We start from the raw sequence: 72089 nt of genomic DNA, 5'->3' as shown, positions 1-72089 counted from the left end.
GTAGATTCGCGGGGAGGTCAGCCCAGTCAGCGAAACACAGCGTTTGTAGGGAGGACTCCACTACAATACTACTACCTGTGCACACAGGATCCCAAGGATAACTCAACCTGGATCTTGCAAGGCTGGCAGTGTACCTTGGTCGACGTGTCTCGCCTATCTCATAGCGATATATATATATATATATATATATATATATATATATATATATATATATATATACATATATATATATATATATATATATATATATATATATATATATATATATATATATATATATATATATACATATATATATATATATATATATATATATATATATATATATATATATATATATATATATATATATATATATATATATATATATATATATATATATATATATATATATATATATATATATATATATATAGATATATATATATATATATATATATATATATATATATATATATATATATATATATTTTTTTTTTTTTTCACAAAACATGGAGCTATGCTTTCTTTGAGTCGCCCGTCTGAGGAGTCTGTTTTCTCATCGCTTCAGGACGCCCGAGGCCTCCGTTTTCTCTCAATCTTTGAGTGCACCCGATACTTCGTTATTCCTTAGTAACGACACAGAATTTGAAATTGTAACTGGGGTTGCAATTGTTGCGGGAACTTAGATATGTCTGATTACAGCAAATGTTAGTCAATTTGTAGGTGAAGCAAGGGGGGTAACAATATATAAAATTATATATGCTCTGCATATATTCTGCTTGGTTCCTCCAGTCCTTTTCCCTTTGGGCCTCCCCACCTTGTCGACCTTATCCATTGCAAATTCCAACATCCACTCGATCCCAGGAGGCTTCCCTAGCTTCCTTTTGTATTCATACACCTTATCCACATAGTTGTCCCTTATCTTTCCCTTGAATCTCTCGGCTAACGCACGTATTGATTCATACGTGTCAATCTGATGCTGTTCTCCTAGAACCTTCAAATTCCTCACGCAATTCCCCAGTTTGTCTGAGAACTGTTGGAGGCCTTTTGCGTCATTTGGTCTCACAGTTGGACCTCGCAGAGCTTTCTTTATTAGCTGACAGACATAAGTGTGCTTGTTGCTGTGACGTTTCTCATACGTAAAGCTTCCTTGTACCCTGCTTTGGGATCTTGTATTTGAAGGCATCCATGCAAAGTGTCCTTAGTGGGGCCGGCGTAGGTGACAAGAAGTGTCTCTAATTTCAAAGCATCAGGTATCTGCACCATCCCAACGTGTCGCTGGAAGGCTCGCTTGAACTCCCAGTTTTCACCACAAATTCCTTCGCTGAGCTTCAATGTTGGGCTTTGGGAGAACTTATTTTCTAACAGTTCTCTCACCCAACCCTTGGACCTCGGCGGGTCGTCCTTTTGGTCCTTCATCAACACGTTGGTGGTTTTGGTGAGCGAGCTTGATGTTTGGAAGTTCCTTCGCGCTCCCCCTGGTGAGATTGTAGCGTACTGTAAGTGGCCAGTTGTCAATTCTCTTTAGTTGTCTATTTTCTCTTTGTATGGGCACACAAACGTACGCACATGTAGATATCTCACACTCGGGAATGAGGTAGAATAGAAACTCACAATGCGCTTTCTGTATAAATATTGTTGTACAGTGCAGTGCTTAGGAGTGACTAGGTGAGGAGTAGCTTGCTCAGAGGTCCTGTAGGGCGAGGAGGTTTCTGAGGAAGCTGGGTGGTGAGGAGCTGTTGAGAGATGTTGCTGGTCTGGTAGCCGAGTGTAGAATGAGTTCTCTGGTCAGCCAGATTTATGTGATTTAGGAAACTCAGGATATGAGGTGCTCGTAGCGCGAGGGCCAATCACGGCAGTAGAAGCGTAAGGTGTGAAACGCTCTGATCCTGGGGCCAGATACTCAAAACACCTCATAAGTTACGTTTTTCAGCATGATACAGTACCATATATTGTGGAAGCCTTACACTACCATAAATTTAGCAAACTCAAAATTTAATTATGGTTCCGTAAGTTCTCGTAACTCTAGTGTTTACCCTGTAAATTAAGTTCTCTTGTCGGACGGTAGATGTCAGTGCAGATGCTAGTTGGCCAATCAGCGCTCAGTTAACAAAATCATCAACCAATCACAAGAGAAGGAGAAATCAGCTGAGAGCGACGCACGTAATATTATTTTGTAAACATGGAAGGACCACCAGCCAAGAAGAGACGACCTAATTTTAGTGAGATGGGGGATATATTTCTGGGTTCGAGAGATGATGTAATGGGCAATTGCAGGAACTACCGAGAAAATTTTTCCATTACCATAAACATTCTGGGGATGAGGGATATTTTCTTGATTTGTGATAACTGTCTCGTTAACGGGGAAAACACTCATTCATTCACGGTAGTGCTCTTCACCAATTGTTCTGGCTAACAGAGATCTCACAGTATTTGGTGTTTTATCCCACTAGAATTTAGGTAAATAATCCCTTGCATAATGTTGGCCTGTGACAAGACACATAAGCTATACTAAGATAGCCTTATTCTGGTCAAATTCAAATAAATTGGTTATTGATAGTATAGCCTTGCCTAACCTAAATGACAAATCACTTCTCTTAAATTACTCATTTAGCCTAGACCCTGGTGTTTTCCTTTCAATGTTGGGAACATTTGGTCTGAATTGTCTTCAAGTTCATACAAAAAACAACAATTTAAAACCTGAAAATATATCGGATTAGCCGTAAATTTTCTTAAATTAATACTCTACCTATGATAATGTTCAAGGAAAGTCTGGAACTAGGCCTAAGGTAGCTGCTAGACTAAGTGTCTCACTGACGGCCTGACGCTCACCTAAAAACCATGTACACATTCTCTAACCTAACATACCATAACATAACATAACCAAACCTATCTATCTAACCTATACCCTATTAGTATAATTTCTTATTTAAATAATCCCCATGTTCTAACTAAATTAAGTAGGCCCCACGTTTAAACATTTATTTGCCTAAGACTGAAAAAGCAGTTATATAGGCACCTATTAATCAAGTTAATTGCAATCCATATTTTACACCTAATATCATATAATTTTGGCTAGCCTATGGAAATTTATAGCCTTTCATGTTATCATAAGCTATATACATAAGAAAATAGGCTAAGGCTATTGGTTGAATATTAGAAAAACAAGGCGAAGTCTTGGCAGGAATGTTCACTTGACCTCATATTTGGCTTTCATTACTGAGGGATATTTACGGCTATACAACATTAATAAGTTCTATCTGCAAGTTTACTCAGTCATAAAACATGTTTTTACCCTAAGTGTGAACAATACAAACCTTCTGTTTTGGTAAAAAATACTTTATAATTTGTAAGAAGACAAAAGATGCGTCTCTTCCAAACTGAGACAAATACAAACACTCAAGCCGCTTATTATGGCAACAAAAAAGTTACGAAAAAGACAAAGTGAAATATTATATTTCAGTATGTTGATGTACAAAACATTTTCTTCATTATTCTATGATAAAACAAGTCTAACAAGCATTATCACAACATATATTATTATTATTTTCTATACAATAGGGAATTAGTCACTACTACATCCGGGTTGAGAGTGTTACACAACCTCGGGAGCTGGTGTAAGTTACTTGCGTTAACTTACGGAGTTCGATGTCAAATATTGGTTTTGAGTATACCATCTGTTTTGAGTATGCCAATCTGAGACTGTGAGTCCAGTTACGGGTACGCAACGACATACAGTCCCATAAATTGTTTTGAGTATCCGGCCCCTGAGCTGGAAGTTGAAGGTCGAGACTAGGTCGGCGATCATACCCCTACGTCCACTGCATAGACCTAGTCTCTCGGCGTAGCTGGCTGCACGCTGATTGGCTGGTAGGTACGTGGCTGGAGCTCAGTTGGGAGTTGTAGGGGAGAGGATCCACTACAAGATGTTCCCAGCTCCGCGGTTAAGGTGGGTGCTGGGAGTCCTCTTTGAGTATACAGCATTTCTTCGTCAGTTTCAGAGGAAGGGTGTGTCTCTGGTAGTGATAACACCTTTCTGCGATCTTCTGTGCTGCCCTTACTTTGTAGTGGATCCATACCGGTGACGTTCTGCATCATCGCTGTCATGTGACTGAACATCTGCTGCATCTGTTAGTATTGCTCAAATAATTGCCCTTCAATCCCTTCGTCTGGTGGTTCCTTTCTCTTCTCTGGAGACAGGTTTATCTCACGCTGCCAAGACGTCGGTTTCTATGTCGACAGTTTCTCCTTGTTCCACGCTGGACACGTTCCTCACTTCTGACTTATTCCCTTCCATATCCATGACTGCCAGAACAGCGAGCGTGATCTGTCTTATTCAACAAATGTATGCAGTAATGCTTCGTATCAGCTACTACTTATGGTAACGTCCCACGATCACCGAACCCACACAAGTGGAGGTGATGTCATACTGACACGTACCATACGCATGAGTGACATTACACAAATAGTGCCATACGCACGAGTGACGTCTCATAAATAGTGCCATACACACAAGTGATGTCACACAAGCGCGTGCCATACGCACGAGTGATGTCACACAAACACGTGCCATACGTGCGAGCTGTCCCTTAAACACTTGAAGTGCCATACGCACGAGTGATATTACACTAACACAACCAAAGAGACCCCACAATCAATGTAGGGATTCATCTGAACACTACTGCGGTGCTCTTACTTACACAACGTTACTTACCTGTCACAACTTTTATTTTCTTATTTACTTACACACACCAGCCTCTTAAACTTGGCAATCTAGTCTGGCTGTATGCTTTGATCACTATCTCTCCCGCGTGTTCGCACGAATGTTATTGACACTGAGGCCGTTCCTATCTGACACGGGTCCTCGCAGCCTGTCCGTAATGAACGGTAACACTCCCGCACGCTTGTCTGAACAATTTTGGCACCGAGATCAGTCTTTTCTGACACCAGTTCTCGTGTTTGCCAGTGCAGCTATCCACAATGAACACTAGCACTCTCGTGCGATTGTCCGAACAATATTGACACGAAGTCCAGTCTTTTCTGACATAGGTCCTCTTCCTACTGCTCCATACGATGACGTGATCCTCGGCAGCTCCCACAGTGGTCCTATCCCACATTTTGACTGTAATCGCTCATAGGAGCGATTGTGGCTGTGCAGGACAATAAGACCCTCGCCGTTGACAAGATGAGTATAATTCGGTCAAAACCTGTTGAATACATTTCACATATAACAACTGCTGATACATCAAGACACACAGTTTGAATAATACGATCAATAGACAGTACATAAATACACTTATTAAAATTATTTAGAGTTCTCAGAGGATTCAACAGTTCACAAACACACTCACGTTTTCGGGTCTAGGGTTAGACCAACAAGAACAAATATAATGTCCTGCAGGAAGATGTTGGCTGACGAGAATCAAGATGTTGCCTCTACAGTAGAAGGCGATAGTCTGCCCCTCAGGTGGTCACACAGTTGCTACCAGCTCCATCTCGCTTAGTAAGCTATTCCGAGTTGTAAACAGTCTCTTCACTTAACATGTGGCCGGCACACAATTGTGTGGCGATAACAGGCCCAATACAGTGCCCTGTGGAACCCCACTTGTTACAGGTACACATGACAATTTCGTGCCATTAATCACCACACACTGTTTGCGATCGTTTAGAAAGTTAACAACTTCCAAAGATTTTTATTGAAGTAAGCTTTTGATTATTATAGCATAAATCCTTTATCGTAATAATACATAGTTAAGCAAACAATAAGCAAAAATTTTCCAATGTTCATGATAAAATATATACAGTATACTGTACCTTATATTTTTAACCTCTGCAATTTCACTTTTTATCATAATGAAAAATGATATTCAAATTTCAGTAATGCTTTCAATATTATTTATTTACTACATTTAGTAATGAGCTCCTAGACATTCAATTCAACTAACAACAAATATCTGTGACAGTACATTTGTAAAATTGCATTGTTAATCAAGGAATAATTGCATTGATATTGAGGCACCTAGTTTGAATACCTGAAATCTGGCTTATATACCTAAGTGAGTGTCTGGAATTAACAAAAATATATATCTAGCCATTCCACAGTTTCTCACACCAAGAGCATATGAAGACCAGGACTGGTACAGAGAACTACTTGCCAAACCTGAATGAAACACGGCAGTATCATGAGTAATAAATACAAAATGGTTTATCAAATACCAATGGTACTTCATATAGCTCCCAAAGTTTATATCTAATAACTCACCAGATAAATAAAAGAGAAATTGGCCACACAAGCAAAAGGGACAGAACATGGCTCGGATTCTTGTACCACAACCAACTGTCTTTATATACTGTGCATGCCTGGAGTTATTTTGCATGGTCTTGTGGTTAATGGTTGTCCTGATCTTATACAGTACATCCCTCACTGCAGTATTAGAAACATCATTAAAACTAATCCTAAATATAACAAACAATAACCAGACACAAAAACATAATAGATCAAGTTGGTTTTGGAGGTCAAATTAAAACTGGAAGAGTTCCAAGTCATTACATCCCTGACCTGTATTGAACTTTGGGAAATCCTAAAATACTGTGCTGTCACAGTTCAATATGCACCTAAAAAGATCCAGAAAAAATTAAATAATCTTATTATTAATTAAATACAGGCCCTGTGGCATAAATATCAACCCTGTAATGTACCTAGACAAAAAATTTAAAAAATCTTTTTGATGATACACTTTCTTACAAATTAATTACTATGTTGAGGTCAATGATAGACTATGCTGTCACAACAGAGGACATCTATCATTAACATTATCTAGAAAAGGATGCTTGTGGCCATTTTCTCAAAACTTTCTCATAAAAATTATTATGCAGGCTCACAGATGTTGACAAGATTCACTGCTCATAACTCCGAGAAAATTCTGCAAGGAGATAGAGAGTCCTTCTGAGGAAGCAGGAGTACATAGCTTAAATATACATCTTCTGACCTTTGATATACAATGACCACCTTTGCTTGTCACTAGGATTTTGCAGAGTTCAAACAACAATCATTGCATTATATAATTTTTTCTCCTGCACCAAAAAAACGTAAATCTCCCTGCCAGGTCACCAAGCAAAATACAGTACTACTTGCAAAACCTAGTCGTTTCAAGATAATCATATCCATCTAGTTATACTTATAAAGTGGGATGGCACCTTTCCCCTCTTTCTTTAAGTTTTGTACCCTTTAATCCATTCTACACAAAAATTGGAGGTAAAAACAATCTGATGGCATATCATCTTACCAAGGTGTATCAGATTCCAAATACCCTGTATGTGAATTTACACAAATGTTGATTCTTTACTTTTAACTCATACACTGTTCATAATTCACACAAGTAAATATTAAATTGGAATAGAAAACAAGATACTGAAAACATATACAGTATACGGTGATAAACACGTACTGTACTCCTGTATACTGTTTTCTTAAAGAATGAGGGAAAAAGACACCAGACAAAGCTTACATATGGCATCCTGGTAAGCTTCAGCATCTACTGCATTGCTAGCAACACTTGACCACACTTTAGGTCTAAAGTTGTCATTTGAAGTTATTGACCAAAGTTCTATTCCTAAAGCAGTGGCTTCTAGAAATCTGAAATTTTGCAAAACAGTGAATTATCAGTCCTTTCTCTTCTAACATGTCAAAACTTAGGGTAAACCTTGGTGAGAAATACTTACTATACAGGCAGTTTGATTTTATATATACCTGTACAGTGGTCCCTCGGTTAACGAATTAGCTCCCATAAGGATTTTCAATTCGATTAATGAACAAAACTTCGATTAACGAAAGCCTTACGACAAACAAGTTTTGTTGTGCGCATCAGCTGATCGGCTAGTCTGCCAATACAGTAATTGGTTCTATGTTTACATTCGATTCCAGTGAAGTAAATATCAAGAAAGTTGGTCTCTTGAATATTTCTGCATTTTTTATATTAAAATTATTGGTCATTCTGAAATTTAGTTAACATATTGAGAATATAAACAGTACAGGGAGCAGTCTTTGTGCGCCCATCAGCTGATTGAATCACCCAACAAACGCTTCTCAGTTTAACTTTGTTTACAGTGGAGTGAACATCGATTTTGTTGGTCTCGAATATTTTTGCATTTTTACATTAAAATTATTGGTCATTCTGAAATTTAGTGAACATATTGATAATATAGTGCAGAAATTGCTATGAAACATGAAGAAGGCATTAGAACCAATGCACTCTGTAAAGAATATGGCATGTCATCATCGACTGCCTCTACAATCAGCTGTTTGATATGTAAACAAAGCTGCCGGTAATATGACATACACACCTCATAGTAAGTTAAAATAAGGTATTCCATTTATTATTGTACAGTACAGTACAGTACTGTATTTAGTTTATATTAATGCTTTGTTAATTCTATTACTGGTATACTGTACTTTGTATGTACTTTTTCTGTGAGTTGGAATCAATTACCCAATATCCCATTGAAATAATAGATTCGGTTAACGAACGACTCTGTGGAACAAATTGTGTTCTTTGACCGAGGGACCACTGTATATGTATATGTATATGTATATATATATATATATGTATATATATATGTATATGTATATATATATATATATATATATATATATATATATATATATATATATATATATATATATATATATATATATATATATATATATATATATATATATATATATATATATATATATATATATATATATATATATATATATATATATATATATATATATATATATATATATATATATATATTTTTTTTTTTTTTTTTAAATAATTGCTAACAGTATGAATGGTAGTACAGTGATTAATGTTTCATACATGAGCACTATTAAATAAAATTCACATCTTGGAACATTAAAGAATATTGACCTATCATTGACAGAGTTTTTTAATAAGCCATTCACAACTGGCAATCTTTACAAACAATGTTACTGATTACCTTACTAGTGCTCTCAGTAAATGATCAAAATAGTTACCTTGAAGTGAATACTGACTTCTAAAAAGAGCTCTGAAGATTTTAACACCAAGACACTTTAGGGGACAGAAAATACATAGCAAATTAAATAAAATCTACAATGTATTGAACAGAAAAATTAAAACAGCCAACCACCAAGAGCACTACTTCATGGACACTTGTGCTTGTAAAAAGAAAAACATTTCCCCTCTCATACTAGTGTACTGTATTTATCTACTCAATAGAACTCTAAACAAACAAATTAAACTTAAAATGTTGAAAATTTATAACCATTTCAAAACTACCCATTCACACAGCGAATATCATTATTTTCTATGCCTTCTCTCAAATCTATATACAATAAAGCAATGGTAACTGGTGATGTATGGTTGTATTAGTTACAACCTAATGTACAGGAGCTTCATGATTTTAGCCATACAGTATTTGAGAATTAACTTCATAACATGTAAAAATTATATATAATGTGGCCTGCTTTAATAACTTGTAATGTATAAGGCATTTTAAAAAGGCTTGAAACTGAATATGATCTCTAAACTACCATAAGTTTGCAGTGATATGAAACCAAAAATGAACTACATTGACTAAAAAATCAATTTCAAGACTAAAATTTACCGGAGTTACTCTGTACCAAGCTACAGATTTCATTCTGCTTCTATGATATTAAATGACTACAAGAGCTTATCATCAGGACTATCATGTACAGCAAACTCTCTAATTAATGGACTTACATGGAGAGACTTCTGAAATAGAAGGCAAGATGTGAAAAAAACACACCCTACTTTATGCTAATTTTACCTTAAATATTAATATTGAACCATAAATAAATGATGTAGTGAAGCACTCACAAAATACCTCGCTCTCCTCACTACTGTCTTGACCAATCAACAAGCTCAGTGGGTGGAGGCTGACCAGTCAAAATACAATGTAGTTTTGGTCAAGTGTGTGGAAAAAATCCCATTACTCTTTTCATATGATCTCATCCTATAAGGAAGGAGGGCCTTTAATTAATGTGCTATAATTATTTATAAAACATGTATGTACTAACAAGCACAACACTTTCTACTTGAATTCATTCCAATTCTTGTTTAGAGAGAAAGAAGACATTCTCTGTCAATATACCAAGGGGAGAAAAAGAGAGTTTTGCCTGGAGTTCCTTGATGATCAACTAACTGTCTACATTCTAGAAAAATATACATTAAAAACAAGAATAACACTGAGATAAACACTGCATTACTGAAGAAAAAAAATCTATCTATATAACTATACTAAAGTTGCATTGATAAACACATGGCACAAGACCCTGTGTGCATTATTACATAATCCCTGTTAGCTTGCCTATGTAAAGAGACATGGATAAAGATATGGGTGCTTATTACAAACAAGACAATACCATGCTTTTTCCAATAGTTCAACAATGGATGGCAATGTATAAAGTGCTCCTACTTACCTCTGAGTACCTTGGCAAGTCTTTTTTTATCAAGATATTTTATACATATCACACTATGATGATTTTCTACCCTTAGGTCCATTATATTCACCATACTCTTGCTCTGTATAGTCGCAGACAAAAGTTTGTTCCCTATGGTATAACCGAGTCAGAGTAATGAGTCTCCAAACTTACTTACCCTGACTGTCATCTAGTGCAGATGTGTTATTTTATTTCATTTGGGGTTGATAGTGCTTAAATTTGGGAGGGAACGATCTTTTGACCCTGACTGTACTATCACTCTCTCGAAATGAATCACACTCTTGCAATATACCATACTACCATCACACTCTGCAGTGTGCTCGCATTTGTCAGTTCCCTTGTCCAAAACTGAGGATGAAGTGCATTTTGAAGGCAGGAGTTTTGGTTTTCACTTTAATCCAAATAATGGTTACTCATCTTATCTTTAAGGAATGTACTTTCTTAAAAAGATCCTCAGAAACGGAGCACTTAATCTGTATGAAGATTGGTGGACATAACTAATCATTACTGAATTTACTGTACATGAAACTGGACTTTCTTGTAAAAACATCACATTGCAAACTGTAACATGGACTTCACAGTGAGAAGAAAAAAAAATTATATATATATATATATATATATATATATATATATATATATATATATATATATATATATATATATATATATATATATATATATATATATATATATATATATATATATATATATATATAATACACAAATCTTATATACATTTGCACTCTAACCTTGGGTTCTTTATCATTTAGTTTATGACTGCATGCACCTCTCCTACATATCAAATACACAAGACATCACAAATTAGTTACAACTCAAAATGAAAAAGGCAATTACTGTATTCATTTCTAGATGAGCTTTTAGACACAATCTAAACATAAGTGCACATCTAATTCATCAAGATACTCTTAAAATTTTAAGAAAACTGTAAGAATATAGGTATACCTTGATTTACAATATCTCTATTTACAATAGAATATAACGTACTTTTATTTCTATTTACAATTTATTATTTTGCTCTACCAATATTCATAGAATAATATACTTGAATCTAAAACAAATTTTAGGGTTGGAAAACATGCTTTAACCAATGTTACCTAAAGAATTTTCGAATGTCTATACTGTATATTCCAAGCAGTTTGACTGACTACAGCACATTGCAACAAAACTGTTTACAAGCCAACCACATCTTTTGAATCCAGTTCCAAGCTTAACTAGAATTCTCAATCATTTTTTTTTTGCATTTTGCAAGTCATTTACCCTGTTTATAAATATATCTGGAAAGCGAACAGAATCAATACCCCTTAGATGTTAAGTTGAAGGTGACAGGTGCAATCAGACTGGCAAAAGACAACAGCCAATGGTAAAGCTATAGTACTATCTCGGTCAACTGTGGCAACATTAAACAAATTACAGTATTGCCTTGTTTTTCATTTAACAGTCGTCTATATACAGTATACCGATTTTTCAATTTTTACATAAACGAACAATTTGTGTTGCAAATTGTCATTTTATTACTGGATGAAGTTTCTTTCTTTTCCATGAATGTATCCCTAAGTTTTGTATGGTACTCAATGGACAAATGCAGTGCAATTTGATTTACAATTATTCAGCTTATGGAAGGGTTTTCAGGCTTGTAAGCCTGTTGTAAGTCAAGGTATACCTGTACAGTACTTAAAATTAATCTAATTCAATAAACCACCACATTAATATAATTAGCCCAACATGAAATATGTGAGATTCTACTGTTAATTATAAATAGTGTTTGGATCCTGGAACAAAAATTTTTGTTGTTTCCTTCTTATAATCATTTCTACTACATGACCAGCTGAATAACTTGTCGTTGTCGTCATCATCATCAAATGCCTTACAAGTCACTTATCTATGAGCAATCTTTAATTTTATATGAATTTCAAAAGAAATTATTTTGTATTGTTAACTGATATATTAATCTTCCAGAAAATATGATATTCATTTGTACAGTATTAGAATACTTTCAGGTGTGTTACAAATTTACTTAGGTTATAGCAGCGTATATAGCCTTCAGTTATCAAAATATAGAATAATAAATTAAAATAGAACTACATTCGACATTCAATATGCAGCTCCCTCTAATCAGATAATTATCTTGGAAGAATGTTTTTTTTTGTTTTTATTTATGTTAATGAAAGAGCAAAGAAAATTTCAATTATATATAAATCCTTTAAAACTGCAAATGACAAAATCTATAAACCTCATAGAAGTCCAATGATGATATATCTTGCCAGTTAGGAATAAAAACAATCATACAACTACACACTTACAGCTTTGGCAATCTGGACTAAGCAGCTGCAAATATGCTATAAATAATCTACATTTTTTTAACTCATAAAACCATGTTGGTTTAACACTTTTTGAAATTAAAAACACTAGAAAATCTTTATGAAGATTTCTCATCATTTAAAAAACAATAATAATAATAATAACTCACCATCACTGGCATTTCATAAAACTTCCCAAACTAAAAATGGTCTAAAATTACATTTTCCATACACAGTTTAAATCTAAATACTCTGTACAGTATAAGAAGATGCACTTCACGTCAAGACAAAATCTTGATAATAGTCAAATGAAACTAAAAATTTGCCATAATTACCAAAAGCATACAATCCTGTTTGAAGTATAAGGTGCAGCTACCACACCCACATCAGGATATACACATACTTCAAGGCTTTTGATTAGCAACCTGTTACTAAGAAGTGAGCCTGATCACATTTCAAGTAATTTTAGCCTTAACGAAGTCCTTCATTACTTTTTTGCCACAGATTCAAAGAGATTCTTTATGTCAGCGAGAGCCTTCTCAATCTGACGAGCAAACCTTGGAGAGTCCTGAAAATAAAAGAAATGTAATATATTGGTACTGACAATGCAATTACAGAAAACAAATGAAGGGAGAGTCCATGTTGTCCTCACAAGGATGGGAAAAAAAAAATATATCTTGTGTGGACAAGGCATGGCTGAGATTAACCTTCAAAGTTTTCAATCTGTTCACAACTGTAAATGAATAAGTGATAACACAATTGAAAGAATGACCAAAGGTGTGGACGAGATACAGGTACTTCAACATGGGTCTACGAAACAACACACAATGGGAGTCATCACAACTTTCATGAAACAATGGTTAACTGGTCATGATCATAAATATGAAAAAGTTGTATGTGAAAGACCAATGATTAAATATCAAACTATCCAACCAGGAGCGAACTCGTAACAATGGTTTTAAACTAGACAAATTTAGATTTAGGCGCGAAACAGGTAAACATTGGTTTGGAAATAGTGTAGTGGATGAATGGAACAATTTACCAAACATCATTATTGACTCGAATAAGATGGATAGCTTCAAACATAGGTCGGATGGATATATAAGCAATAGGGGTTGGGTGTAAATGGGACTGCCCAGTATGGGTTAATAGGCCCACTGCAGTTTCCTCCATTCATATGTTCTTATGTGGGATGGCTGAGAAAACAAAGCTACCGAGGTAAGGAGGTCATTGGTTGTTATGAAGAATGAAGATGATAATAGTAGTTATTTGATGAAGGACATATACTGTGAAGTGTAATGAACATAATAGTGGTTATTCTGATGAAGGCCAACTCTTTTTGTATTGTGACTGGATGCAATATGTTTTTATAAGGAATAAATTAGTTAAGTCATGATTGATGTTTCACCCTTCTTCCCACTCTCAATTTGGTCAATGAAAAACCCAACTCAATGCCTGGCTTGCTCTGCCAGCTACCTAAACAAGCTACATACTATCCAGGGGGTCTGGTGGCAGCGACCTTAAAATTAAGAGTAGATTTAAGTTATCCCCTTAGGATTAGTGACCCCAGAATGGGCAGTATAAATTGGTGGCTATAGCGGTGGGATTGTTTATTAATCACTGATTAAATCCGGTGGAAGTGAAGCTGTGATCAAGATGCTGAGCATACAATTCATTTTTATTGTGGATTATCTGACTTAAGAGTGATACTTACATGTGAATAACATTGATTGTGTACAGAAATGTCAGAATTTATTTAATATTATAATCATTTTGGTTCCCTACTTCTCACCAATTCCCAATCAAGGTCAGTAGATAGTTATTCTCTGTCTCAGTAGATAGTTATTTTCTGTCTGTCTGATTCATATTCATTGCTTCAATTTACCATCTACACATGCAGATGAGTATAACACTGGCCTTTAGAGAATGTAAGTAGTATCTTTTGCAATTCTGTCTCCCAAATACACTAGTTATATGTTTGGAGCCACCAAGCAGATACAGGTATACATTTCACTTTATGTATTTTTTTCTATCTTTTTGTCTATTATCTGTACTTAATTATTAATCACTTTTGTGTGGGGGCTAAAGGGTTATAAAAACCTTAAAGAAGAGAGAAATAATTGGGAAGAGTGGTGCAAGATGTAAAAAATGCAAGAAGAGATGGCTCTCAAACAAGAAGTATCAACAGGTATTAAATACTGACTGTGACAGGAGAGCTCTTCTTGCTGGAGACATGGAAGAATAGGGTGTCTTCTCCAGCAATGATGTAAGACACACCATACCCATCATCAGCCACTGGACCAAATCCACCCCCAGCACTGATACATTTGGGGTGCTTACTCAAATCCATTTTGCTAGTCTGACCGTGTGGGGTCTGGGAAGTACTGAGGCGCCATGGTTCAGATAACACCTCCTGAAATGACCAGAAGCATCAATCTATTAAACTATTACGATTAGAGAAAGTCAATGAGTGAAACTACAGAAATATGTACAGACAAGAATGTATGTGTAAGTAAGCAAATGCACATACAGTACATATCCAATTAGCTAGCTTGAAAAATCCAAGGATGATGATAACTCCTGGTAACAGGTCAGCCACTACTAATACAGTATAGAAAACTGTTTTCTGGATATTACATCAAATAATATTTTGATTTGGGGATTTCTAAAATTGAATTCGTCTGCTACAAAATAAAATCTAAAATAATAAAAAGGCATTTAAAATTTGACTTACGTTGAGGAAAGGATTATCAACTTCTAAGTACTTTGAAATGACGTATAAGCAGAAGAGATGACGATCAATGCCTTTACCGCACATGGCATCCCGGTAACCAAGCTGGTGCTGAACACATGCCTTCTTCAACAATGACACACAGTCCTCATTCTAAAAGAAATATCATAAGGCATAAATTGTAAGAGAATATATTCTTTCCAAATATTATAAACAATAAACTGAGTCTCCTTTCTCATGGACTGCAATCAGTTGCACGACTAGTGGCATTTGTAGTACAGTTGACTCTTACTATTCACGGTGGTTATGTTCCACGGACCACTGCGAATAGTATTAGCGGCTATAGTAGTGTATGTTTGAAATACTTGAGTCAGCCATAAACACAACCGTATATGGTATTTCAGTATGTGAAAACCATTAATAAAACAATGAAATAAACTTACAGCAATATACACTACTGTATATATTGTACTCTAATACATAGGTGTATTGAACCAGTTTGAGAAACAGTACTCAAGTCACCCATAAGCACAACCATACAGTAAATATTGGAGTACGTTTTTTTTAAATACACATGCAATGGTGAAGAACACTGATAGAACAATGAAATCATACAATATACAACACATTAAGTATAAAATAAGAACAAATTAAGCGGAAAAGAAATTGTGTACGACAGAGTACAGGTAGTTCTGCTATAACGCGATAATTGTGTTCTTGTAAAATATCGTGTTATAGAAAATCGCGTAATAGAAATAACAGGGCTTATGGAGAAAATAGGGTTAGGTGCAGATTACTCGAAATCGAAAAAATTTAGTAGTTAGCCTAACACAAAGGATAGCACAGTCTAAATAAATGTTACATTCATATCTAATAATGAAATCATACAGTAAATGTAACACTTTACTTGATGGGGGAGAAGGGTGATTTTGAGGTTGATAAAATCGAGCTTCTCTTCAAGTGTTATATCCTTTCTTTTACGTCATCACCGGGAATTCTATCACCAGAACGCTTCTTGTTGATATTCTTCTTTACTATATTCACAGTTAATACAGTGGGGTATGCTATAACGAACGGATCCTACTACGAATATTCCTATAACGAACGGTTTTACCTATAAAATTGAGAATGCTATAACGAACGAAACTCCTATAACGAACATTATTTAAATTTTTTTTTTCTAATTTATTGTTTTTTTATTACAAATATTAATGATATTCTTTATTTCAGGGGTTTAGATGCATATTTATGCACTTTTTTACAATTTTTACAATTTTATATTATATTTTTCAGTGTTAAGTGGTTGTATTTGGGGGCCTGGAACGGATTAATCCTATAACAAACAAATGCTATAACGAACAAGGTTCTAGAACCAATTAGATTCGTTATAGCATACCCCACTGTACCACAAAATTGGAGAAATAGTAAGCAAAAATCGCGTTATAGCAAACAAGCGTTCGCGTTATACATATATCGTTCCTAATTCATAAATCGCGTTAGAGCAAATTCGCGTTATCAAAACACGCGTTATAGCAGAACTCACTGTATGGGAAATAGCTGGGTTGGAACAGCAGTTATTACAACCTAGGTGTGCATATTCATCAGTTCCAAATATATCAAACAGCTTATTTCAGCTTCAAACAAAATTCTAAAGCCTAATCATCCAATACCAGTGAAGTCTTTGTAATATCATTTACAGACAAACTTCCCAAAATTGGTTACAATTTAAGGGTGAAGTCTGTCCAATTATGTTAAATTTTCAAGAATTACGATAATAGAATTACCAGTATTTTTCGGCTTGGAAGACGCTGCATTGTGGAAGACGCACCCTGATTTTGGAAATGAATTTAAAAAAAAAAAAAAAATTACGGGTTTCATCCCACCTGGGCACAGGTCACTGACCCACATTAGGGCCTAGGGGATGAAAATGTAATAATAATAATAAAAATAATAATAATAATAATAATAATAATAATAATAATAATAATAATAATAATAATAAATACAAAAATGAAAAAAAAAATCAAGAGTGAGAAACAATATACCTGTATGTATGTTGTGTTGTCAAAGTAAGAGAAACAATTGAGACCCTGCAGAAAGTCAGATCATCAACCTGGGACTTGGTCACATAGCAGCAGGGTCTACCATTAGACAATACATTATGCTTCCAATAGCTTCCCAGACGGTAGTACCTCCTTGTTTAGTACATTAGCTGCCTACTACCTACACCAGTGAAACCGTTGCTTGATATACAGCCCTTTTGGCACAAGTACACACACCTCTTTGAATATCATCACTTAGAACTGCTTATCAGTTGTCATTTTCATCAATCTAAAAAAAAATCTGTATAAGAAGGTGAAATCTTTAATACAGCACTCATTTTATACACCTGGTCACCTCCACATCTTAGGGGCTGCAGTGTTTACATTCTTTCTCTTGTTTTTGTTGGTATGACAACAACGGAAAATATTTTCCAACAGTAGAAGGTAAGCAAATGTAAACATGTATATCAACGTCTATATAAAACAAAAAATCTTTATTTAAAAACAAAATAAAAGTAAAAAACAACTCTTTTTTCCAAAACCAGTGACTGATTGGTTCTACATAATTATAAAACTGAAGAAAATGAGTCCTCCATTGTAGCTGTAGAAAAATTAATATGGTTGTTTTAAGTAATGTTATTTAATATTAATAAATGGAACAATGGAAGTAGCTAACAATTAAGGGTAAAAAAAAGTGAGATCGCGTATGTAAGTGAGCACATGTGTAAACATATCGTCATTACTCTACATAAGAATATGAAAGCAACTTATTTACTGTTCATATACTGTATATTTTAATTAATGTTTCTGAATTAAAAAAAAATTCTACCCACCAGTAGTAGTAAAGTTGAAAACACAAGGACAGCCAATGTTGTTGTGTGTGTGTGTTTTTACTTGGATGACGAAGTTGTATTTGAATTTGGAAGATTTTAATTTTGTGGGGTTTTTACAGTCTAAATGGGTATCCAAATATGAGAGCCTATTGTAAATAGGTGTCCAAATATGAGAGCCTATTGTAAATAGGTGTCCAAATATGAGAGCCTATTGTAAATAGGTGTCCAAATATGAGAGCCTACATATAAAGAAACAAACATTCCTGCATTTGAGACCAGCAGACAACCTTTAGCAATTCCTCAATAGATGGCACTGCCGCACCACTGCCATTAGTAAACAAACCACACAGCAGCAAGGGTTTATTTTTTTTTTTTTGCAATATATCAACAATATTAGTGAAATCAATAGTTTTATAGTACTGTATAGAGAATACTTGTAATTGTTAAGTACTGTAATGAGGTAACAGTCTTTGTAAGGGGCTGATTTCAAAAACCTCTGCTACAACTCATCGACTAGTGTCCTGGAAGACACATGGTAATTTTCGAGGTATATTTTAGTCATAAAAAGTGCGTCTTTTAAGCCGAAAAATACGGTATTAATGCAAGGCTAAAATAGCACTGAACTTGTTACGGTGAAAGAACTCATCACAGTGGATATTGTAAGACCCAAAAGTGTTAATTATATACAGTACAATAATGATCAACAAGTGTTAAATCAACTCCAACTTACAGAGACCGTCTTGTCCTCCATGGCCTTCACCCAGGCTGATGACTCAATGGTGCACGGTCTAACAGTCTCAGTCCTGCCATCTCGGAAAAGGCGAGTCATGCTTGCTTCATAAGTCAAGTTAAATTTGCCTGCATCCTGAAATTTTAAGATGTACAGTACAGTAATATAACCACAAAAAAGCTGGTTTATGGAACAGTATCTTCATCATCACTATCTATCTATCTATCTATCTATCTATCTATCTATCTATCTATCTATCTATCTATCTATATATATATATATATATATATATATATATATATATATATATATATATATATATATATATATATATATATTGGTGCAGAGCACTTCCAGGAATGAGAGATTTCCGGGTAAAGACTCTCTCAAAGCCGGAAAAAAAATTCCTCATCCCCAGAATTTTCCAGGTAATGGAAAAATGTTCTCAGAAGTTCCAGAAATTTCCCATTACATCATCTCTCAAACCAGGAAAGAACTCTTCCATCCCCGGAATTTTCCAGGTATAATGAAAATTTTCTCAGAATTTTCCAGAAAATGTGCACCTCAGAAAATCATTCGCAAAGCTGTAATTTTCCGGAAAATTCCAGCTTTGGGAACGATTTTCCCGAGAAAATTTCAAATCCGACTATCAGAGAGCTCTGGGTTTGAAGGATACCAGCTAACTGAGATATTACTGTATACGTATATGATACCCTCTACTTTTTAAGTTAAATATAACTAAAAATGTGTCATCTAAACAACAGAGGAAAGCAAGAGATGCATGAGGGGAAGGTAAACATACAGTAATCTACAATACCCAACACAGATGATACTGTACATACGAGGCGCCCCGCGTCGTATGGGTTATTTGCACCAATATTTGAAACCAAGAATACCTCGTTTAAAGTTTTCCAACAACAAACGTGCATAACTTTGTTGTTTTTTGAGATACAGCATTCATTTTTTATCCATTTTGAAGCTAAAGGACTATAATTGCAGATGGTATGTAGCGCATCGTGAAGTAATGTGCTGGGTTGTTGCAATGTTGACCTGAAGCAACAAAACTCCCACCAGCTTATGGCTTTTTTGACTTTAATCGATATCAGAGTTAAATATTGTGTACAATTTGTAATTATTCTGGTAAATATAATAAATATTTATGTAACAGATTGCAACTGGTGGGTCAGGGAGTCATGCAAGGGCCAATTGATGCGCATTATAATGCAACATTGCATAATTACCTGAAATTTTGTTTAATAAAATTCATTTCCGAGGGCTTATTTGTGTAAGAATAGTATTATTGTGTACAGTACAAATATTTCTCTGAAATAAACCATGAAGTAGTGTGTATTGTCTATACTGTAACATTGCAGAGCAAGGATGGATCGCGGGGCGAGTACTGTATTGTTGAAAACATCTGTCGCATCTTGACCACCAGCCGCTCACCCACCCAATACCCAGTCATGTTCACTCCCTCGTAGATAGCAGATACTCACTGTCAATGGCCGAGACAGGGTGGAGAGGCTACGGGCTGGCAGCTGTGATTGGCCACCAGCTACTCACTCACTAACGGTAGGAAAGCACCTCACGATGCGAAAACCAAGCCCATAATTTCCGGTCTGCCACAAATCGATGTTCTACCCTACTTTCAAAGGGCTTTCAACCATATTTACAGTGTAGTAGGGAGATCTTATCAACTACCATCGTATAGAGCTAGGCCGAAAATAGTGTTTTCCAACAAAATACGGGTTTCGCCCAAATGGTCTAAATGCACCTTTAGATACGGGACGCCTCATATAGAGCACTAAAAATTTTTACCTAATTCATGGGAGAAACTTAGGTAATTTGCAGTACAGTATGTATAGTCATAACCTTTATTTATTTATTTATTTTTTAATAATTTTCTATTTGTTGAAAACCCATCCAAGTACTGCATGCTCAAATTCCAGAGATGTGGTGTCTGTTAATGCTGAAATTTACTATAAATGGCATTTTTACAAATAAATTGAAAAAAATCTCATTGCTAACTATATTTTAAAAATAGTATACAGTATATGTGAAAAGGCAGTACATACAGGGATGCATGCACATTTTTGTAAATTACAAAACTATCTTATTTTTCATTCCTTTACTAATGAAAGTGGTGAAAACCCATTTTTATCAGCTTCCCTTGCCAAGAAAAAGACATTTCTTTTACTGATACAATACTGTAAATTATTTGTACTGGTATAAAATGAAAATCTATTTTACCCGGTAATATGCCAACTGTAGTGCCATCTGGGTGTATGCATCAGGTGACAATCGACAAGACTTCATGAAGCCCTTGCCATAGGCAGTGTGCATATACAATCGCAGATCAACATCATTTAGTAGAGCTTCAGAAACCTAGAACAAGCGATGAGAAGAAATATTAATTACAAATACATTGTACAGTACAGTCCAGTATATCATATAAGTGCACAGTGCAAGGATTGTCCTAACCAATTCCTAGATACTCCACAAACCACTCCTCATGTGTATAGTATAAAGAAGTGTATCAGAAAAATGTGTCTCCTGAGTAAATGCACTAAAATTCACACAATTTCGGTGCATTCCCCCACAATTCCCCTAAAGATGGCTTTACAACCCAGGATGAAAACCATACGTGTATGGAAATTGTTTCCTCTTGACCCTGGAAGTACTGTAGTTGCAGTAAGATAGGAAAGTTTATTGTCTTGGTTTTAAGCCACTGCCTCAGTAACTGAGGTAAATATGGTCCAGTACAATATAGTACACACATTATCACTAATGGATCCTAAGATATACTGCAGACACACTGCAAGCAACTAGTTTACCAAATCTTAATAGAACTTATAGACATTCTGGGAATGGCAAGATTTTATCCTACATATGAACAGAAATGCACTGAATACTACTTAAATACTCACCCTAAAGGAGGAATCAATGACCTGGAGACAGTCCTGCTTTAGCTCCCACTTGAGTCGTGATGGTAGAGGGGGATCGCAGTTCACTGGTCCCGTGCAGTTACCATTTTCATCGTATCTAGTTTATAATATGAGGAAAACCACTAATAAGCCAAGAGAAATATTATTCAAATTATATAATAAATTTTTCTTCTAATCAATGCAATACAAGATGTAAGATTTCTTATAAGTTAACTTCAGTAGTTAAAACTAGAGCAGCAAACACTGGTACAAAATATTGCATTTGAAAGTTTTTTATCCAAGACATTTTGTATCAATCAAGATATAATGTACGATGTATTGTTAAACAAGCACCCTTAATTGGAGCAAAAGGAACAAATTAAACTGAAACAAATGTAATTCCACTACAGTGAATTAATCCATTTAGTTCTACATACAGTACAAAGTTTTTTAGAACTTCACCAATTTGTTTTATGACTTACTGTCTGATAATATCCATAGAAGCATGTAATTAAATTCCGATTAGTAAAGAATTTTCAGTCCACAGTTATGTAATATTCGGTCTATGATAGTCCTACACCTGTACAGTATTAGGAAACACAATTCACAATTCCTATACTGAATTTTGACTTTATCTACTCTAACCTCTTCATTTCTCAGTATATATTACCCCTTTTAATCTTCAGTCATTGTTTCTGGATCTTCCCTTCACACATACATTACATCTCTACACTATATAATTTTGACTCCCCATCCTTCATTTTTTTCAACCATTTCCTACTAATTTCCATATTGTACTTTATGATGTTTCTCATTCAATGTACTGTACTGTAACTTGATAGAATGGTTTATAGGTGGCATAGGGCAACCAAATCCTGTCTTCAGTCTCCAAGTATACTTTAGGGAAAAGCAAGACATCTGTACAATGAGAGACAGAGTCCAGTTTCTGTTTAAAATCTTAAATATATCAGCTAATGACAAATCCTTCCTAAAATTTATTATTACAGTATGTTACTGTATATTTAATAAATTTTTGCAAACAAGAAAACAATTTCCACAGTTCGGTCTGGTATTAGCCAAATAAAATATTAAAAGTAGCGACCCATAGTGAAGGGGTTAAGAGCTATAACAACTGCAGTACTCCAAATACTTGCCAAATAATTCTACAGATAAATTACGTAACTCATCTTGTAAAAGCACACTTTACCTTTTGCTTACACTAACAAATGGGAATGCTTGGAGAAGGTGGAGGAATGCTTCAACAATCATAAATAAACAAAATTAACATATAAATCAAAGGGAGAACAGGATTTGCTTATAGATATATCACAAATAAAAGGGCAATACCTGTACAGGTACTGTAAAATAAAAATTACTGGGAAAAGTATCATTTGAAGAATGTGGGCAAACCAATTGGAGCCATTACAAATGATGTTCAATGGAAACAAGTCCACATTAGGATAGAGGTCAATAACCATGGCCAGTTGGTCTATTACCTTAAACTGGACTAACCATACAAATACATATACACCTTCAGTTTGTTCCCATGAACAAAAGATAAGGGCAAGTTATGGTGTCAATGACTACATACACTTGCCTTACTATTGTGGAATGCCTTCACTCCAAAATGCAGCTTTCCTCATCTTCATAAGTACTTTCAATGCTTAACAGGATTCTCTTCCAAGTATAAAGAGATGTCAGAGGTCATCTGCACTGTACAAAAAATGGACGCCTTTGTTCACTAAAGTGTGTTTCATTTACAAACTTACTACAGTGGTCCCTTGGTTAACGAAGTTTTGGTTAACGAATTACCTTCCATAAGAATCTTCAATTCGGTTAACGAAAATCTTACGAAAACATGTCAACATGTTTTGGCTTGCTCACCAGCCGGAATATTAGTCCGCCAATACAGCAATCGGTTCTAGGGCTTATATTCGTTTCCATTGGAGTAAATATCAAGAAGGTTGTATTATTTAATATTTTTCCTAGTTTCATATTAAAATTATTAGTCATTTTAACACTTATTTAACATAATTGCAGTACAGGACACTAGTTTTTGGTGCACCCATCAGCCACTTCACTCACCCACCAAGGCATCAGTTTGTGTCTCTGTTCAGTGGAGGAAACATCATGCTTGTGGGTCTCTTGAACACAGAGTATTTTTATGTTTTTACAGTACAATTATTGGTCATTCTGAAATTTATTTTACATATTGACAATATATAGTGCAGTGCAGTGTTGATTTAAAGAAAATAATCTTGAACTACACCTAGTGAACTTAAAATTTTATTGGTGAAATGACGGCATCAAGCATGGGGTGATTTCTCTTCCATCCCCACTTCCTTCTCTTCTCCCTTCTCCTCCACCCCCACTTCCAATTCCCATCATCATCATCAACCAGGAGCCTTCTATATACACACTCCAAAGTAAGTGTACTTTACTGCATTTTTTTTTTTTACTTTGTATGTACTTTTCGGTGAGCTGGAACCAATTACCCAATATCCCATTGAAACAATGGATCTGGTTAACGAACGACCTTCTGGAACGAATTGTGTTCGTTAACCGAGGGACCACTGTATTCACATTACTGCGAGTCTTTCCATGCTGATGCAAATGTTTTTTAATGTCCTTTTTTCATAAATACACAAGAGAAATCTTAATATTAAAACAAGGAAAAGTAAAAACATAGCAGGCAACTACAGTATCTACAATAAAGACAAAAGCACTGTACCAATAAACAAACTTTTAAAAACAGAAAAAATGTGGATCTGTACGAAGTGGAAACAAAAACTCTCTTGATGCTGAAGAAAATATTCCTGCACTATAGGTGTTCACTTTCAGTTTCACTTAGAAGCTTAAACTAAAAAAATTCTTGTTCTGCCTCTTGTAATAACACTAATCTTTTCACCTGTCACTGTCAATGTACTGCAGCACAAAACTATTAAAAAGTTCAAAATAAGGGTGAAATTTCATAAGCACCACTGTTCTACAAAGAGAGACTGGGCTGGAGCTGCACACCCATGTGTCACACTACAAATACTGTACACAGATGGACGTGGCACAAACAGCTACAAATTGTCATATTTCAGACCAGTGTCAATATTGTGGTCAGTGGAGGAATTTTCCAAGGAAGAGATGTGCACACACACATAAAAGTGGACATAATATTGGGTAAAAATAGCAGCAAAATATACTATATAAATAACAATACAGAAGTTATCAATTTAGTAAGTCAGATTCACTGGTTAAATAAATATGAACTTAAAAGGTAAGTGAAGAGAGTAGTACAGTTATGGCATGCAAGCAAAATACAATAGTTTCACAAACAAAATGAAAAAATCGGAGTAAACAGAATACTGTAATGGTGATTTTATCTATCACCTTTGAAACTGAAAGCTACAAGTATAATAAAATTCTGTGGTTCAAATAAACTACTGGTAACCTTTTCTATCAGCCTATACAAGTACACATCTACATCCTGAAGTATTGTTCCGTATGATATTCCTCAATGAACCATCCAATATTCAGTATTCTCACTACTCACTGTACAGTAAATACTCAACAATTGTACCCTGCCCAAAAGGCTTATAATATTTCCTGTTCCTTAGTTACTATAAGCAGAGTCAACAAAACAAGTTTAATAACATCTTAGGACCAAAATATGAAAAAATAAAAATAAATAAATACACAACAATTTTAATCACCCAACACATCTGGGATTATCTTAATAGCCTGCTTTTTTCCTGGCCAAATGTTAAATACAGTACAGGGGGCTCCCCAAATTCGCGGGAGTTAGGTGCTCAAAATGGCCGCAAATCGCCAAATCTGTGAATAACATTTGCGGACCGGGAGGTTACATTTTTACTGTGCAAAAAAATGTATATTCCCTTTATGTTTACCTTTAGGACCATCATTTCTTTTACCTATACATACACAAAAAACATACAATTAAATAATCATTGGAAAATTTTCTCACAAATAATCAGAAACAAATTTATTATGGATGTTAGTTTACCCTCAAGTCCGTGCTCTATTACTGTACGTTATTTTAATAGAGCACGGACTTGAGGGTAGACTGTTACATTTTTTATAAATTTGTTTCTAATTATTTGCGAGAGGATTTTCCCATTACAGGTATTATTTATTTGTATGTGTTTTGTGTGTGTATGTCTACACACACACACGCATATTTACAATACAGGTAAAGGAAATTACTGTCTCTAGAATGAATGGCTCCCTGTTCCAGCCGCAAAAATTCCGGCAACTTTAAAACTACCCACAGACATTCTTGGGTACATCCAGAGTGTCATCCGTGAATAATAGAGAACCGCGAAGTAAAAATCCGCGAACTTGGGGGGCATACTGTACAGTAATGGTATTACTGTGGTAATGTCATTATAGATCAGGAGGGTTGGCATTAATTCTGCTCTTCTAAAATCAAAGACTGTATTGGTGTGTAACACTAGATCAACTATTAACATCTGTCTGCGACATATTAAGTGTTAAGATGTCATGGAGAATAATATAATCTTCTGATGATATAATGTTTGGACTCTTATGCCCTTTTCATGAATTTCAAGGTCAGCTAAAACACCACTTTCCAAATCAAATATTCTTGTTCTCATGCACTCATGTTTACCATCCACTAAAAGCTTAAAATATGCCGCCAGTACATTTACACTTTTTTTTGCAATTATATTGCCTTCTTCATCTCTTTTATTTCTACCAAATTCTAAAAGGCTCAAAGTAAAATTTTGCTTTACTTTCAAAGAAAAATTCTGAGGTTTCTTTAAAATTGATCTAATGTTATTTTTTTTCTTGCACTTATTTTATTCTAATTACTGCATTATAATTTCTATCCACACACTAATTCTTTGTCTTTTCAATACCATAAAAGAAAAAAAGGGCAGTACTGTACATTATACCCACCAGTTAATTCAAACTTTACTCTTCACCTGAAACTTCACACACTGACAAGGCCTTTGTCTCCTGATACTACATCAGTGGCATATATAAGGGGGATGGGCATGTGGTCATGCCCCCCCCCCCCTTTTTTGCCTCTGCCCTCAACTCATTCAACCCAATGCAACCAGTTCACGGGGACGTAAGTACAGTACTGTACAGTAGTTGGAAATTAATTCAGGCAGGAAAGCCTCCAACAGAGTAATATTTCTGCACAATGCAGATTGCACAGTATTATTTTTTCAAACACAAAAACAGTGTGGCTCGAGGTAAATGTAACAGGATAATAAAAAATAAACGGATTAAAAAAAGTTTGAATGATTGAATCATATGTCAATGGGACGAAGTCTTAATATTGCTTACACTACTCAATAAAAATAAAATAATGTACCTATCTTCAAGTCTTGGGCACCCCCCCCAATTCCATAAATTTATATACACCACTGTATTACATATTTCACAAAGTTTCATTACAATATCTTTATGCCTACAAACGTTGAACTATAAAACAAGAAACAGTTTACAGATTCAGTACCATAAAAAACTCTCATAAACAGATGTGGATGCATTCTATAATACATCCAAGTTTTCCAAACAAGCATAGAGTAGATGATTAAACTGAATTTTTCTACATAATAAATCTCAAATTAGTTAAGGAAATACAGGGTTATATATATATATATTAGCAGAAAAACTCCATACAACATTATACTGTATTAAGGAAGGTAATAAGAAACAAATAAGTTACATCATCAACTTCTAACTTCTATAGCAAAACAGGGATAACAGTAGACATGCATATTTTTCCATACCCATATTCAAAGATATCCTCGCCCATAATGAACTCCCACATGTGGCCCATGATAGGGGCATCTGCCCTGGGAAGATAACCAAGGAAGGCTTAAGTATTACTAAGCTTGTACACCCAAAGGTCATAGAGAAAGGGGAGAGCAGAGAGGAGCAGCAAGAGCATGAAGTTCACAGCATCCTTCCAGGCACCTGCCTCCAAAAAAAACTTTGGCATGAAAAGATAAAAATTAACGTTCTGGCACCCATTTCTGATGACATATTTAACTGATGAAATCCTATACCTGTATTAGATTAATTGGAGTTTTAATGCACTTGTACTTTACACATTTTCATATTTTGTTTGTCTCAAAATGATCTTCATTAAACATTAGAAATTAACTTTGCTTACAAATTAATACTATTCCATGCCACCCCCCCCCCAAAAAAAAATATAGCACGGGTAGTTCTAACGTCAGCATTAAAATAAGATCTAGTACTGTACTGTACTATGTACCTTCAGTCACGAATAATTCTAATTTAAAGGAAAGTTGTCAATATAACTAGACGTTTTTAAGTGTCAAAAGTGCTGTAGTACGGTATTTAATCCTTTTCATAATGAAGAACTGCTAATTAGTCAATCCTGGCAGGGAAGCCAATAGATACTGGAAAGGGAATTGCCATGTACAGTATATTGCATATAAGGAAAATAAAGTAAGAATAAGGAACCCAAGAGTTGCCCATAAAAGTAGTTGTGATCACATGCAACATGCTGCCTGGAAGTGCTGGTTATATATATATGATTCCCAAATACACCATAGAAGTGAAAAAGCTAAAGTAAAAACTGCTGCTGTTGAAGCAAACAGGCAAAGGGTGAGAAAGTTTGTGCAAGACCTAAGGAAACGCATCTCTCCTAGACCTCACCTACCTGAAATAAAATGAGACATAGATCATACTCAGGAATGCATAAATAGTATAATGCATTCGACTTGTTTTTAATGTGACAACAGTGTATTAATTTAGGCTTTTAACTTATTTACTGGTTTGACTGATCTGCATAAAAACAGAACACAACACCTCCAAGCAAGTCATGTTATCAATCTTAAGTACAAAACTGTAAGTAAAAATCTAGGGCCTTCATATTAAAAATAATGCAGCACAGCAATAAAAACAAAAAGTCCTTTACAATTTCAGTTCATTTCAAAAGCTTTTCTTTTTCTTCATGTTTATAACTATGGAATTACTATATACTGTACAATAAAATTAATATTTACCAGTTCATTACCCTTCGATCCATTTCCACTTATGGAACAAGGACCAAGTACAGTCAAAGACAAAAGTCGCGTTACATTTACCGTCCCTTATGTTCTAAAACCAATGACAAAGATTTTGGTAAGTTCCCCGCTCAGACTCGAACTTCAAAGCTTCGTTGTCACTTTACCCAAATTCTTCACCATGGGTTTCAGATCAAAACACTAGAGGGTGTAACACAACTTTTTTTCTTTGATTGTACAGTACATCTAGTCTCTTGTACATTTACATTTCCTCATATTATTAAAACACTGCATTAAAAGTGGTACATTTAGTTCACGAATGAACAATGTATCCTATCGTTTTACTAATAATATACCATTCTTAATTATATGGAATATGATATAAATAATGTACAGTATACTTCCAACCAAAGAGATACAATGTGAACCTAATGACTACCATATCGTTTGGATTCTTTAAAAGCATATACATATTATTAAAAAATTTAAAGGTTTTGTTGCTTTAGCCCTTTCCTGTCACTCTCTGTGTCTGTCTTACACTATTTTCTCATCTTATTTACCCTCGTCTTCGATGTTTCTGTAACCCTCGATCCCCTTGATAGAATTCTGAGAGAGAAATAAAGATGTGATTACTTTATCATTTTTCTAATTCTCCAATTTTGTAAGAATCATTAACTACTCTCAATACAAAAATGACAGCTTGGAATAGTGTTTTGGACCAGCTCATATATGTAGGATAAAATACTCCATTCTGGAAAATCAATCTAACTAATTCCACATTTAAGATAATTACACCCTCCAATTCAGAGGTCACAATATATCACACAAGAACCAACTGCCTGAAGATCAAAATTATACCACATTCCTGAGTATGATAAAAGATTTTACCATAACCGTATACACGATCACCAGATAATAATAATGGAAGGCACTCTCACCCAATCGTAATCAGGTCTTCAGTTAGGACATACTCCCAGAGGTGGGACATGATCGCTGCATCTGCCCTGCAAATGTTCAGGAGTTCATAAGAAAAAACAAAGAAGAGGTAGTAGGAGATTATCTTCACTATTAAATGTTCACCTGCAGATTGTGAGAGGAAGATATTGAAGTACAATACAGGAATAATGGGCAGAAAATAAAAGGACAAAAAGTATGAGAAATATAAGAGATAGTCTATGGTTCACTAGAAGGTAGGGAGAGCTGTAATGTTGCAGGAAGAGAACAGTAGAGACATAGATCTTAAGGAATTTAATGACAAAATCAAACCTGGGAATCCCATTTTATGGCCATCTGTTCTACACAGATCAGAGAGAGATTGCCAAAATATATGCTCATCATTTGAAATAGTGATTAGCAATGGTGACACTTTAAACACGATACTGCTTTGCCTCAAAAAGCCAGAGTTGTGCAAACAGAATTTGAGTTACAGACAACTTATCAAGAATACAGCCCTTCTGTAATTTGAGGGATACCAATACTGCATGGCAAAAGATCACTACCAACATGAAAATATAAAGTAAATGGCACAATTTGACCCCAAAAGGTACCTCCTCTTACACCAAGCAACACATCAGAAGGACATACCAGGTACATCCTTTAATCTCCATCACAGTAGGAAAAGCTGGGAGACTGAAATTGCTCTGATATGGCACTAGTCTTAATTATGACACTCTTATATCCCACTAGGCCTAATCAGATTTTCTCTTGTGTTGGGGCGAGTATTGCATTTACTGTATTTACCTATTTTATTACCTCTTTCTCTGAGTGGCCCGCCTGTTCTGTTTACTTGTTCAATATCAGACTGACCACCACAAACTGGGCTGTCAGCTGAGTGATTTATAAGCCTTTTAACACAGCTGGATACCAATAAATACCATTTTATTAGGTGACAGGTTTAGACAATATTTCACTGATACGTACGTGTAGAACAATGGCCATGCCTTGTTCTGGGACTTGTAGGCCATAAAATAATGTTTTGTCAAACTAAATGGCTACTGTATATGAAACATAATTCTCATGCAAGGTGAATTTGGTATACACTACAGTATAATAAAAAGGATACATGTAGTTGCCATGGGTGGAGGAGGGAGAGGGAGGGATTGGTAGGTAGCACAGACAGTGAGAAAAACTTTCTTTTTGTGTATGCATTTATGTGTCAATGAGTGGAAAGGTAAAAGCAAGTATTTTCTTTAAAACTAATGTCAGTTTCTAACTGGATAATCTCTATAAACAGTTGCAAAGTTGATAAAATTAACTTATAGTCTATGGTCATTACTAAAGAACAGCCAAGATTAACTATAAAAATAAAAATATAAAAATTAGTTGTCTACAAGAACGTATAACCTGGACAAGATATGCCTCGTGTGATATCAGCCACTTTACAGGTAAAGGCAAAATAAGTGTAGTCAATAAGTTATTTTCCAATTTAAAGCATTTTATCAAAAGTAAAATTTTTATGCAATACAGTACTCCAAGTACAGTTACTCGTTCCATCAACTTGAGAACAAGGCAATATTATAATTACCAATTAGAGATATTAGGATAACTGCTATTTTCACTCTCAAATGAAAATTATAAATGCTAGAGGAAATTTCTAGAAAGTAACATCAATAGGTAAAATGGGAGACCGTACACATCTTTAGCTATAAGATGTGATGTGTCTGTGGATCTTTGAAAGTTCACACATAATTCAGGCATAAGTACAGAAATGCCCAAAGAATACAAATAATCTACAAGAAAAAAAGAATAAGGGAAGTGGGGAAATTCTTTGACAAAATAAGATTCCTACAGTCATTTTAGTCATAAGTGAAAAGTACTCCTACCATGGTAAGACAATGTATGTAAGGGGCTTAAGTTCAGTAAGTATGATTCAGAAGTGACTGTGGATTAAACAGTTAGTCCTCTTTTGTAATATAAGATAGGCACAAATAGGTACAATAAAAGTACTCAGCCAACAATATTAATAGTTTGTTAGTTTACAAAGATTGATTAGATGAAACCAAAACTAATGGAAAACGAGAACCAGATAGATGGAGATGACAACACTCCACAAACCATGTCTAGGTAGACAGGTAAAGAGGCAGGATGAGTTATTTGAAAGTATAGATCATAGATAACATATGTGAATGGATGCAAATTACAGGTAGGAGTGTTATGTACAGTAGTGTACTAATGCAGGATACCAGTTTCCGAGATATCTTGATGATATGGAACAGAATGTTGATGTAGTTTAGTTTAGGCAAGAGCTGAGGTCATGTTTCGTGAGAATACAGTGAAGAATAAATAAAAATGGGATGATGTAGTTGTATCAATAGCACAGGCATATGAAGTGCCATGAGAACCACACTTTGCATAAATTATTTTGTGATTAATGCAAAAATGATGATTTTGGAAAATTTATACAGGTAACTCTGCCTTTGAGGGGATTGACTATGTATATGAACAGCTATGATCATCTAGTTTATACACATCTATCCTTAAAAATTAATACATCTACTGTACAGTTTAAGTGATTAATGCATGTAAGAAATGACAGGGCAAAGTCTATGAATGGAGCTCTCAGAAAACTTTAAGTAGGGGGCTGTAATATAACTAATCATACCACTCATTTCTTTATATTTACTGTAATACTTACCAGCTGTGTTCTGCATTAAAACCAATCTAAAATAAAAATAAAGTAATTAGAAAATATAACCCGTAATTTCCAATTTTTTACGTATCAAAAAATATAATAGTGTATATATACAGTACATTGTTAAGTTCAGAAAAAATTGGTGTACCAGATGTCAAAATAAACATAAGTATGGGAGAATTACAATTTTGAAGGTCTGACTGTCAATATGACTGAAATACTGTATCACATCCATGACACAAAAGTACCCTTTTTTTGTCATGCTTTCTATGAATTTTAAAATTTTGAAGCCATGCATATTTCAATTAAAAAGAGTTTGTTTTTCAGATGACTTCTGCTACTTCACATACACGAAGTCGGGTTTTTTATGTAAAAACACAGCAAAGTGATAGGGATTAATCTTACTCTATCCCCAAAATAACTAAAAAGAGACTCATTAGTGGTAATGTCAATACTGATGTGTCAACTGTTAGGTGAGTCAGTATAAACAATACTTGCAGGTGTAAGTATCCAGCAGGGAAGTGTACTAAGATACAGTATCTAGTATATAAACAACTTGCACCTTACCCTGCCATTCTTCATCACAATGACGTTGAAGGACTTGTCGTACCAGCGGTCATAACCTTTGCCATGAAGCATAGCTCGTCCGAACCTGTCCAGCTGACTTGGATCATCTTCACAGTAGTCATAATCATCCTCTTCCAAGACAAGCACAAAGGCAGACTTCTCTGTTACAAATATATAAAACAACTGAAAGACAGCTCAGTACTACAGCCTTATCAATGGCCACCTTTATGAAAACTGAAGTTTCTTGCATTGAAACATTAACCCTTTTGCCGGCCAAATACACTTTATTTGTGTCACTACACAGGCCATGGGGAGAGAGTTGTCTCCCGTGACCCCGAGTGCTCACACTGGCCAGACCACTCACGCAGGGATTCGACACATAATATATATTTCCACAATCATTTTCAGCCATCCCATATCATTTATACAACTATTTGTTCTTTTATAACAATCAGATATTTTATCTTTTTTAATAAAAAAATAAATAAATAAAAAAATAGCATAATTTTACCCATAAATGGTAAATGAAAAATAAACTGATTGCAAAATCAAATCATTTTGGATGATGCAGATAGTGTCATCGGCCGGTCTGCAGGCAAGATCTGGGCTGTACAAGCAGCCGGCGAAAGGGTTAAATATAGCAATATTACAATTCAGATTTGTCATTCCTATAAAGTTGAAAGAAAATTAAATGGTGTCAAATGTACAAGCATTACTTCAGTCCCTAAACACCTCAGATCCTATGAAATTCATTAACTCTTTAATGCACAATGTCTTAGAGCAGTAATAAGCTTTAATTAATTTCCACTATTTTCTTTAATAACTCCACTCAACTAAAACAGGCTTAATGCATTAGCCTTGAGTTTTCTACAAAAAATCTTACCTATTGTTTCCAACGATGAACGATTGATTCCTTTGCTAAAGAACTTTGTACGTGCTTCAGCCCAAGGTTTCCGTTCACCAGCTGTCAATGCACCTAAATTTGCTTCACCCTTTTCTGGCACACTTTCATCTGCCAGAATACGCTCAAATTGTCTGTAAGGCAAACAGTACAAGTTATTTGAGATATTTGAGATATTTGAAATGGCAAATGCATGCAGAACTTAAGTTGTGCTTTAAAACATGTCTCCACTGATACAAAATTCAAATAGACTAATTGTGAATACAGTACAGTGGTCCCTTGGTTAACGAACACAATCCGTTCCAGCAGGTTGTTCGTTAACCGAAAAATTCGTTAACCGAAACCATTGTTTCAATGGGTTTTTGGGTAATTGGTTCCAGCTCACCGAAAATTGCCTAAATTCAACAAAAATGGTAGAAAAGTTCACTTACTTTGAGGTGTGTATCTAGAAGGCTCCTGGATGATGATGATGATGTGCATTTGAAGTGGGAGGTGGAGAAGGAAGAAGAGAAGGCATTGGGGTGGAAGAGAAGTCACCCCATGGCACCATTTCACCCATAAAATTTTAGTTCTCTTGGTGTATTTCAAGATTATTTTCTTTAAATCAACACTGCACTGCATTATATATTGTCAATATGTAAAATATATTTCAAAATGACCAATAATTTGCTTGGAAACACAGAAAAAAAGCATTTAGATGAAGAGTCTCAAGCAAGATGTTACCTCCAGTGAAAACAGAGAGAGACTAACGCCTGTCTGGTGTGTTAACAGGCTGGATGGCACGCCAGAAACTAGTTTCTTTACCTTCAATTATGTCCAATAATTGTTAAAATGACTAAAAAAGTTAATATTAAACTTTTAAAATTATTGAATAGTATAAACTTCTTAATATTTACTAAAATAGTAAGGAATTTAAGCCCTAGAACCGATTAATGTATTGGCGGACTAATACTAAAGCTGGTTGACCGGCCAGTGCAAGCGAAAACATGTTGAGGTCGGTTCGTAAGAAATTCGTTAACCGAATTTAAGAATCTTATGGGAGGCAGTTCGTTAACCGAAATTTCATTAACCGAGGCATTCGTTAACCGAGGGACCACTGTACAATCATATTACATAAGGGTTCACATTAAAAACTACTGTACATAAAAGTTTCATTACTCTGGATTGGACACTTTTGCATAATCCTGTTAACAAATTTGATTGAACCAGAAATATAGTATGTATGTATGTATGTATGTATGTATGTATGTATGTATGTATGGATGTACAGCTAGATGGTGCCATCATATCATAACACCTCTTGCAAGAGCTAGGCACATAAGCAATCTTCAATATTTAATACATTCCTGACCATCTATGAGCTATATAGTAGAAACAACACATTACTTATAACTTCAACAGCTTACATTTGGAGCTCCTTGGGAGTAAGCAGCTTGCCCTTATAGTAGCATGGCATTTTGAAGAATCGTCCTGCATGGTACACAGCAATGTGTGTAGCATCACTGAAGTGGACAATCTTATCTGTCTGGATGCCTGGGATACGTGTGGTGTTAAATGTGCGCTCATATTGATACGAACACAATGGCACCATATTCTGAGCCATGATCTGTAAATATAATACAATACAGTAAATGAGAGGTTAAAGAAATAAGTTAATCAAGCTTTACTTTACAACTTCTTTATATGGTCTTGTGCTTTTATTTCTATAACTAACAATTCAAAAATTTCCACAAATAATGTATGTAACCCATTATTGAAACTCATATTTCAAAACTAGAATTTGTCACTCCTGCAAACCTTTTCCTACTATGATGCAAGATTGCCAAAATCAAGAATAACCACAGATTTACCCTGCATTTACCCTCATTCACTCTCACAAACTACCTTACAAGATGCATTCAATAACGGTGTTACCTTTCCAAAAAAAGGACCAAAGATATCCCTTTCGTACACTTATCATACAACACAACCCCGCATAAACAAATATACGGACAAGGTTATATACTGTAGTTCAAATTAACACACTGAGAAGACTCACTGGTGAAAGCTGCTGATTATCAATGAGCCGCCGGAACAGGAAAGCTGCATGAGTTACATTTGCTGCGCGTGCAGCCTGAATACGTGTTGGATGGAGAAGAATGGCATCTGTACCATAGAAGTTGGAGTTGACCATAATAGGTGATCGACCTCGGAGGTACACAAACTCCTCCCACCAGTCCGTTACATAATTAGTTGCCCACCATGACTTGAGCACCAGGTACCTAAAATAAAAATGAAAAATTGATTATCATTATAAAGGGTTAATGTAAAAATAAGCTAGGCACAGCTTGAATGTGTTTTTAATAATTATCAAGCACAAGTATAAATGATTAATATAGTTTTTTGGTGTATCGTTTTGCATTTTAGTGAACTAAATAAGGGCTATAATATGGTACAGTATATATAGAGCAAAATTTGCCTTAATGGATAGCTTCACAGATTCCTGAACAGTAATTAGTTTATTTTACCATTATCTAATGGATATGTAATTTGATGATCAGATGACTCCTCAGACAACACAACCTTGGATTAAAAATTAATTTATGGTATACAGTAACCCTTAAAAAAAAACGTTTCTTCAAAGCAAACTGGAAACATTACCGCTGAAGCTTCTTTCCAATGCCACTCTGGAAATCGTGGGCAAGCTTCTCCATTCTGACATAATTCTCGTCATCCATCAGCGGTCGCACACTCCTCAGGTACTGAAAATGGAGGGGGAGAATTATCAACTAACATAATACAGCACTGTACCTATAGTGCAAAATATTCCCACAGCACAATACAGTACCAATTTCTCATAAATCCTTCCTTGTTCTCTTTTCCTATTTTTTACTTCTATACCAATAACTCGCCTACACTGTAAGTCCGTATTTATTTCATATCACTTTTTATCTATGCAGTAATTGTATTTACAGTACTGTACAGTGTAATCACACTAACTTGGCTCTTTTTTTCCTACTTTGTGATGGGACAGAGGAGGTATGCTGTAGTGTCATTAAATAGGTAATGATTCAAATGGTTTCCACTGTATAATTAAGAATGATTGTACAAGGGAGAGAGGATGACCAAGAAGTATTTTTGAGGAGTTAAAATTCATGCATTTCCATGGGTAATTTATGGTGAATGATAACTACCTAGCACATGCTCCTGGTAGGCTAACCTTACCAGTACGCTCCTTTAACCTCGGCTTGGCTACCATACCCCTAGATTTTTTCTTTATATTGCTACATGAAGAGCATAATGTCATTCACAATATGCCCGGTAGACACCGTTGAGTGAGCGTGGGTACTGTGTGACCGTCGCATTTACAATGACCAAACAGTAACGAAGGAGTACTACATCAAAGTTCTTAGCCGGCTGAGGGATGCGGTAAGAAGAAAACGACTGCAGCTGAGGGCAAGTGGTGACTGGCAGCATCATGACAACGCGCCTGCCCATTCTTCACGTCTCGTGCAGGGTTTTTTGGCAAAACATCGCATCACCCAGGTCTCTCAGCCCCCCTACAGCCCAGATTTGGCTCCCTGCGACTTCTGGCTTTTCTCAAAGCTAAAATTGCCGTCGAAAGGGAGGAGATTTTAGACCGTGGACGAGATTAAGGAGAATGTGACGAGGCAGCTGATGAAGATCCCGAAAGAGGACTTTGCAGACTGTTTTGAAAAGTGGAAGGGACGCTGGGAGAAGTGTGTGAGGTCCCAAGGGGAGTACTTTGAAGGAGACTAAGGCGCCATTGTCCTAGGTAAGCAATATTTTTTTTAATAGTAAATGGCTGGATACTTTCCGGACAGACCTCGTATATATGCTGCTTAAAATCTACAAAACCTGAAACAAATTAAGATTTACATATAATTTACCTTTTGTTTGAGTCTGTTTACATTGCTGGTGGTATTTTTGCCAAATTAGACAAGTCACTGTGGCCACATTCCTACCAGACCAAGGTGTGAGCTCTGTTATGGTTATTTTTCAACTCATAATTCTGTGTTACATGCACACAGAATCCTATGTGCAAAGTATGCACAAAAAAATTATCATAGGGTCAAACACAAAGTGAATAAACATTTCTTCCTAATCAGGAGTTAACAGGCTGAGTGGGGGAAAGGGGGGTCAGCAGCATGTGGAATTTCAGTTGTTTTGACCTGTGAAACAATTGACAAATATTTCGTCGTCCAACAGCCAAATGGCAATACAGGTATCCCTCACCTAACGATGGGGTTGTCGTTCTTGAAAAAGCTAATGTCAAGCAAAATTACCATTAAATAAAGGTTAATAGCAAAGCACGGAGGGCAAACATCAGATTCAAACGGCAGGGTGGTAAAAACGAAGTACTGTACTCCCCGATAATAATAATAAACAAATAATTTATAAACTCCAAACTCCTATATAAATGATGTAGTTTAGAGTTAAATGATTTAGTGAACAAAAAGGTTAGCCCAATTTGAACAAATTTCAAATTGCATACATCAAAAATTAAAAAAAATTGCTATAATAAACAATAAAGTTGATACATAGTTCAGTATATCATAAAATACAATAGCACATATATTATGTACAAAAAATAACTCCTTCCACACTCAAACCATCCTCGGGGCAACGCACCACAGTTCTGACCGGCAGTCACCCAGCTGACTCGAAGATGTAGTAATAATAATAATAATAATAATAATAATAATAATAATAATAATAATAATAATAATAATAATAATAATAAACGGTTTATTAATAGAGTTGCAGCCGGTGGCTGAAAATATACAAACTTACATGTGATTTAGACATAATATACGTTGAATACATTTACAGGGCTGTACAGTACATAAATCAGGAGCTGTGTGTGTGCGCATCGTCAGGTCACATTGGGGGAGGGAGCGCAGATGGATGGCAAGTCAGTGACGCAGTTACAACCGCTGCCTCCACACATATATTCACTTCATACACATACACTTCCTTGCTATTCATTTTTTTTATAGTTTTATATTGTAGTTTCTTTATTTATAAACCACAGTAGAATACAGTATTGTAATGATCTTTCCACAACTTTTTTAGTTTCACTCCAGTATATTGCAGCTTATAAGTTGACTTTTGTAGCTCAAATTCTTGATTTCAAAACTAGGGGTCGTCTTATACAACAGGTGTTAAATGTCAACCTCTAAGTATAGCTCCACCACTAGCATCAGATTTTAGCTTTACCATACTGGTAGGCCTCAGTCACTCAGTACTGGGTTGCAACTTAATTTTCAGCACTCACAAAAATTTTTACCAAACTGTAGCATTTTTCAAGAAAGTAACTGTTACTGAACTCAGCCTGAGGTCAGTGTTTACACTAGTCATATTTTGGAAGCTCCTACACTTACCAACATCTTTCAAAACATTCAAAGATAGTCTAATGTTACTATACCTAATATTTCTCAAAATCTAGGGTCAAAATGTGCAAGAGGTATATGAAAAACTCAGGCTTTTTTACCAAAAAATCAGGGGTCGAACTATATATGAAATTGGTTTATAAACGAATATACAGCATACGGTACAGTATTAGAAAAGAGGCGTATGAATAAGAGGAAAGTATGGTGTCACGAGACTTCTGGGCATGGATGTGCTGCAGGTGGGTAATGCTATGGTGTGAGAAGCACAAGGAGTAAATCAGATTAATACTAAGGCTTTGCTGTGAAAAGCACATAAGTAGAACCAACCTATTATTGTACTGTACTGTACAGCAACAAGAAAAATTGAATACAGAAGAATGAGGTTAAAATGAGGTTAAAACTTTGGATTTTGATATTGGTTATCTTATTACTGTGGGAAAAGGCTTGAAAGTGAAATAAATATACAAACAGAAACCCCAAGAAAGTTAGGGTGTAAAAGTACAAACCCGAGACATGGTGTCATCGAGAGCTGGCAGAGGCAACCTGGGAAGGGCACCCTGGTATGAGTAGAGCATAGGCCTTGAAAACCAAGTTAAGGACTTTAGTGCGAGCACCCAGAGTTTGGAGGCTTTGCCCATTGTCTTGCCACGACCTCTTGCTTCATACATCCATCCTGTGAAGAAAAAAAAAGAGTAATGTACATATTTATGGAAATACCCTGTAAAATTTAAATAATGCTGTAATGTCAACTTCGTTGATCAACATGCCAAACCATACGGTGGACAATGACAGCTCTCCCACCAAAATATGTGATTAAGGCTATGAATTCTTAACTTTGGCCACCCAAACACACCCAGGTCTACAGCTATACATAAACTTACCCTCACATATTATATATTTTCAAAAAAAAGGTATAAAAACAAAAAACAACTAAACACATCACTTATTGTTATTATAAAACTGGGATGGACTAAGCAAGGTACAGATGAGAGTGCACCCTGTGAAGTGCAGTGCTGTCAACAAAGTGATCTACATCCATGCTAAGTTTGCCTAGTTTATCATGGTTAAGACAAAAAATATATACCATACAGTATTTAGCATGATGCCACGTGGATAAATTTAAAGAAATGCAATATTCGCAAAGATGCAAGATGAAAATAAATTCCACAGTCTAAGGGTGTGAGGAATGAAGGAAGTGGATGATGACAATAAATGACATATATTGCAACAGAGGTTCAAAAGAGTGGGGATGACAGATTGGATTTCACAGGCCCTCTAACCATGGAAACAAAGATAGGAAAATAAAATGAAGAAGTGGAGTATCTGAGAAGGAGAAAGCAACATAAATAAATTTGCTGACAACACTAAAAATAGGGCATGTAATTAAATCTGGCGAGGACTCTGCAAAGCTACAGTAAGATCTAAATAGATTTTTTGCATGGTCTGAAAAATGGCAGATGAAATTTAATGTGGAAAAATATAAAGTACTTAGCCTAGGAGATGTAAATACAGGAACCAGATAACAGATGAAAAACATTTGATATAAAGAAATCTGACTGTGGATGGATGAGAGGAACAAGTTGCTCGAACACACTGGGCAGCTTCAAATATAGGTTGGATGTATATATGCGCGATAGGGTTTGGGTGTAAATGGAGCTGCCCAGTGTGGGCCAATAGGCTCGCTGTAGTTTCCTCCATTCCTATTTTCTTAAGTATGAAACCAGTCACTGATAAGTATGACCCTGGAGAGCCACCCTCTACACAAGAGCAATGTTCCATATGAAAATTGCATGGTTCTTGTAAAGGGTAGGAAGTTATGTACTGTACAAATATGTTCAAGTCATAAAGAAAAGACCAAGCTGCTAGATGCATACTTTGCAATACTGGCATGTGGTGGTGCCAGGAGAGGTTACAAGTTAAAGTAAGACAGAAAATTGACAGTGGCAACTGGTATTATGGAGATGTTCCTAAATGATAGTGAAGACAGGTAATTTGCTGGCACTGAATGTAACAAGGTTAATTGTATCTAATTGAGCACATTCAAGATATGATTTCAAGAAGTAATAATAAGGCATGGTATGATAGGATTTAGTATGTGTTAACATCATAAGCACTTCCATATAGCCTTCCATAACTCATCTTTATACACAACACCATTTATTTACTGCATTAATTCTTCACTACATACAATGTTAACTCCAGAAACAATGCTCAACAATTTCCAGATACTGTGCCACTTACTCATATTTTATGTGGGAATATCACTTGTAAAACAGATATTTACATACAAATAATAATAACCTCAGTCATGTCCCACTCTCCCCTTCAATATTACCCTCTAAGAGTTCTCTGTAATCTTTGACCCAACCAATACAATACAGTACTGGGAGAGAAATAAAAACAAGTGATATTTAGAGTAATCAACATCTAAATTATGATACAGTAACAGAATTAAAAAAGTACCTACCTTTGTACATATACAGAAGCCTTAGCGTATACCTCATAAATAAAAAGACTCCACACCACACAGCAAATGCAGATGCTGTACAGCAAACAATCCCTTTAGCTGGTTCTTCTCTGTAAAACAAATACAATAACTCATTACAATGGATTAACAGAGTGAGAGTGTGTGTGTGTGTGTGTGTGTAATAATAAATAATAATAATTAACGGTTTATTGAAAAAGTTCTGCAGCCCGAAGGCTGAAAATATACATTGGACATAAATGACTTATTACATACATTGGTGGTTTAGCAAAAGCCTTCATTAGAGAAAGGTAAAGGAACATACAGTGAACATACAGTGTGTGTGTGTGTGTGTGTGTGTGTGTGTGTGTGTGTGTGTGTGTGTGTGTGTGTGTCAGACATGCTAAATTAGGTAATAATCAATTTATTGGTCAGTCTTACATTTAGCCAAATCCAACACTTGCCGAAGAGCATTAAAGTTGCTATATTACTGTACCAGAATATAACTGTACCAGAATATACCTGCACAACTATGTTGTAGTAAAAACATTTTTTCAAATGTACAGTATACTGTACATCAAAAATGGCTATACTGTATCATTGAATTAATCTAAATTTAGAATGTGATACTGTACTAAAGTGTATTATGCTTATATAGATTTGTAAGATCCCTCATGATATATGACTATCCAATTAGGATGTCTGCAGTACACACACACAAAAAAAAAAAATAATATATATATATATATATATATATATATATATATATATATATATATATATATATATATATATATATATATATATATATATATATATATATATATATATATATATATATATATATATATATATATATATATATATACTTACACTTAAAATGTCTATAAAGATCCCTAAATCCATAATTCCAGCAACTAAAGATATATGGGTCTCAAAAAATTACATTCTTTTGACTTACAGTTTGACATGCTTCTTCAGGAGGTCAGCCAGTCCCAATGAAATATCAAAATTGGTCCCATACAAGTCTCGGCTGAGATACATAGCATTGTAGCCACCCACAGTCAATGCCAGTGAGGAGAGAGATGCTGGGAAGACCCCACATCTTATATTGTTCTGTAATTGTGAACATCATTAATAAATCTTGAATGTAGTTAACTACAAACAAATAATAAAACATATTGGTCGTACTGTAATATATATAAAAAACTAGAATTATAAGGAATTTTTTCTTTCTTAATAATATTTTATACAGTACATAAATATGCTGAGGCATGGTTCCAACTTCGTTCAATATGCACACAGTAGAAAAGTGAGCTAAGGCACCAGCATATCTAGCCTACATATGCCATTTTCATATACAATACAATACAGTATACCGAGATTTTTTGAGAGAGAAAAGCCAAGTTGGATGCATTTTAAATCAACAGCCATGCCAATACAACTATCACACATACACACTTCCCCAGCTGCAGTCATGGTGTCACACTGTCAGTTCTCACTCAAAGTCAAGGACACTTGCTCCCACAGTTCCCCTCGAATTTATCACATACACCACTTACCAAGATGTCAAAATGCTCACCAAATGCTTCTCATTCCAGTTCAAGTGATAAAAAGAAGAGAAAGATGATGTTTAATCTATTAGAGAAAGTTAAGTTTTGATGAACTTGACTACTACAAGAAAATGAAAGTACAATTTACAGCACTAGACCAAAAGCTGACAAGATTTGAGCAACATATGCATATTCATCCATCATTTAATACTGCCATTGTACCAAGAAATGGAGGATGCATTGAAGAGTGGGTAAGCAAGCATGTAACAACATAAAGCTACACTAGGTGGTCTAATGACTTAGGTGGAGGCAATGGAAATTCTAGGTTGGTTGCTTGAGAAAGATGGCATGCCAGTATGTGACAGCAAATGCACATCAAACGTTCACAGAGCTTCATTTATCATGTCGAGCCATGCTGCATGACTCACTAGAGAGGCTGTATGTGCTGACACAGCTGTGACATAAAATAAGCAAAGGAAGAACTGACAAAATGATAGAGGTGAATGCAAGAACCCCATAAAAATATTTTTTGGTTTATTCAAGTGTTCAAGAAACACACAAATAATCTTCGGTTTGTCTATTTGAGTATGCTAGAAATCTCGGTTTCATTTTTGTAGCTGTGCTGACATAAACAGGCTTATAGCATCAGGAACTGATTCAGTTGTACTGTACTGTATATACACTGAAACAGTAATACTGTACTGTACTGGATGAAAGTTCCACAACTTGAGGAAATTTTTCTACTGTATACTAGTACAGGTATAACATAAATGCTTTCTTACCCCCACCCATTATATAAAAAAAAAAAATTTAAATCCATCCTGAACGAATGCACGGCCATGCACACTATGACCCAACAGCTCTAATGTTTATGTCTAGGGTAGGTTTAGTTTCATCTACTTTATTTTTTAATATAATACAGTACAAAGAAAAACTCATTCCTTCCGATATTTTGGGGCTTTTCATGAGGTAAGAATGCATTCATATATCTTCAATAGAAATATTTCCTTAAATTATTGGTTAACATGCAAAACCATCATCCAGTACTGAATTACTGTATCGCCATATCTGTGAGACATTTTTTTAATTTTCTTGGTTTTGTACAGTTCTCTATATTTTTCCATGGTCCTCCAGAATGCTGTAATTTTTTTTATAAGCAAATAAGCCTTTTAAAAACTGTCTGATGAATTTGTGGGTTTCCGGTTCCTAACCCTTTACAGCTCCTCCCCGACTTACGACCTACCTCAGTCGTACCAAAATTTTGTCAAATTACGTATTTTTGAGTCCCAACGTCAGTGATTGCGCTGTGTACTGAAAAATTTTTTTGTTTGTAATTCACTTTAAAATGGCTGGCAAGCTTAAAAGTGAGAGTTTTGTGGTGCTGAGAAGAAAAAAAGAGACACCCATTTTAGATTTTCTATGTATTATTTAAGCACTTTCGACTTACGACCTGGATTTGGGTCCCTAACCCCGTCGTAAGTCGGGGAGGAGCTGTATTTTGTATTAGATTATATATACTGTATATCTTTATATTGCAATTATTTTCTTTGTGAATGTTCTCGGTCCCTATCTAACAGGATAACCCAAGGCTACTGTAATTATCTATACTATACAAGTTTCTTAGTGCTACAAAGTTAATTATTTTTTACAGAACATCCTCTATACAGTACAATCAAGAACATTACAGCAAAACATTTACCATACATCATAATCTTCACATGACTAAAAGAGTTATAAATTGGTCCCTCTGAAACAGCTCCACTCTTGTTGTCTTTCTTCACCACATCTATTTCTAATCCTCTCACTTAACAAACACAAACTGTCCCTATATACCGTATATACTCGTGTATAGTTCGAGTTTTTAGGACCAAATTTTTAGGCCAAAAATTGGGGGTCGTCCTACAGTATACAAGCGTAATAGTTTTGTTAGGTTGAACCCGTGCATGATGGGAAGGGCGAGGAGCAACTTTTAGCTTCGGACATGAAAAATATTTACCATTTACTGCCAGTAAACAATGGTAACGTAAAATATGTACCAATTAGTAATGAAAAGTTGTGCAGTTCCTTCAGCAAATCAAGCTCACCAACTTACAATAGGCTAAATTACCTTACAACGCGCTTTCAGTAGTCTATGTTGAAGTTCTTAGCACAGGCTAACTTATCTTATCATATACGGTATCACAGTTCTCATTGATCTACAAAAAATACCGGTAATAAAAACCTTTTCTATTTTTCACACTTAATATAATACCCGGTAATCTACTTCAACCTCCTATTGTTTACAACGACGCATGACGCATCACGCACCACCAGCTGTTGAGTGTATCAGCTAAACGGTACACGTGTTTTTCGAATCGTTTTCAGTTAAAAAACTGTTACATCACATGTATATTTTACCTTAACTGTGCCTCAATGAATATATACTCGAAAATAAATAGTAGTTTTGCTGAAACGTGATGTATTTTAATGTAAAATAGGATAAAATACATGAAGAAAACATAAGATTTTACCTAACCTTCCGATGTTCAAGAGAAGTTATTCGTTTTTTTTTATAGTTTTTGGTTAAAATATTGTTATATTACAATGGTATTCTATTCATACTGTGCTTGATATAATGCATTCACGGAAATGTAATATTTTTGCTGAAATGACGTACATATTACAGTGGAAAGTGGGATAAAATCGTGACGAAAACAATGACTTTTGCTTTCTTTCGTTCAAAAGATGTTACCGTAATCGCTTTTCGATTGGTTTTCAGTTAAAAAACTGTTGTATCACAATAATATTCTATCCTAAATGACTTGAATAAATACTACGATACCATATTTCAGAATATTTTCATTAAAATCCATCAAAATCATTTTCCTTGTCATCGTCTGCAGCACCAAACAGCTTCTCCCAGTCCTCTCCTTGATCAGGGCTAGAGGCTACGTGTTTTTCTAATCGTTTTCAGTTAAAAAACTATTACATCACACGTATATTTTACCTAACCTGCGCCTGAATGAATATATTCTCAGAAATAAATAGTAGTTTTGCTGAAACGTGATGTATTTCAATGTAAAATAGGATAAAATACATGACGAAAACAAAAGACTTTACCTAAACTTCCGATGTTCTTGAGATGTTACTCGTTTTTTAATAGTTTTCGGTTAAAATTCTGTTATATTACAATGATATTCTATTCATACTGTGCTTGATATATTGCATTCACGGAAATGTAATATTTTTGCTGAAATTACGTACGTATTACAGTGGAAAGTGGGATAAAATCGTGACGAAAACAATGACTTTCGCTTTCTTTCGTTCAAAAGATGTCACCGTAATCGCTTTTTGAATGGTTTAGTGAAAAAACTGTTGTATTACAATAATATTCCCTCCTAATTGACTTGAATAAATACTTGAATGGAAATATACAATATTTTTGTCGAAACTACCCGCGTTTCAGTGTAAAGTGGTGTAAAGTGTCGTGTCGTAATAATAAATGGTAAACAATTTGCCTTAGGCACTCGGTGTTTCGGGCACGGCGAGCTTCAGTTTATAGGACGTAGAGCGTTTTTACTGAAGGTTTTGTTGTTCCATTACCCTCAAAAACGTGGGTCGACCTATAAACGAGGAATATCATAAATTAACGATTTCTTGGTCAAAAAATCAGGGTCGACCTATAAACAAAGGGGGGGGGGTTATAGACGAGTATACAGTCAACCCTCACTTTACGCGGTTAATGTAACCCACAGGGTACCGCGGAAAGTGAGAAACGCGTAAAGTGAATAACATAACATATGGGATTAAATGAAATAGAGACCAGCTGACCCCCAAACTCCACTTTTTCCAACACAATACCTATGTTCTAGTAAAAATAACATCTTAATTTTATGATGGTATATGCACACAATTAATACTTAAGAGAAATAGAGAAATACAGTCGCCAAGCTAATGTCCATTCAAATAATGGACTCGACTCCCTCCCCCTCTTCTCACACTACACTCACTGGCTCTTCCCTCTCAGAAATTTTGGGGGGAAAACCAGGTATAGTAATAAATAATACCTCAAACTAAAGTTAGGATAATATAATTGACATTGCTGGATTCCTTGTAAGACCAGGAATATTTTGAATATAAATGTCATATATTTTTCACAAAAGATAACATATTTACTCAGAGTTAACATTACATCTAAAATTTGTATGTTTAATGCAAAATCTATGATGTTTATATTCAAAATGATCATCAAATTGTAAGAATTCCAGCAATGTAAATTATATTCTGCCGGGTAATTTGTATGAATTTTATGAGCTAAAACAAATATCTTCAGTTAATAAAAAAAAAATATTCTTCACGACACTATCTGTCAATCAAAGTACCCCACCTTGCCTCCCCCCTCTTCCAACCAGCCAGATGGCTCAGTCTGTCCCAACCCTCCCCCCCACCTCCCACCAACCCTCCCTTCAAGAGAAAGAGTGGGTGAAAAAACTAGATTTTAACATTTAGTATTAAATAATACCTCAGATTACAGTTAGGATAATATAATTGACATTGCTGGATTCCTTGTAAGACCAGGAATATTTTGAATATAAATGTCATATATTTTGCACAAAAGATAATATATTTACTCAGAGTAAACATTATATCTAAAAATTTTATGTCTAATGCAAAATATATGATGTTTATATTCAAAATGATCATCAAATTGTAAGAATTCCAGCAATGTAAATTATATTCTGGCCGGGTAATTTGTATGAGTTTTATGAGCTGAAATAAAAATCTTCAGTTAATAAAAAAAAAATATTCTTCACACGGTAACAGATGGTCGGTCGCCGGTCCCTCCCTCCCTCCCACCCCCCACCAACCGTCCCTACTAGATAAATGTGTGGGAATACCAGACTGTTTACCTTTTTAGTAATAAATAATAAATCAGACTAAAGTTAGGATAATATAATTGACATTGCTGGATTCCTTGTAAGACCAGGAATATTTTGAATATAAATGTCATATATTTTGCACAAAAGATACCATATTTACTCAGAGTAAACATTATATCTAAAATTTGTATGTCATGCAAAATCTACGATGTTTATATTCAAAATGATCATCAAATTGTAAGAATTCCAGCAATGTAAATTATATTCTGGCCGGGTAATTTGTATGAATTTTATGAGCTAAATAAAAAAATTATACTTCACCCGTGTAAAGGGGTACACCCACCGCAGAATGTGAGCATCCTGGGTTCTGGCAGGGCACCGTGTAATCGTGGAAACGCGGAATGTGGGACCGAGTAAAGTGGGGGTTGACTGTATACGGTACTTAACAAACACCTCTACACTGAGAATAATTCCCCATCTGTGACTCATATCTGCAAGTGACTAGGTACCTGTCCCATATAATCACCATCACTAAAAGGTCCACCTAGTTAGCGGAGGCCCCGCTATCATAGAACACTGCTGAAGTGAACGAGTATTGTCTCATACATACTGTACTTTTCATAGCCTTTTTTTTTTAATAATGTACTGTACTGTACCTGGTATTTAGTCTGTCTGATTCATTGTTTCACTCTTCACATTATCAATCACAGAACTTTCAAAATTACATACCGGAACTCTCTGATATCTTAATTACTTTATTGCCCAGTAAGCCACTTTTCCAATTACATACCAAAGCAGAAAGTACACTACATACCTACACTGTTTACATACTACTGACCATTCTGCTCTTACAGATTTATACTTACATATAACATACAACAATGTGTATTACATATCTCTTAACCTGGCTGCACACACACACAAGGGCACTACAGTTACAAATTTTTATTTATTGCCAGTTTTTCTCCTTAGTTTCAGTAAGAGTAATGCTATTAAACTACCAACTGTGAAGATATTGGAAGCATAATGTGTTGCCATATGGCATCACAAAAATTGTGACCAAGTCCCAAGTTGCTAATCTGACTTTCTGCCTCATTTACACACAATTGCAGGGTCTCAATTGTTTCTCTTACTATTGACAACACAACATACATACTGTATATAGTTTCTCACCCGTGATCTTTTTTTTCATTTTTGTATTTATTTATGGTTCTTTATTATTATTATTTTGTATTGAAAAATTTATTTACAGTATTTTTATTAACTTTTATTATTAATATATTTTTGCCCCCAGGCCCCGTTGTGGGTCAGTGACCTGTGTCTGGGTGGGCTAATCCCAGTATAAAAAAAAATCACTTCTACTCTGATCAATTAACATGAGAAATAAAACAGGATAACTCACAACAAATCGGCGGATACCTCGCCGCCAGGAGCGAACACCAGAATGCCAAATGACATGAAGCACTTCTCTGTCATAATTTACATGAACACCCTCATGAGTGATGGCAAAGGAGAATGCCACTGCAGAGTGTGCCTCCGCCATCCCTGCCGCTCACTGCCTGTCCTCAAGTCAACTGCAAAATAAATTTCATGACATTAATACATAGGTTAGCCTTGATTGCCCAAGGTACAAGTAAATGGTAGTTTTATTTTTGTTACGGGACATGAAATCAGAAAGTTTTTTTTTCAATATCCAACAAAGTTTTCCATACACTGTATAAGGAGTGATCCTGAAATTCCCCTTTTCTTGTAAAACCCAGTTAAATGGGACTTGTAATACTGGGCAACTTCCAAGAGTCCTTGGACAGAATCCCCCGTGTCAGTCACTGCAAATCTGTTCATCCCTTGGATTCAGAAATTATCCTTCCTTATCCATTGTACAACAAAGAACTTAAAGGTCTAAGCCAGAAGTACCCCACTAATCACTCACTGGAACAGTGAAGCAAATCAGACTTAGTCTGAATGAATCTGAGTTAACCCAGTTCTGATCCACCACTCCAGTCATAAAACTATGGAAAGTGGCAGTTTCCAAGTTGCCGAAGTTTGCATTCTACATGTAAAAGGAATTGCATGACCAATCTTCCATTCCATTTAGTAATCATTTTCAGCAGGGGAGCTCTCATAATACAAAGCCAACTATACCCAGGAGTGAGGAGGATGTACTTCACTTGAAATTTAAATACAGTCAACCCTCGTTAATTCGGACCCCTTTAATCCGGATTTCAGATAAATCGGACGAAATCTGAACTGTCCGTATCAAATTTCTGGTTCTGGGATTGTCCCAGTTGCAATTGGGGTTGCAATTTCAAATTCTGTGTCACTACTAAGGAATAATGAAGTCTCTGGTGCACTGCACTCTAAGATTAAGAGAAAACGGACTCCTATGACGGGGCACTCAAATAAAGAGACGTGGCTACATGTTTTGTGGGCTACCCACTGTACAGTATTGATCGTATAATTTTCATCACTTTGTTATAAACCTAGTCATGCCTATGTGTGTTTCTGATAATTACCATAACATTACATATTTAGCGGTTGTACAAACACAAGGCCTCACACATGCCACTCAGACTGACATACTTGACAAGTTTTACCAACCATAAAGACAGTTGAAGCTTTAAACATCTCTTGCAAATTCCAACTGTAATCAGACATACCTAAGTTGCCTCAACAATTGCAACCCCAGTTGCAATATCAAATTCTGTGTCATTACTAAGGAATAACAAAGTCTCTGGTGCACTGCACTCCAAGATTAAGAGAAAACGGAGGACTCAGGCATCCTGAAATAAGAGAAAACGGACTCCTATGACGGGGCACTCAATTAACATACACATAGCTGTACAGGTTGACAATCCATAATCCGAAATCCTTGGGGCCAGAGGCATTTCGGATTTCGGAATTTTTCGGTTTTCAGAATGGTTAGTTTTTGTTTTGTTTTTTTCATTATTACAGTACTCCTGTATTATTGTTATTTTTATTAATTTTATTATTATATTTTATTATTATCATTATTATTTTTATTAATGTTATCATATTATTTTATTTTGGTGTATTTTTATTAAAAATTTTATTTACTATGAATAATTATTATTATAATTATTATTACTATTACATTTTCGCCCCCCAGGCCCTGATGTGGGTCAGTGATCTATGCCCGGATGGGCTAATTCCGGTTTAAAAAAAAAAAAATAAATAAATAAAAAAAAAATGCCCCACAAAAAAAAAACTTTCGGTTTTTGGAATTTTGGATAAAGGGTTGTCAACCTGTATAATGCAATATTAACCCCTAAATCGATTAATTCGGACAATTGGCTAAAACGGACACCCTTCTCCCCCCTATTAGTCCGTTTTAAAGAGGGTCGACTGTACGCACTGACACCCCTACTAAACAGACTTGATATTATCCTGAGTTCTCTGAGAGAACACATCCTATGGAATCCAGGGCTCCACACAACATATCCAGACAAACAAGAGAGTGGACAACATCTCTAAGTGACCCATGTTCATGCCATGTTGGTGAGGGAGAAAAGGACATAATAAACATGAACTCAAGACCAAAGGTTCTAAAAACAAAGTTCCCTTCTAATGACAACAAACCTTCCACAAACAACTAAATTAAAATCTCCCTACACCTTTTACAATGTTTTAAAAAATAAATAAATCCTAGATGATCCTAGCTCATGTGACAGAACAATAAAAGGAATAGGAAGAAGCTTCAGTCACAGGGTACATGGTAAAAGAAAGCAACTCCTGCCAGGCCAGAACAAAGCTACCAATGCATTAGCATAAATGATGCATGTTCCAGCAGTATGTTTGGCAGCATTAAAGGTCTCAGGTGCCCTTATCATGGAGCAGTTCTCTAGAGGTTGCCCATTAATGAAAATATCAATCCATGATTATTATTGCAAGATATAATTATAATTAAAGATGAGCCAGAGTAAACAAAGCACTGTGGAGTGCATCTTCCTCTTCATCTGCTCACATACTACTGTACAGTATACGTATTTGTTTTATTTTAAAATTTCAATGATCAAAGCAGTAATATGCACGGTGAAAATAATTACCAGCCAAAAACAACTGAAAAAAATATCTCAATGCTTGTCTTATAAAAACTGGGTCTACTGTGCATGAGATAGCAGTACAATCAAGGAGGGCCAGTTGTAAGAGCTCACTTGCATTCACCTCTGTCCTCTGGTACTTTACTATAACATGTGGACCTGTGTATCAAAACAGACCAACATAACATAAGGATCTGCAAATCAAAACACATAAATTTGAGTAAGATTACAATATTTGGCAACACACAACTGTCAGTATAAATGTCGATGTTTATATGAAGGTGGCTTATGTGTTTCATTGCACACAAACAAGGGTATCAGTTCCCAACAAAAAAGTTAAATAATGTAGTGAAGAAAGAATAATTTTTCTTTTTAAGTTGATGCAGTCTCTTTTATCACAAGAAATTATTTTTTTGTGTGTGTACCAGTACATCATTTCAATGTTTTTTGCAAAGTAGGCAGAAAAAAGAAAGTGCTTGGTTGAACAGAATTTTTCCACAGTTGAGCGTAAGATTGACCCATGAAATGAGTTGCCCTTTCTTACACTGACGGCTTTTCTTTAGCCATACCCATACTGAATGATGTGAAGTAAACTACAGTATTATAAAATTTTCATTAATACACTATCCTGTCAATATTTAATTTTCATATTTCTTGTGTACTCCAGCCAGCCCCACCAACACACAATCACTCCTTGCTTACTTCCTCTTCACTTGTACAGACATCATCAATGTTTCTTTAACTAAAAAGACAGCTGCTTCACTGTAGTCATAACCTAAATAGCTTAAATTTTTTTTGAAGATGATCCTGTATGCAGTAAATTTATCGAAACTTTTCTCAACATAAATACTCGTATACTGTAATCAGAAACATTACCAGACAATAAAAAAAATGTATAATCCATCACTTTATAACCAAGGCACTTCTCACAAATGAAAACTGTTCTGTAGTGAAAAATGATCTTTTGGCTTGAACACACGATTAAGTACTGTACAGGAATTTCTTACATTACTGTATAGCTACTGTACATGCTATTAGTCCAGCGTCTTTTCGTATTCCGGGGCAATTTTCACATTAATACACCATTATTTAACCCATTCATAAAATATATCACAATATATTTTTGCCCTTCTAATAACATTAATCTAAAAAAAGTAGATGGTTTTCTACCTCGATTAAATTCTAAAGCATAAATTCCAATATGTAATAGGTTTGTGAAATAAGTAGTTATGTGCATAAACCAACACTCAAAGTTGTGTTGAATCAGGCATTGTTTATTCTCACATTCATGGAAGATGGTTATATTCACCTTGCTGATTAGCACAGTCATCATTCATAAACATTTTGTGTGTGGAGACAAATCACTAAACACAACAATCAACATTACTCTTGTTAGGTAACAGGAATACTGTACCTAAGACACAAGACACCTCTCCCTTGCCAATAATGACAAATACTTTTGTAATTATTTATACCAATCTCAAAGGGGCCAATTTTGAAACCAGAAATCAGTGATTAATTGAGATCTGCAACTCCATCAGGCACCTTGTCATCAATGATCCGATATGAATAGCTTTTTAAACTTAATTTGAGTGATATTGTGAAGAAATCATTCCTATTTTGAACAATAAGTCAACCAACATATGTGAAATTGCATTACATGTAGTCAGGGCAGCCAACATGGGATACACAAAAGTCAAGGACACATACTCCCAGAACAAACATAAATAGAAATACAATACAGGGTACTGTAAACAAATTTGGTACAAGTACATAAGGCTGGCCAAAAATGTATTTCACCCATCCTTAAATCTTTGCAGTGTCTGTAATGGTCCTGTGATTGGTCAAAACTAACCCAGAAAGGTTTTCCTTCCTTCATATTGACTCATCTACTTAAATACTTCTTTCTCCAGACCCTGATAAAATATACAGTACCCATAATCATTAAACCTGAGCACACACATTAGTCCTGCCCGTGCATAAGCTGGTACAGCAGTGGACAACCATGTTGTTACCACTACTGTATACTAATCATATTCTACATATGGGACAGTATATCAAAAGAACTTCATTTAATAAAATTCAACAATATATTTGTTTCTACTTATCAAACAATATGATCAACAAGGGAAACTGACTACAGTATAGTACTTAATTATGTATGCAGCCACACATATACAGTGTACCGTATACTGCACAGGTACTCCTCGACTTACGACCACCAGGACATACGACCGCCGCAGTCGTATAAAATATTTTCCAAATTACGTATTTTCAAGTCCCGACGTAAGTGATAGTGCTGTGTACTGACAAAATTTTTGTTTGTAATTCCCTTTAAAATGGATGGCAAGCGTAAATGTGAGAGTTCTCGTGGTGCTTAGAAGAAAAAGAGACACCCATTTTAGATTTTTCTATGTATTATTTTCGCATTTTCGACTTAGGACCAATTGGACTTACAACCTGGTCATCGGTCCCTAACCCCGTCATATGTCGAGGACTGACTGTATTTTGTTCATCATCTAATACCCACCAGTTTCAAATACTGTACTGTACAGGTACTGTAGCTACAGGAGGAAAATAGTAATGTACTGTAGTAGGTACAGTAGTACAGTTCATAATTTAACATATACCTCTAAACCATGAGTTGAATACAGTACTGTACAAGTATATATATTGATCTACATTCTACAGTATCATCATTACATTCTGGTGAGGTATTCAAAATTCTGATGGAAATCAATCTATTATGACACACACCACTACCAAAATCTCAAAATAAATTTTGACTTTGACTTTAGAAATTTTGATTGAATTATCCCAACAAAGGTTATCTACCTTATTCATGTCACACATTTGTGTTGGGGTGGATTAAGGGGTTCAGAAACCTTGAAGAAATAATATACACTGTGGAGCAAAATACTGCAGGTAGAAAATGACAGGAAGAATTAAAGGAACAAGTAAAAATATCCACTAGAGGCTACAAGTTCAGGAAGTTACAACAAGAACAGGTCTGGTTTGATGCAGTACCTCATTCCCAGACACTAGCACTTTTGCCAATACTAATCCACTGTTCCACCTGCTTTGCTCTCCCAAGTCAAATAAGACCTTTACCAAATTTTTACCTTTAAATACTGTACTATTCAATGCAGAGTCCATTGGCATCATGTGAGATAAGAGGCTACTGAGATAACTAACAAAACTTTAAAAGATAAGCACCAATAATCATTGTTTACTCTTCAAAAGTAAGTGATTTTACACCTGAATGAAACAAACATTATACTGTACAGCATAAAAGACCAGTACTCAATAATAAAATTGAAAAAGTATGGAGTGGCAACTAAGTGGTATCCCTGGTCCCTCACATGCCTGGCACACTTCCAGCCTACACCAGAATATGCCAAGTACTTTCACGAGAGCTGGCATTAGCACTGGGTTCATCCCATGCCAACTCATGGCAGAGATGAACCCTGGCATCACAACATGAACAAAGATGTCATCAAGTCTTTCTATAATTGTTCTCTATCACAAATACATTTTCTTTAAGGTATACATAAATGTTCTACAGGATTAGTTAAATACTTTCAAAATACTGTGCTGTAATATCCAAGGTAAACATTATATAAAATATTAATAAAGGAAGCATGACTCTAGTGACTAACCCTACTTTTGGCCATCAACTCCTTTGTTCTTCACCATTTAAAAAAAATAAAAAGATGAGGACTTTAACAGATTATTATTACTGTAACTGTATTCACATTTCGACAAAAATAATAAAATGATACATTCATGACATGTAAAAGTAAATTTATGAGAAAAAAGTAAGGCAAAATGTTTTCAAATGTAACATATACTTTTGTTTGGACAAGTTAAGGAATGCTTTACATTTCCCCCCCATGACAGGAGGAAAATTTATACAGGACTTTTTCTTAACCTTTTCTAAAACTAAAGACCAGTAGTGTATTAACAAAAATACAGCATGTATAATTCAATTTGTATGTATGGTACTGTACAGTAGTATAGAGCTGTTACGACCAGTGTCTTCTAGTATTTATATCCTGATGGTGTATGAATGACATATTACATCATCAGTTACCCGAATAAGGCAGCCTGTTCACTAGCCTCTCTCACAACCCAACCCCCACTCTACTTTTCTATCTGTATCTCTCTCCCTCTCTTTCACTCCTTCTCATCTCTTAATTTCAATAATTTCTCTGTATAGTATGTCAATTTCACCCCCCCTCCCTTCGCTACCACTGTCCTCCCCTACTATACCTTGCCATCATAACCTTCACACGACTGTCATACTGTAAAAGCATGATTACTAATAAACCATCACCACTTACCATATTCCTCCCCCTGCATCAGCTCTCTCTCACACTCACACTCACACTTGATATCTAACCACAGAACAAAAGATCTAAACCCAAGCTTGAGTAAATAACATATAAAAACAACTAAATCTCATGAAGAACTCTTAAAAACAAAACAAAAAAACAAAGCTAACCAAACAAGTTTTTTCTTTCCATACAGCTTCTTGATCATTGTCAAGCATCAATCTCAGGCAAGTGACACAATTGCTAAAGCTCACAATCCTATCCCTGGCAACTTCAACAATAACGTCATCAACTACCTGGTATGTCATAACTTGCCGAGTAGTGAGCTAAAAAAAAAAATATAACAAAACATTTTTTTTCCAACTAATATAAGAGAGAGAGAGAGAGAGAGAGAGAGAGAGAGAGAGAGAGAGAGAGAGAGAGAGAGAGAGAGAGAGAGAGAGAGAGAGAGAGAGAGAGAGAGAGAGAGAGAGAGAGAGAGAGAGAGAGAGAGAGAGAGAGAGAGAGAGAGAGAGAGAGAGAGAGAGAGAGAGAGAGAGAGAGAGAGAGAGAGAGAGAGAGAGAGAGAGAGAGAGAGAGACAGAGAGAGAGAGAGAGAGAGAGAGAGAGAGAGAGAGAGAGAGAGAGAGAGAGACAGAGAGAGAGAGAGAGAGAGAGAGAGAGAGAGAGAGAGAGAGAGAGAGAGAGAGAGAGAGAGAGAGAGAGAGAGAGAGAGAGAGTTATTCCTCTATACTTCATACTTAAACATTCACTAAATTAGAAAATGTGCAACAGTAAACAACACAAAACTAGAGTAGTACCCATAATGCCACATAACATCTACAGTAAAAGTGACCCACTACCAGATGGCACACCAGTTCAGACCAAGAACCCCATGACTTGCGCGACTATATTTTCCACAAAAACAAGCAAAAACTTGTACTGTATATCTAAGTTTCTTTTTTTTTACTGTAAAAGTTGGCCTCATCATATCCAATATAGGTGACATTTTTTTTTACTGCTGTTAGGATATGCATAAAAGTTCCATGGCCAGTTAGATTGGCTATATTAAATTTGATGTGATTTCCTTCCTAACCATACCCAAGACTCAAACACAAGCTGAATTACATGTCAGGCTAATCTTTGGCCACTTAAAAATATTCTTGCGGCATATTAAGCTAGTCGAGAGGTACAATAACATAAAGAATACAACACCCAGAGCAAAGACGAGTATCATTCACCTTATTTTGGCTTTCATCTCTTCATAACAGATTCAAACCTAATAAAGGGTACAGTACACACTACAGTATGTAGGTACAGTAATATATACCAATTGTCCACTACACATGGGTTAAGTTCCACACACCAAAAAAAAAAAAAAAAAAAATATGTCCCCTGAAAGAGCAACAATTTTTTAAAGCAAGAGGAGACTGGCTGGAAGCCAAATTGATGGAGTTGGCTGACCTACCATAAAAACCTTTCTAAGCAACCTTGATCTACACTGCACAGTACAGCTCTACAGTACAAATAATGTAATGGTTTACAAAGGTGAGTACTGTACTGAATTACAAGCACTATTCCATATTTCACACAATTAACAGCAATATACACTAAAAAAAATTAATGCCAGTACTGTATTCATTTACTACAGAGTCGTTCGTTAACCGAAATTTTTTTTAACCAAATCCATTATTTCAATGGGATATTGGGTAATTGGTTCCAGCTCACAGAAAAGTACATACAAAGTATAAACAAAATGCAGTAAAGTACACTTAATTTGGGGTGTGTGTGTGTAGAATGTTCCTGGTTGATGATGATGATGATGATGGGAGGAGGGAGAAGAAGGAAGTGGGGATAGAGGAGCAATCACCTTTCTTTGAACCCATGCTTGATGCAGTAATTTCACCAATAAAATTTTAAGTTCACTAGCTGTAATTACAGATTATTTTATTTAAATCAACACTGCACTATATATTATCAATATGTTAACTAAATTTCAGAATGACCAATAATTTTAATGTAAAAATGTAAAAATACTCTGTATTCAAGAGAGCAACAAACACGATGTTTCCTCCACTGTGAACAAAGTTAAACTGACGCTTTGGCGGGTGAGTCAAGCGTCTGATGGGCGGACAAAAAACTAGTTCCCTGTATAGCATATATTATCAATATGTTAACTAAATTTTAAAATTAATAATAATTTTAATAAAAAAATGCAAAAATATTAAAGAGCACACCTGATATTTACTCCACTGGAAACGAATGTAAACATAGAACCGATTATTGTATTGGCGGACTAGCCGATCAGCTGATGCTCACAACAAAACGTGTTTGTCGTAAGGATTTCGTTAATCGAAGTTTTGTTCTTTAACCGAATTTAAGATCCTTATGGGAGCTAATTAGTTAACCGAAATTTCGTTAACTGAGGGACCACTGTACTGGTTGTATATATATTATGTATTATGTATGTATATTATGTATGTGCTCCATTTGTATACACTATTTATTCAGCCTAGCTAGCAGCGTGTGGCAATGTATTTACCATGTCCCACACACTTAATTAATGTGCCTGGCGACATATGGAAGCTGCTAATGTATCACTCACCACATGTCGCCTAGAGACTAGTTGACCCCCATACAGAGTAAGGAGCGCTACCTCCCTTGTGTACATATCTGTTTATCCAGTAAATAGAACCTACGAAACTCTACAGGTGTTTGTGTTCCCTCCTGTAGATAGAACTTGATACCCAGAACACGTACACTGGTAATAAAGCTAGACGTCGCATTCTGGATATTGAGCAAAAAAAAAAAGATTCCACAAACAAAATGAATGATTTACACTCATTCACATCCCTTAAACTATGTAAGAAACAAACGGCATTCAATAAACTTGTACAACATGACACTTCCAATTCAAAACTGCCAGACCAAACTTGAGATTTTCCAGTAATAATACACTATAGAAAACTAACACAGGGGCCATACATATAACCGCTGAGTTAAAACAAAACATAGTATACCATGTTTTGATTTATGAATGAAAACCCCAAGTTACATTTTTTTTGCCATTTTTGCAGTTTAAGACCTGCTTGCTTGCTTACTTATTTCATTATCCTATAACATTTGCAATGTTTTCAAGTCTATAAACAAGCTTTCAGTGTATCATCATTCTCCTACAAACACTACAGTATATACAGTACAGTAACTTACTCCTCAAACTCACTGTGGACAAGTAGACTCCTCTTCCACCATGAACCCAGTTACCTGATTGTACAGTTACTCCTAAATTATTCTCATGTAATAAGTGGAAAATTAATTAAAAGAAATTTATTCTGCTTCTTAAATTTCATATGCTTATTATGTGGCATATCAAGACATTTTTTTTCATTGTTAAATACAGTATCTAAGCTTTTATAATAGGGGTCTATAGGTAATGAGCTTTACTTTACACAAGGTTTCTCATGAATGGAACCCTTTTATAAATAAGAAAAATACAGTACAGAATTCCCAGTCCCTGGAACTCTCCAATGCCGGAATGAATTTTGAGCCTTCTGGGAAATTCCGAGAAACGCTCTCCATTACGGGTACGGTAACAAGTTTCCATAGATGATATCATGCGCATTTTCCAGAAAAATTCTGAGAAAATCTCTCCATTCTGGGCATGGAAACTGCTTGCGTAACTTAGGCCACAGGCTCACATGCTTATTTCATATTCTGCTGCCATTGTACAAGGTAGTTCCCTCGCTTGCTGCTGTTTTCCATACATTGTGTGTTGTGCAGTACATGTACTGAACATTACTGTACTTGGACACAACCAGCCAAAAACACAATGTTATGATGTAAAGTGATTACAGTTAGGTATATTGTACTGTACTGTACATTCAGGAGGTGTGAAAGTACTGCACATAGCAAAGTGGACAGTGCATGTATGTACTGTACAGTGCATATACAATGGTGTTATGGTACCTCATGGTCAGGTGTATAACCAACCCACAGTTGCTCTCAGGGTAGACTGATTAACACCAAAGTGCCTTGTTAGAAGATGGTGGCTATCTCTAGGTATCTTGTGGTCTCACTGTTGGGTGTGAAGGTTTATTTGGCCAGGATTCTCAACTGTTACTGTTGATTCCACTCCTTTCCGAAATGAAATTGTCACTTTTGGTAGGACTTTGCTGATATTCCGATGGAGAGGAGAGGTTGGGGAGGGAGTTGGGGTAAGGGGCAAACAGGCTGGTCCAGGTGGCTGCTCCAGCAGCACCAAATAGATCTTGACCCTCTGGTGTGTGTAAATAGAGATTTCCCAAATACCATTTTCAAAATTTGTATCTTCCTAGTACCGGTACTGGATAAAAATTAAAGGTGATAATGGTAATCTTAATAAAAGGTTGGAATTAAGGTTAGAAAGTGGCTTATAAGAGCCTCACTTAGAGGTAATGTACTCTTTCTACAACATGATTTATCCTGTACATAAATAAAGTGCTTTATGGCTTCAGCTAAAAATATGAGCAGATTTGCTATGAATGTTTTAAATACTAATACTGGCTTCAGCAGTACAGTATACAGCTCCTCCCCGACTTACGATGGGGTTAGGTCCCCAAATCCAGGTCGTAAGTAACAAATACTTAAATAATACATAGAAAATCTAAAATGGGTCTCTCTTTTTCTTCTCAGCACCAAAAAACTCTCACTTTTAAGCTTGCCAGCCTTTAAAGTGAAATACAAACGAAAATTTTGTCATTACACAGCGCAATCACTGACGTTTGGACTCGAAAATACGCCATTTGACAAAATTTTGGTACGACTGAGGCAGGTCGTAAGTGCTGGTGGTTGTAAGTTGAGTAGGTCATAAGTCGGGGAGGAGCTGTATTACAGATGACTAAAAAGATGTGTCTGTCTGACTGACACTAATTTGTAAAATCTGCTTATTCACAAAAAACAACAACAGCTACATACAGCTAGACCCCGACTTACGACGGGGTTAGGGACCCAAATCCAAGTCGTAAGTCCGAATGGTCGTAAGTCCGACAAAAAAAAAAAAATTGTTTTTTAATAAAAAATCTACAATGAAATACTACTGTATTTCATTGTAAAAGTAATAAATAATGAGGAATGGATAAAGTACAGTGTATCCATTCCTCATTATTTATTACTTTCAGTGTGACTGAGCACTTACCATTAATGTAGTCAGCTGAATGCACATGGGGCCCCCATAATTTTCTAATTATACATGGAGACTACATTAACTGGAAACGTTTCGGTACAGAAAATGTGTGCGTCATTTGAGAAAGAAAAAAAAATGGTCACAACTGCGGCGGTCGTAAGTCCCGACGGTCATAAGTCGTGGTCTAGCTGTATTCAATACCCATTCTATTTCCTAGAATGCCACACTATGTAATATGCATGAGTGAATACTACTGTACTGTACAGCACCAAGAAGAAAATCCAACTTACTGATAAGGAAGCTTATCCGATACAAATTAAAAGCTTGTCTTGAATACTGTATACAATATATACAACTGGTATCTTCATAAATTCTTGAGAAAAACAAGTTTAGCTTAACACCTCAGCTCAATTTTAATTTCATAATATAATGTTTGTAAATTATGTAACAAGTTACTGTACAACCACACCACAGTCTGTAAGAACACTTCCTAAGCCTGGTTCAACAAAGAATTAAAGGTAGCAGTAATCTATACTACAGTACAACCTTGTTTCACATTCAACTATCATCTGATAATGCACATGAGTTACCACCTACATTTATTAAATATTATGACTTTCATAAAACTCTTAAGTACTGTACAGTGATAATACTGGATTAACAAGTGTTAACCTTATAAATATTTTATGGTATCGTGAGATCACAAAGTCCTGCAAACAATGAATATGTTTGGTGTGGCAGGTAGAGTGAAACAAGTGAGGTTGCATCACTACATCAGGCTGTGCAGATTAGCAATGTTTGGCAACCTGGAAATGCCCAGACTAGGTGCCGGATAAGTGATTTTTTATGTATGTGTGAGCTACAAACAGACACGGTGGAATCATTACAAAATAGTAGTCTAAAAAAGAATAACTTGGCATTGGTAGTGCATGGACAGAATTGTTATTAGAGAAAATAAACCAATAAGCCTACCTAACCTAATCCTAGGAAAGAAGTGCATTACAGTATTTTAGGTTACTTTAAGTAGGTTGGTTAGGAGGAAGCCATGGTGGTCCAATATAGTTATCCAAGCAGCATGCACCATTTTCACTCTTCATGAAAACTAGGGAAAACCAAAAGTATGGAATTTGCAATTCCTCCACCCATTTCTTTCTATTCATAAGGTAAGAAACAAGACTACTTCTATTGAGATTTTTCGCAGGGTAGCACACTCCCACAAGTCTAACGTCTACAGTTTTACCCTGAACTGTGTACCTACATCATCTATATATACATGCTGACCTACGTACCTATATCATCTATATACTGTACATGCTTAACTATATACCTACATCATCTATATACATGCTGAACTACATACGTACATCATCTATATACGTACATGCTGAACTACATACGTACATCATCTATATACGTACATGCTGAACTACATACGTACATCATCTATATACGTACATGCTGAACTACATACGTACATCATCTATATACGTACATGCTGAACTACATACGTACTTCATCTATATACAGTACATGCTTAAGTAACCTAAATCATACAATGATTTATTGTAGATAAGATAAACCAATCAGACCTACTTAACCAGACTTAACTTCCTAGAACTGAAAGGCTTTATTTTTTTATCTACTATAGGCAGTTTTAGTTTGGTTGTCAAGGATCAATTTGTCTTTACATATTGTGTACAGAGAGAAACAGGCAAACATTGCAGTTGAAACAGCACATATCATATTTACTCTAACAAAACAAGGGGAACTGATACAGTACTGTAGTAGGAAATTTGCATTTCCTTCATACATTAATTTCTATTCATGAAGAAAGAATCAAATTTTCTAACATTTCTTCTATAGGAAATTTCCCTAAAGTGATTCCTCCCCATGAGTCTGACATCTAAAGTATTACAATACTAAATAATACATAGCTAGCTGATGACGTTAGAGCAAGAGAAAAGTACGATTTTCTATATCGCTAACCACTGAATGTTATGCAGTACTGTACTGTAGCTATACTGCAATGATAAGAACTGATGGCTTTGTTGGCTTACTGTATGTATCAAAATGTATCACTACAGTACTGTTTCTACATAATCTATATATGGTACATGCTGATTCAATATAAACTTGTATGATGACTTTATTTAATAGATATATATTTTTAACTATACAGTATTTATGTGGGTTTGAAACATGGATTCTGTCATATTAAAGAAAAGTTGTATATAAATGGAAAATTTCACAACAGTATTTTGCTTTTACTTTCAAACCAAATACTGTAAATATAATGAACAGTAATATATGTCTATACACTTGAATATCAGGGGGGCATTGGATTAAAGGTCAATTCATGGGGTCATAGGTCAACTCATGAAGAGGACACAGAGCAAAAAAATAATAATAATAATAATTTCTGTTCAAGATTTGATGTATCAAAAGTTTATCACGATAAAGTATAAACAGCACCAAGAAGATTCTTACCCAAAGTTACCCAATCTTATACTGTAAGGCATAACACTGCATCTGTAATGTAGCTAATCTCTCCACTATCTAAGACTCACCTCTGACTCTTGCTTATCAGAATTGTTTCTTAACTATAACCTGAAAAAGGGCAATATCAGGATAAGTTTTTTATAGCAAAGTCCAATACGTGTTATCTGAGGTTCAAAGAACCCTTATGCTCTCAGTGTAAGGACCAGCTGATAAAATCCCAGACTAAAAATGTTTTGACACCTTATAGTCCCATTTTAGAAGGTAGTCTTCACCTAACTACTGTATAGTATTGTACGGTTCATCTGCCCAAATTCTGTGAACTGTAGGTTTTAACATCTATTGTATGTACCTATATACTTAATGTATAAAACATAACCCTCACTTATTTCATATCATGATTATGGTAAATGCCCTAATGCTACCTGGAGAGGTTAGGCTATATTAAGAATTTTTAGGTTAGCAAGTTTAACCATCAGGTGAAATAAGTGGTGATTGCATACGGTATCTTCATGAGATTCCTTTGGGGTACAACTTAGCTTAAATTCGGGAACAGTGAAACCTCTATTTAATCAACTACTATATGGAAAGGAAGGTCCTTTATATCAAGGGCCCCTAAGATATGAAACCTCCATGTTACAAACCACTGTATAGAGAGATAAAAGTCCATAATACCTGTACCAAGGTTCCATTAGATGTAAAATACCCATCTAACAGATTATATGGAAGGAGAAGTTTGTTAAATGGAGGTTTCACTATATTCCAATGATTGTGTTAATATACTGCACTGAATTCAATACACATTCTTCAATTATTTTAACCTCATAATTTCCCTGTCATATAATGGGTTTAAATAAATACTCAAGGATAAATGTGACTTAAATGTTTTCTCTTTCATACACTTGTAGGTTTTCACAATAAATAGCAATAAGATTCGAGTAGTTTCAATTAAAAATTCCTATAAATAAGCTATAATGTATAGTACGTATATAATTACAATAAAGGGTATAAATTACTTTTTCATGTGAGTCAGTAATACAGTCTCTCCTCGACTTACGACAACCCAGACATAAGACCGCCATGGTCGTATAAAATATTTTTCACATTACGTATTTTCAAGTCCCGACGTTAGTGATCGCGCTGTGTACTGACAAAATTTTCGTTTGTAATTCTCTTTAAAATGGCTGGCAAGCGTAAAGTGAGAGTTCTCGTGGTGCTGAGTAGAAAAAGAGACACCCATTTTACAATTTCTATGTAATATTTTCGCCTTTTCGACTTACGACCTGGTCGTCAGGACGGAACCCCGTCGTAAGTCGAGGATAGACTGTACTATCCAAAACAATTCAAAACTGAAATAAAGTACAGTACCATATTATACAGCTGAAAATATTGCAGCAAGAGAAATGTTTTTGTTTTTTCCCAATGAATCTCGTACTGTATAACGCAAAGATTCCATCAATCTCAGTTAGTCTAAATGCCATGCTTCTATATTGACAATATAATATGATAAGCCATCTCAACCCCATCTCAGGAACCCAATGAGAATTTTGTATGCCGCTACAGTTTCAGTTTATGTACAGTAGCTACATGATGAACCAATATGAACTAAATATCAACTGAAAATATTACAATAAATGAGCTAGTGAATGTGGAACACCATTTTGTCTACACTAAGATATAAACAAATCTCATGCAGCTCAACTCCTGTAGTGTCTCTAAATTTCACACAGCTCAAACAAAGATGAGCAATTATAAAATAAACTAATTTTAGAAAATGAAAAGGACACTTCATTAGCTTTTTTTCTTAATTTCATTAATTATGTACAACTTCACAGCTGCTGATTTTTTATATAGAAAAAGAATTTTAAAATGCTGCAATTTCACCGTGTTTTATAGCGGACAGTGTCATAGTTATGGCAAATGTGTTAAAAAGTGGTTATTTATAAATTAAACCTAACCTAACCTTAGTTGACAAGAAAAACAAGCAGCAGAAGTGCTGTTAGAAGACCTTACCAACCTAACCTTACCTAACTTCCTAGCTGTGAGGCTCTACCCTCCAGACCCCCAGCATATTAAACAGAAAAAAATTACTATTTTATGGTGTAATTTTACATTTTTGTGGACGTGAGAGCAGCTGCCTGATCTGTTTGGCTCATAAACATAAACAGCAACTGGCGTCGATCGGAGACGATTGGCTGTTTACCAAAACATCACGCCAAGAAAGACAAAGTAGTATGCGCCAGACAAAGTAGTGCACGTCTAGTTGCCTAATTATCAACCAAATGAAGCAATTAACATAAAAAGTTATTATTAAGCTAATATTGAGTACTTCACAGCCAAAGAGCTATGTGTGTTTATGCTTATAATCTTACTATAATTTCATCAGTGCGTTGTGATATAATAATCATTTTTATGGAAATTGCTTCATTTGGTAGAGAATTTAATAGGTGACTAGGTGCGCACTACTTTGTCTGGCGCAGACTACTGTACTTTGTCTTTCTCGGTGTGATGCGGCAGTACACAGCCAATCGTCTCCAATCGACGCCAGTCGCAGTGTATGTTTAAGAGCCACAAGGAACAGGTCTCTGTTCTCACGTCAACAAAATGCATCAAACTAGACTAAATAATAGTAAGTTCTTTCTGTTTAATATGCCAGGGGAACCGGAAGATTGAACCTCACAGCTAGGAAGTCATGTTAGGTTTCTTTGGTTAAGTTGATGAGGTCCTCTAACAACGCTTCTGCTGCTTATTTTCTCATCAATTAAAGTTAGGTTAGGTTTAAATTAAAGTAACCACGGTTAATTTATAGTATCACACCAGTCCTTATTGCGATATTAAAAAAAAATTTCCTATATATTTTGATGAGTTTCGAATGAATTTTATATTCATTTCCACCGGAAATCACGTGTTATTTAGGTACCACCCAACAATCATAACGGAAGAAGTTGGATTTCTTTTTTAGAATAAATAACAAATTATATTACCAACCAACCAAGAAAACCTAACCCGTTGTTCATGCCCCAGACGCTTAAAAGCAAGACAGAGGCCTGGAGCGATGCGTGAGCAGGGGATCAGACCACCTCCACTATGAGTAAACAAATCATGGTGACACTTGTGACTGAGCGAAAGTAATTATCTTGACAAATTAATATCTCGGTTATCCTTAATTTCCGGTGAAAATATCACAGAAGAAAAATGTCTTAGAATTGTGAAAACATTACGAGATACATATTTTTAATACGGAATAAAGACCGGTGTGATACTATAAATTCACTGTAACCACTTTTTAATACATTTGTCATAACTATAAAACAGTGAAATTGTGGAGATTTTAAATTAGTTTTCAATGAAAAATAAGCGGCTGTGAAGTTATAAATAAGTATTGAAGTCCTCCATATTAGCCCAAAATTAAACAGGCATTGCTATATTATACGGTACTTAACACTCACATTTCTCTTACCTAAGATTATGTTCCTTGTGATAAAAGTTGCTGAAATATTGAGATTTAGATATTTATTCTGTAAATTACAAGTTCACATTGTTTCAGTGTGTACATACAGTGCAAATATAAGTTGATAAAGCCATGTAATGTCCAAGAAAGCAGTTAAAACCTTATATTTTCATGTAGTTTCTCACAACCCCCCCTCAAAAAATAATAATAAAAATCGGCATATCATTCTTCTAAACTAACAAATATACAGCGACTTACTTCTTCGGTGACGAGTATCTAATAATCATGACGTTTCAAGAAATAAATAGTATACTATATAAGTATTTACTTGTATCTACCCAATAACACCTCCCGGTACAGTACTAAAACTGCTTTATTAATATTCTTAATTAATCACAATAGTTCTACACCTTCACCAGGACAATGATCTGGTAATGTCCCTTGATATACGGCGTTATGTTTACTACACCAAAAAGCAAAAATATATAATCATTTGTTATTGTTTTTAACGCCAGGGAAAGCATCCTCCAAACTAGGCCAATACTTTCACCAAGAAATCACTACCACTGAAGCTTTCTCTAGCACCTCTACGCCGGCCACACACACAATCTAAACGTAATAGCCTCTTACATTAGGTTAGCAACATAATACAGTGTAATATACATACTGGAGAAGCTCGCGTTGACCGACCCTTTACACTTTCAACGAGGTACTCTTACTGGACCTGAAGCCGACGGGCCCGACACCAGTCAGCTGGACGGGCGCCCCACACACCCCATTGCCAGACCATGCCACTGCGCGTCATTTAAAATCCTAAATTAAAGTCTACAAATCAATCTGAAGATAACAGTAAACTAGAAAATATTATTAAAACTAGAAAATATTCAAATTTATGTTGCAGCTTCAGGGGTAGCAAGGAATAACATAAATTAGTTTATTAGCGCAAGTAAAAATTCAGTTGCATTTGTACTGTACTGTATATGTATGAATGGGCTCTTGAATGATAAACACTTTTCATTGTTTATCATGCCTGGAATTAAAGGAGACTACACTTAGTGCTGTCACAATATTCGCCAGTAATTACTGCAGTACTTGACAGCTAAGGATATCTTTCACTACACAATGTTGCATCTCAGCATCCATTCCTTTAACCATTTTGAAGCTGATAAGAGATTGTCCTGTAATGCTTCACAACCTACTAGAATTGTTTCCTGGGTAACTATCATCAATAATCTAACCTAACGACTTTTTAACCAAAATACATGTACAACACTATGATATGACCAATAAAGAACTATACATACAGTGCCTTGGATTTTGGAAATGCTCAGCAACACAAGTCCAGAGGCAAGAATGGCAAGCTGATCTGACATTACTAGATTATTAAATTTCACACTCATTGACTAACATGTAACAAAGCTTCAGCACTACACTATACTGTAGTGACAGCTTCTTTAACTTGCGGCTGTCACGTAGGGTGGCCATTTGTAACTCCAGACATGTACATTTGAATAATATGCCATTTGAGGTGCTTGAAAACTTCTACTAAATTGTAGACATTCAACTCTCTTAAGTGAGGTGTCCAAATGGACGTTCTCAATTAATTAGCAGTCTTTGGTGTATCTTAAGAGACCAAAGAGAATTATACACTAGTGCTCCAAGTGAGGAAGCACTTTAAAAAAAAAAACCTCATGTGAGATTATATGGACCATTTAAATATGTGTAGAGTCTTCATAAACGTTTAGTCCCATCAGCAAGATTTAACTCGGTAATCCATGAATTTTAGTTACTATTGTTTAGAAGACAGTCGTGTCATATTCATCCACTACTTCTGTGAACAAAGTCTGTGGGAGATTGTCTTTAATTTCATAATTATACAATATGGTAAACATCTGAGTTATCTAGTTATTTCCTCATTTCATATCATCCATAAAGAAATGCAGTTTGCCATGCCAATACTGTACTGTACAGTATTGTACATTCTCTTGTGGTGATGGTCACCCATAGCCAAGAGCATGTGGTTCAGTGCTGACTGTCTAAACAGACTCAAAAATGGGTGCTAGCACAAGTTTGGTGGCTCTTCTTTGGGCTTTCTCAGTCATTTGCCAGTCTTTGGTATATCTTGGAGGCCAAACAGTATTACAATACAGTCTCCAAGTGAAGAAGCACTACACCCTGATGTGTAAGATCTTTGTACAGGGTACTATATTCAATAAACCCAGTCAATTCATTTCTAAGATTCACCTTCTCACAATGATTCGAGAAATTTAGGTCATTATCAACAGACTAGACTAGACACTCAGATCTTCCTTACATCTAGTTTCAGGGGAATGTCTTCATTGCATTAGGTTATGTAAATCCTGTATACAGTATAAGAGTGAGGGGGCTTATTATAGAGGTGTATAAATGGAAGTCAGGGTTAAACAAAAGTGACATTACAAAGGAACTCAAACTATCCAACCAGGAACGAACTCGTAACAATGGTTTTAAATTAGACAAATGTAAATTTAGGCGTGAAATATGTAGGTAAACATTGGTTTGTAAATAAAGTAGTGGACGAGTGGAACAAGTTACCATATATCATCATGAAATAGAATACGCTGGATAGCTTCAAACATAGGTTGGATGGATATACCTGTATGAGCAATAGGGGTTGGGTGTAAATGGGGCTGCCCCGTATGGGCCAATAGACCCGCTGCGGCGCTGCAGTTTCCTCCATTCTTATGTTCTTACTTTTTACTTTTATCCTCTTCGCCACTGATCGGCTTGTTAGCCGCTTGGGCGATCGGTCACGTCTCTTTTCATTTATATTCTTCACCAAAAGATCGGCTCGCTAGCCACCCGGGCGATCGGTCACGTCTCTGTCACGCACTGTTGGCAAATACTGAGCATGCACCGGCTCCTGAATGTACCTGAACCCGCTCCAGTGTTGGTCAAGTCTTCTCTTGAAAGAGCCCACACTCGGTGCCGTCACAACACTCTCTGGTAGATTGTTAAAGAGTTTACAACCCTCACTCCGAAAAAGTTTGCCCTCACGGTTTTCTGGACTTGCGGCTTCTTCAATATTGAGCTGTGACCCCTTGTGGGGCAAGCGTCCGCCAGCTCCAAGTAAGGACACTCAACTGAGTAGTGTCCCCTGAGATGCTTATACACCTCAACTAGGTCCCCCCTCTTGCCCGTCTGTAGTATAAGCTAGGCAAGTTCAGGCGCTCCAATCTCTCAGGGTAGCAGAGGTGCCGAAGTGCAGGCACCAGTCTAGTGGCCCTCCTTTGAACATTTTCAACCAACTGACAGTCCCTAGCATATCTCGGGGACCAGATGGGGAAGCACTTCACTCCTGAAGATTGTTACGACAGACGGACCGTCTAGATATATGAACGACGTTCTTATAAGACCCAATAATTTATTTGCCTGATTTACCTTCTTCTCACAATGGCCCGAGAACTTCAGCTCATTGTCAACATACACACCTAGGTCCTTCTCACACACAGTCTCAACTAGTGCATTTTCTTCATCCCGTTGGGACATATGATACGCCTCCTTACCGTTGGTACGCCCCAGGTGCATCCTCTTACACTTCGTGACATTGAATCTCAGCAGCCATTCCTTCGACCATTCCTGGAGCCCACAGAGGTCCTTCTGCAGCTCTTCACAGTCCGCTTGGTTCTTAATTTCTCGAAATAACTTGCCATCATCGGCAAACATTTGTATGGAGGAGTGTACAACGTTCAGGCATGTCATTTATGAAACAAACAAACAAACAGCGGGCCCAATACACTGCCCTGTGGTATCCCACTTGTTACAGGTACAGATGACGATTTCGTGCCATTAATCACCACACACACACTGCTTGCGGTCATGTAGAAAGTCTTCTATCCACGCTAGGACATTTCCCCGAATTCCGTACACTTCCAGTTTGATTTTCAGCCTTTCGTGGGGTACACTGTCGAAAGCCTTGGCAAAATCTAGGTAAATATTGTCGATATTACCACCCCGTTCCAGAATATGGGTCCAAATATCCAATACCTTGAGCAATTGTGTTAAGCAAGAGCGCCCCGGCATAAAACCGTGTTGGCAATCTTTTACAAGGTTGTTTCGTAGTAGATGTTCCATTGCGGCATCTCTGATAATACTCTCAAGTACTTTACATATTATGCTGGTCAGGCTC

The 72089-nt window shown here is 35.6% G+C and overlaps 1 protein-coding gene across 4 annotated transcripts; it reads right to left on the bottom strand.

Moving 5' to 3' along the window:
• Positions 1-12669: 12669 nt before the first annotated feature.
• LOC121861624 (carnitine O-palmitoyltransferase 1, liver isoform-like) lies at positions 12670-68708 on the bottom strand. 4 transcript variants are annotated; one of them, XM_042359501.1, is made up of 19 exons: positions 68589-68708; positions 49845-50016; positions 42992-43146; positions 42034-42143; positions 40073-40239; positions 36814-36914; positions 36212-36434; positions 35580-35779; positions 34156-34307; positions 33273-33433; positions 32709-32734; positions 30013-30078; positions 26268-26270; positions 22056-22170; positions 21379-21513; positions 19129-19263; positions 15527-15676; positions 14996-15205; positions 12670-13360 (listed from the first exon to the last, which is right to left on the bottom strand). In XM_042359501.1, the coding sequence occupies exons 2-19, from the start codon at positions 49983-49985 to the stop codon at positions 13280-13282; spliced, it is 2331 nt and encodes a 776-aa protein (XP_042215435.1). In that variant the 5' UTR covers positions 49986-50016; positions 68589-68708; the 3' UTR covers positions 12670-13279. The 4 variants fall into 4 exon arrangements, with proteins under 4 accessions (XP_042215435.1, XP_042215436.1, XP_042215437.1 ...); XM_042359502.1 differs by lacking the exon at positions 30013-30078 and adding an exon at positions 27827-27892; XM_042359503.1 differs by lacking the exon at positions 26268-26270.
• Between the last annotated feature and the right edge of the window lie 3381 nt (positions 68709-72089).

This window comes from Homarus americanus, unplaced genomic scaffold (genome assembly GCF_018991925.1).
Source record: "Homarus americanus isolate GMGI-L3 unplaced genomic scaffold, GMGI_Hamer_2.0 scaffold9847, whole genome shotgun sequence".
NCBI lineage: Eukaryota > Metazoa > Arthropoda > Malacostraca > Decapoda > Nephropidae > Homarus > Homarus americanus.
This window is presented reverse-complemented; position numbering and strand designations above follow the sequence as displayed.

Excerpts from the sequence above, each read along its gene's own strand:
- LOC121861624 (XM_042359501.1), bottom strand. The coding sequence starts at position 49,985 with ATGGCGGAGGCACACTCTGCAGTGGCATTCTCCTTTGCCATCACTCAT. Across the intron at positions 43,147-49,844 it reads GAGGTATCCGCCGATTTGTT|AACAATATAAGATGTGGGGT; the intron begins GTGAGTTATCCT and ends TCACAATTACAG. Across the intron at positions 36,435-36,813 it reads ATTGGAAAGAAGCTTCAGCG|GTACCTGGTGCTCAAGTCAT; the intron begins GTAATGTTTCCA and ends TTTTTATTTTAG.